The sequence below is a fragment of the Panthera leo genome, chromosome B2 (genome assembly GCF_018350215.1).
Source record: "Panthera leo isolate Ple1 chromosome B2, P.leo_Ple1_pat1.1, whole genome shotgun sequence".
NCBI classification, from domain to species: domain Eukaryota; kingdom Metazoa; phylum Chordata; class Mammalia; order Carnivora; family Felidae; genus Panthera; species Panthera leo.
The window spans coordinates 89,207,620-89,279,708 of NC_056683.1; the positions used below are offsets into that span (position 1 = coordinate 89,207,620).

At 38.7% G+C, this 72,089-nt stretch overlaps 1 protein-coding gene and 2 pseudogenes across 1 annotated transcript; 1 reads left to right on the forward strand and 2 right to left on the reverse strand.

Moving 5' to 3' along the window:
* Positions 1-11,117: 11,117 nt before the first annotated feature.
* On the reverse strand, positions 11,118-11,601 carry LOC122220730 (ATP synthase subunit f, mitochondrial-like). The gene is given in 2 exon segments (XM_042940403.1): positions 11,118-11,259; positions 11,462-11,601. Coding segments are annotated over 2 exon segments (282 nt in total).
* A 13,136-nt stretch (positions 11,602-24,737) lies between these two features.
* Positions 24,738-27,233, forward strand: LOC122219112 (annotated as a pseudogene).
* A 31,245-nt stretch (positions 27,234-58,478) lies between these two features.
* Positions 58,479-59,005, reverse strand: LOC122220731 (annotated as a pseudogene).
* Between the last annotated feature and the right edge of the window lie 13,084 nt (positions 59,006-72,089).

Genomic DNA, 72,089 nt, shown 5'->3' on the forward strand with positions numbered 1-72,089 from the left:
TAATTGATACTCTTAGTCACTTCTTAAATAGGTAAGAATACATACTCATACTTTAAAAAAATTTAAATCTGTTAACATAGTGTAATAATAATTTCAGAAATAGAATTTAGTGATTCATCACTTACATATAACACCCAGTGCCCATCCCAACAAGTGTCCTCCTTAATGCCCCTCACTCCTTTAGCCCTCCCCCCACCCAACACCCCACCAGCAACCCTCAGTTTGTTCTCTGTATTTAAGAGTCTCTTATGGTTTGTCTCCCTCTCTGTTTTTATGTTAGTTTTGATTCCCTTTCCTTATGTTCATCTGTTTTGTACCTTAAATTCCACATATCAGTGAAATCATATATTTGTCTTTCTCTGACTTATTTTGCTTAGCATAATACACTCTAGTTCCATCCACATTGTTGCAAATGGCAAGATTTCATTCCTTTTGATTGCTGAGTAATACTCTATTGTTTGTATATACCACATCTTTAAAAAAAATTTTTTTTAACATTTATTTATTTTGGAGAGACAGAGAGAGACAGAGCATGAGCGGGGGAGGGGCAGAGAGAGAGAAGGAGACACAGAATCTGAAGCAGGCTGCAGGCTCTGAGCAAGCTGTCAGCACAGAGCCCGATGCAGGGCTCGAACCCACAAACTCTGAGATCATGACCTGAGCCGAAGTCGGATGCTCAACCGACTGAGCCACCCAGGCGCCCCTATACCACATCTTTTTAATCCATTCATCAGTTGATGGATATTTGGGCTCTTTCCATACTTTGGCTATTGTCGATACTGCTACTATAAACATTGGGGGTACATGCGCCCCTTTGAATCAGCACTCCTGTATCCTTTGGATAAATTCCTAGTAGTGCAATTGCTGAGTCATAGTGTAGTTCTATTTTTAATTTTTTGAGGAACCTCCATACTGTTTTCCAAAGTGGCTGGACCAGTTTGCATTCCAGCAGTGCAAAAGGGTTCCTCTTTGTCCACATTCTTGTCAACATCTGTTGTTGCCCGAGTTGTTAATGTTAGCCACTCTGACAAGTATGAAGTGGTATCTCATTGATTTTGATTTGTATTTCCCTGATGATGAGTGATGTTGAGCATTTTTTCATGTGTTAGTTGGCCATCTAGATGTCTTCTTTGGAGAAGTGTCTATTCATGTCTTTTGCCCATTTCTTCACTGGATTAATTGTTTTTTGGGTGTTGAGTTTGATAAGTTCTTAATAGATTTTGGATACTAACCCTTTATCTGATATGTCATTTACAAATATCTTCTGTCATTCTGCCGGTTTCCTTTTAGTTTTGCTGATTGTTTTCTTCACTATGCAGAAGGCTTTTACCTTGATGAGGTCCCAATAGTCATTTTTGCTTTTGTTTCCCTTGCCTTTGGAGACATAGCAGGTAAGAAGTTTCTGCAGCCGAGGTCAAAGAGGTTGTTGCCTGTTTTCTCCTCTAGATTTTGATGGCTTCCTGTTTTAAATTTAGGTCTTTCATCCATTTGGAGTTTATTTTTGTGTATGGTGAAAGAAAGTGGTCCAATTTTGTTCTTCTACATGTTGCTGTCCAGTTTTCCCAACACTATTTGCTGAAGAGACTGTCTTTATTTCATTGAATATTCTTTCCTGCTTTGTCAAAGATTAGTTGGCCAAGATCAAAGAGGTTTTTGGTTGCGTTCTCCTCAAGGATTTTGATGGCTTCCTGTTTTAAATTTAGGTCTTTCACCCATTTTGAGTTTATTTTTGTGTATGGTGTAAGAAAGTGGTCCAGCTTCATTCTTCTGCAGGTCGCTGTCCAGTTTTCCCAGCACCACTTGCTGAAGAGACTGTCTTTATTCCATTGGATATTCTTTCCTGCTTTGTAAAAGATTAGTTGGCCATACGTTTGTGGGTCCATTTCTGGGTTCTTTATTCTGTTCCATTGATCTATGTGTCTGTTCCTGTGCGAGCACCATACTGTCTTGATGATTATAGCTTTGCAATACAGCTTAAATTCTGGCATTGTGGTGCCTCCAGCTTTTTTGTTTTTTGTTTGTTTTTGTTTTTTTTCAGGATTGCTTTGGCTATTCAGGGTCTTTTGTGGTTCCATACAAATTTTAGGATAGTTTGTTCTAGCTCTGTGAAGAATGCTGTTGTTATTTTGATAAGGATTACATTGAATATGTAGATTGGTTTGGGTAGTATTGACATTTTAACAATATTTGTTCTTCCAATCCATGAGCATGGAATGTTTTTCCATTTTTTTGTGTATGTCTTCTTCAATTTCTTTCATAATTTTTTTATAGTTTTCAGGGTATAGATTTTTCACCTCTTTGGTTAGGTTTTTTCCTAGGCATTTTATGGTTTTTGGTGCAATTGTAAATGACATAGATTCCTTGATTTCTCCTTCTGCTGCTTCATTATTGGTGTATAGAAATGCAACTGATTTTTTACATTGATTTTATATCCTGTGACTTTGCTGAATTCATGTATCAGTTCTAGCATTTTTTTGGTGGGGTCTTTGGGTTTTCCATGTAGAGTATCATGTTATCTGTGAAGAGTGAGAGTTTGATTTTTTACTTGCTAATTTGGATGCCTGTGTGTGTGTGTGTGTGTGTGTGTGTGTGTGTTGGCTGATTGCTGAGGTTAGGACTTCCAACACTATGTTGAATAACAGTGGTAAGAGTGGACATTCTTGTCATGTTCCTGACCTTAGGGAGAAAGCTCTCAGTTTTCCCCCATTGAGGATATTAGTGGTGGGTCTTTTGTACATGGCCTTTATGACCTTGAGGTATGATCCTTCTATCCCTACTTTCTTGAGGATTTTTATCAAGAAAGGATGCTGTATTTTGTCAGATGCTTTTTCAGCATATGTTGAGAGGATCATGTGATTCTTATCCTTTCTTTTATTAATGTGATGTATCACGTACATTTGATTGCCAATCAGTCAATGTTGATTGCTGATATTGAATCAGCCCTGCATCCCAGGAATAAACCCTAGTTGATGGTGGTGAATAATTCTTTTAATGTATTGTTGGATCCAGTTAGCTAGTATCTTGTTGAGGATATTTGCATCCATGTTCGTTAGGGAAATTGGTCTATGGTTCTTTTTACAAAGTCTTTGTCTGCTCTTGGAATTAAGGTAATGCTGACTTCATAGAATGAGTTTGGAAGTTTTCCTTCCATTTCTATTTTTTTGGAACAGCTTCAAAAGAATAGGTGTTAAGGCTTCTTTAAATGTTTGGTAGAATTCCCTTGGAAAGCCATCTGGCCCTGGACTCTTGTTTGTTGGGAGATTTTTGGTTACTGATTGAATTTCTTTACTGGTTATGGTCTGCTCAAATTTTCTATTTCTTCCTGTTTCAGTTTTGATAGTTTATATGTTTCTAGGAATTCGTCCATTTCTTCCAGATTGCCCCATTTGTTGGCATATAATTGCTCATAATATTCTCTTATTGTTTGTATTTCTGCAGTTGGTTGTGATCTCTTCTCTTTCATTTGTGATTTTATTTATTTGGGTCCTTTCCTTTTACTTTTTGATCAATCTGGCTAGGGGTTTATCGATTTTGTTAATTCTTTCGAAGAACCAGCTCTTGGTTTCATTGATCTGTTCTACTGTTTTTTTTAATTATTATTTTGATATCATTGGTTTCTGCTCTAATCTTTACTATTTTCCTTCTTCTGCTGTTTTGGGGCCTTAGTTACTGTTCTTTTTCCAGCTCTTTTAGGTGTAAGGTTGGGTTGTATTATTTGAGACGTTTCTTCCTTCTTTGTGAAGACCTGGATTGCTATATTTCCCTCTTGTGACCACCTTTGCTACATCCCAGAGTATATACTTATACTTTAAATGGCTTTTTTGATTTTTTTTGTGTCCCTCTAGTTGTAGATTTTCTCTTGCTGCTTCCAATATGCTGCTATATGTTGCATATCATTCATTCACTCTAAATACCAGTCCTATTTGATAGTCAAATACGTAATTAAAAATTTTTTTCATAGTTGCATCAAGCAAAATGAAGAGTCTGGGGTAATGATCTGTAATTGTTTTTTATTTAACCCAGTACAGTATATAAAAATATCACTTCAACATGTAATCAGCATACAAATATTATGATGTATTTTACACTCATTTTTTCCTTTTAATCTTTGAAATCTGTTGTATATTTTACTCTTACTGCACATCTCAATTCCAATGCTAAATTTTAGTAGATACTGGTTTTATTAGATACTTGTTCTTTACTTAAATTTCATAAAGTTTACAGTTGAAAATGTAGATTCACATATCCAAGTTGTTCCAAATATATTTAAAAGTTTCCCAGTAAACAGAGTATGCATTTTAAATGAAAATAAATTAAAATTAAATAAAATTAAAAACTCAATTTCTCAGTTGCACTAGCCACATTGCAAGTGCTCAGTAGCCACATGTGGTTGTGACCACCACTTTGGTCAACATTGCTAAAGATGCTTACTGAGTATCTATGATGTATATGAAGGCATTAGTCTAGAGACAGATTACAAGGCAATGTAATATCTCAAATGTAGGGGACTTGAAAGGAGTACAAAATATAGTGATGGTCTGAGAGTAGTTCTTTTCTTCTTCCTATAGAGTAATGTGACTTTGCTGCTGAAAAGACTTTTTATTTTTATTTATTTTTATTTTGTAAAGTTTATTGATTTATTTTGAGAGAGAGAGAGCCCAAGCAGGGGGAGACAGAGAGAGAGAGGGAGAGAGAGAATCCTTGCACTGACAGTGTGGAGCCCGACACAGGGCTCAAACCTATGAACCATGAGGTCATGACCTGAGTTGTGAAATCAATAGTCGGGTTCTTAACCGATTGAGCCACCCAGGCACCCCTGAAAGGACTTTTAAAAAATTCCTTTTGAGTTAGTATCCATGATCAAGATGGCTGAAATTCCTGACAGTCTGATTTCTCAATAGTGAGGCATTATTTTATATTTGTAAGTGTCACATATAAAAAGACTATGCATGAGTGTTATAATTGTATATGCTTTTATGATCCAGTAGAGTCCTTTCCATTTAAACTGTGGCTTTAAACAAATAGTCCAATATTTGCCAATGCACCATCAGATTTTCTAATGTCAAAATGTATGCATTTATCAATTATTTAAGCTGCCTATTCATATTGTTGTTAACTTCAGATTTCTATCTTATTTCATCCCTAGTTATTTCATTGAATAACTAGCTTATTCTCCTTATTTTCTGCTACTGAACCCAGTGTTGCACAGAAAAGTTGATTTGTTAATTAGTTTAATCGCCTCTTCTCATAATAGCGGGGTAAGATTGGCGGAGGAAGCTTGTTATCAATCTGTGCTACTGGTAAGCAGTAATTATAGATAATTATGCTTTTGTCTTGCTGCATTCTGAAGATTGTCTTGAAATCCTTCCCCCTGAATTAGCAAATGGTCTGTCATGTTGAATTCTCCTCTGGTTTCTTCCCATAACTCAGCCCCTACTCTCCCCCCAATGAAACAAAATTGCAGCTTGTTAGGTGGAAGCTTATTTGAAGTCTCAATTTTCTTGAGTATTCAGCCTCTTTGGGAAGTGCCAGGTGCTCCGTCATGGCCACAGCATTTGCCTTTGGCTTAAGGTTCCAACTCAACTGGCATCCTACAAGTCTTTGATTTTTTCTTTTTGCTTGAAGAGGCAGTGGTTGTCTTGACAGCAGAGCTAAAGCTCTGTCCTTGTACTTTGATACACATTGTGGTACAATCTAATAATCAAAGTCATTTGTCAAGAAACAGGGTGTTCACACTTTTCTCTGAAGAGATTGGAATAAACAGCAGATTTTAAGTGGATGTAAGCCAGAAATGGCAGCCACTACCACTTTAAAAATGTGCCTGGAATGCAGAGCCCAGAGTAGATTTTAACCAAGACTGTATCTTTATATTCGTGGGTATAAGGGACAAGGGACAGTTTTGACTCCCAGGGGATATTTGGCAACATCTGGGGATATTTGTCATTTTCATGATTGGAGATGGAGGGTGCTACTGGCATCTAGGAGGCAGAGGTCAGGGGTGCTGCTAACTACCCTACAATGCATAGGACAGTCCTCCACAATAAAGAATGGGCTGGCTCAAAATATCAATAGTACCAAGGTTGAGAAACCCTGCTTTGTATGATTATGAAGGGACCACTGTGGCATATTTGATCTTCTCCCTCCTTGATGATTTATATGGTTTGGGGAATAGTTCATTCAGTAGAAAAATTGAAATTGCAAAAAGAGTGAATTTCCCATGCCCTGTTATGGGGACTCCTTATGGACAAGAGATAAGGAATAAAAATGGAAAAAAAAAAAACCACTCTCATATAATTGAAGTAGAACACTGTTTATTTTCTATTTTTGCAGAAATGTAATGGAAGCAATATACTAAACTGACATGCTTCAGAGTCACCAACACATTCCCTAATAGAACCATATTCTTCCACCAGCAGGGAGAAATGTGATCCACAAATGCAATCAGATATATTTTGGTCAAAGGCTGCTTGTATTTTTCACTTCTTTTTTTAAACATTTTTTAATTTTTTTTTTAATTTTTCACTTCTTGAGATTAGATTCCATTTTGGGAAAACCCTAATGTTGTAGTCTTGTATGACCCCATGTGCAGTCTAAGTCAGAGCAACTTGGAGAGAGGTTCAGGTATGAATTTATCTTATGAAAGTAAAGAGTTTGTTTGAAAAGACACAATTTCTAAGGGTATCTTGGACTGAGGTGGATGTCTGGAGTTGTGGATGGGGATCTCCTTGAGGCTGATAGTCACCAACCTTTCTCATATATTCTGCTGAGCAGTGCTACTTATTCACAGCCTGGCATGTGAAAATGGGATGACATATTTAAAAATATTTATATATCTCCATAGATCAATTTCAGCAAACAATGGTAACTTCATAAAGAGACATTTCTAACAATCTAAACTCTTTCCCTTGAGAGATGGGGAATTTTCTTTCCCTTACTGCATAGTTTCTGGCTATATGATCACATGTGGATACTATTATTGTACTGAGTTGAAAATTGTGTTAGATGATTTCTGAGATCCTTTGTAAGCCTGTGGTTCTCTGACTCAGTGATTCTGTGAATTTATCTTTAAGAATTTACAATTACACAGCCTCTCAATTGCCAACTCCCCACTCCTCTGTGTATACTTCTCCTTAATTTGGTCTCATTTATTGTTGTCTCCATAATCCTCCAAATGGAACCTCTGTGAATATCTTTCTGTCCCTTGCACATGCTGTGCTTTGTCAGTCTCCCACACCTGGAATGTCTTCTGTTCTTCCTTTAAGGCTTAGCTCACATATTACCTTTCATGAAGCTCTTTCCTATTGTTGTAGTCTAAATTAAAGGAAACTGTAGTTTCCTTTTCTTATTTCTCCTATAACTGTAATCTAGGTTACAGAATATGGGGAAACACATCCATGTTTTCATAGAACTAGATATACCAGTAGAAGATAGAGGAACTTCTACAGTAACTTCTGTGGTTCTGTGTTTACTTCTTATGTACGAGCTCTTCACTTCTTTGTAAGTTGTAATGAGGAGATTATTCAGTACTTGATTATAAATTGTCTCTCATAAATTTTTTGCATCTTTAAACTCTAAGTTTTCTGGAGCTTTGCATTTGCTTTGGTTCCCTTTTAGTGCCTCTTACAGTGCTAGGGTCATACTGGGTGGGCAATAAATGACTGCTAAATTAAATGAGAGACTGTGGAACCAGGTGACCTGGTAAGCATGGTGTGCCAGTGATTCTACAGAAGAAGGTTTTCTGCTAGAATAGTATACATCAGACTGCTTTTGAGATGTTCCATTCCCTTGTGTGAATGATTTGGGAGAAGGTTATGCTTTAGTTCTCTTCTTCATTGTCTTTTAAGAGCAGAATGAGCAGAATGGGAGCAATAGAGATGGAATAATAGAAATGGCTTAGAAAGAAAAGGAGGGAAAAAAGAGGGCTGCCAATCTTTTCTGAATCATGGCAACTTTTTTTCCCCATTTCTTTCTAAGAAATGGATGATAATCTCAAAATGTCAGCCTCTACCTAATTTTTCTTTTCTCTGCTTGGTATTTTCTCGAGCCAGAACCACTGATGCCACAAGCTGTATCTTAACCACTTAAACCTGTTTTTCTGGAGACAAGGAATGTATATCAACAAAGTTGGCTCTGCCATCTTGTGCAGCTTAAATCGAGCTATACCACCCTAGATTTTGGATTCGGTGTCCACTTTGTGAATCATCTTTACTACTTCCAAAGTTAGCTGATCTTGCCAAGAGCTTGGTATCCAGTGCTCAGTCTTTGAGTGCCAATTTTGCCTTTTGGATGAATTTCTGTCCTACTCAGTTTTGGTCATACTTTCCCATGAGTATCATGATTTCTTTTCTAGAATTGTAACTCAGCTCTAAAGGTTAGCCTGGTGGCAGGGACACTGTTGTTCTTTGTTTTGTCTTGTAGATACCAGTTGTCCTTCAGGCCTGGAGGCCCCCTTTTTATCCCGACCTAGTTATTGTTTTTTCTGTGTGCAAGGAGAATCAACTGAGGTATTAGATGCCCATTTCTCTTTTCATAAGTGTTACCTGAGGTCTAGATCTCTCGCCTCTAAGAATCAGACATGGTGTTTCACTGGCCTGTTCAGTGGCTATGTCGATTTCCATGAATATGAGTTTTGAGTTAGGTCTATAGTCTTTTTCTTGACTCTGGTGACTCAATCATCTGTACATGGAACCTGACTTGAATTGTGCTTTACACACTTAATTTGGTGGAGGTGAGGTGGTCTGAATGACTTTTGTCATTTACTAGAGAAGTGGGACTTGTTGAGCCTATATTGTCCAAGATTACATGGGATGTTAATAGATGTTATTTGAAAAGATGTTTCCATGGTCAAATGCTTTTGGGAAACACTGAATTAAACATAGTTAAATAGAGTGTTTAACTGAAATATGACTTTCTATGTGGAATGCTTGAATGAATGGCAGCATTTTCCAGTTTTTTTGACCACGGAACCATTTCTTTTGGGGACATCTCTTAATAGCTCAGGGAATACTAATGATCCTTGTAAAACCCATTTTAGTTTGGTCTGTTTTTTTAAAGAATAATTATAAATTTTGTGTAATAGCACTATGTGGTCATTAGGCTTTATAGGCAGAGAGTAAAGCTAGTTCTGTGTAAATGCAATGGCAATTAAGAATAAATCACAGTTAAGCTTGTTTTATGAAAATAATTTCCATGTTAAGCAAAATACATATTTATACTTTAATAATCTATACATAAGCTAGAGAGAATAAGAATTTATTTTATAGCAGAAATGTGACCAAAAAAATCTCTAAGCTAGCTTAATGCCTTGAAAAAGATCAGAGGTTCTTTCTTTTTTGATCTTTTTTGTTCTCTGATATAGAAATGAAAGTCTCAGATACTAAATATTTCTCTCTTAGAAGGTCCTAAAATGGGGCACCTGGCTGGTTTGGTTGGTAGAGCATGTGACTTTTGATCTTGGGGTGGTGAGTTCCAGCCCAATGCTGGGAGCAGAATTTACTTAAATTAAAAAAAAAAAAAAAAATGAAGGTCCTAGTCTACAAATCCAGAGATGTTATTCCTCTTAAAATACATACATGTGGGAAATGTGAATATCTTTCAAGGTACACAAAAATTAGAACTGCCAAACTTGGCAAATAAGAATACAGACACCTAGTTAAGCTTGAGATAAACAACAAATAATCTTTAGTATAAGTATGTTCCCTGCAATGTTCTATCTGGAAACACCAATATAAATCTACTTAAGAGGCCATTTATCCAGTGAGTTTTGTGGCAGAGAAGGAAAAACAAAACCCTCACATCTGGGTTTCCTCAAATCTATCACTCGTCCCCCAAAACAGGGATGGAGCTAAAACAGGAGTAAATCTATTCAGAAGCTTGTACTTAAAAAAAAATTTTTTTTTAATTTAATGTTTATTTATTTTTGAGAAAGAGAGTGTGAGTGGGGAGGGGCAGAGAGAGGGAGATGCAGAATCTGAAGTGTCAGCACAGAGCCCTGCATGGGCCCAGGCCTATGAACCATGAGATTATGAGCCAAAGTCTGGCACTTAACCAACTGAGCCACCCAGACACCCACAGAAGTTTGTACTTTTTTTTTTTATTAAAAAAAATATTTTTTTTTAACGTTTATTTATTTTTGAGACAGAGAGAGAGCATGAACAGGGGAGGGGCAGAGAGAGAGAGAGAGACAGAATCTGAAGCAGGCTCCAGGCTCTGAGCCATCAGCCCAGAACCTGACGTGGGGCTCGAACTCACGGACCGCGAGATTGTGACCTGAGTTGAAGTCGGACACTTAACCGACTGAGCCACCCAGGTGCCCCTAGAAGTTTGTACTTTTAAGGTCTAGAGAGGTTCAACCAGTTAATAATGTGTTTCCTTTCCCCAGTCACAGCATTATAAGCCTAAATGTCGCTCCTAAACAGCTATTGTACAGTCATTTGATACCCTGAAGTCCTCCAAAGACTGAATCTCCCAAATTCAGCCCCGCGATCCCCTCATGTAAACATGTTGGGCTGCTTGTCACCTCTTCCAAGCATCGGGGTTCCCTGGATAAAGGTCATAAATGAATTAAGAAGCATGTGAATTAACTTGTGTATAATAAATTGACACTCCAGGAGCGCCTGGGTGGTTCAGTTGGTTAAACATCTGACTTTGACTCAGGTCATGATCTTGCGGTATGAGCCCTGAGTCAGGCTCTGTGCTGCCGGCTCTGAGCCTGGAGCCTGCTTTGGATTCTGTGTGTCCCCCTCTCTCTCTGCTTCTCCTCCACTCACATGTGCGCGTGCACGCGCGCGCTCTCTCTCTCTCTCAAAAATAAATAAACATTGAAAAAAAATGAAGGTCCTAAAGCTAATCAGGAATGCTTCCTATGGAAGTGGTTTTAGTGCCCTAAATATCCATCTTTAATCTTTCCATTTACATTTATTCAGCACTTCTTTTTTAGAGATCTGCTCTATGCCAGCTTTTCTAGCTTCTATTAGAGTTCTTGTAGGTTTTTCTTTCCCAAGTACCAGTCTTCTTTTATTGGATGTTAATTCTGAATTAGGATATGAAAGAAATCAAAGGTACTGGGCAAAGGTCATGCTCAAGAATGCCATATGTGCCTCCACACTGGGCGCCCTTCAGGGGTACTTGCATAGCTGCTCACGTTTGAGTTCCTTATAAGAACAGTAGTTGAATAGCCCATAAGCTGCCAGCACCATAGAAATCCCAGCAATGCCCCCCTTTCTTCACGTTGACATACTTTAAAAAAATGTTTATTTACTTATTTTGAGAGAGAGAGAGCTCATACACACATGAGGGGGAGAGGCAGAGAGCGTGAGAGAGAATCCCAAGCAGATTCCGCACTGTAGGTGCAGAGGCCACTCTGGTTGGATCTCTTGATGGTGAGATCATGACCTGAGGTGAAATCGAGAGTCAGATGCTTAACCAACTGAGCCACCCAAGCGCTCTGGCATACAGGTACTTGTAATACCGATAGTAACCTCTTTGAATTTCTCCAGTGATGGCTTTAGGGGTGAAATCCCTCATCAGCATCCAGCTTGGCAGCTCTCCTAACTTCACATCCATGAGCTTCATCTCCTTCACTGGTAGAGATGACGCCATCTTGGAGTACTGGGTGTCCTCTATGCTGTGGCGCCCAAGGATTATATTATAGGTTTGCTATTAATCTAGATTTTTTTCTTCTTTAGAAAGGGACCGTATATATAATTTTCTTTGTAAATCTTTACTACGTAGGTGAAAATTATAAAACATAACTAATATTTACTGTTAGTTTAAGCCAGTACTTTTCCATGGATAATGATTACTAGGGACAAGCATGTGTCAGAAAAGAATATTGGGAAAATTAAATTCAGTTAAATAAAATACTTATCATCTGTTCCAAACACTGTGCTTGATGGGTGGGACACAGAGATTAATAGAGACAAGAAAAGTAATTCCTTCTCCCCATCTTTTGAGGAAATCTGTAACCAAGTGAGAAGAACCCCCCTTCCCACTGAAGTAAAAGAGGGGAAATAAATCCCAAAGGCTGAAAAACAGTTCAAAATATATCATTTGATTGTAATATAAAATAGCTGTCTTTTGTGTCTTTATTTAACTTTTATGGCAAAAATACTGCACATAGAAGAGCTTGATGACAATGTGAGTATATTAAATGTTATATTTCAAAGATGGAAATCAGTGCCTGTGTATAATATATTCTGTGTGTTTATTTGAGGTCAGATTGTTAACAAATATGCAAAAGATTTTGCTTGGGTAAGGTAAATAGAATTTAAAAAGTAATAGCATGTTAAACTATTTTCACATTTATTGTAAAGTTTGAGACCTGGGGAAATACAAGAGAGCCCAGCATTAAGCCTTTCAAATCATGTGTCTCCCACCTCTAACAAGACATGGGAGAATGAAGAGTTTGAACTACCCTCTTTTTTTCTTAATTTTATTTTTTATTTTTTAAAATTTACATCCAAATTAGTTAGCATATAGTGAAACAATGATTTCAGGAGTAGATTCCTTAATGCCCCTTACCCATTTAGCCCATCCCCCCTTTCCAAGCCCCTCCAGTAACCCTCAGTTTGTTCTCCGTATTTATGAGTCTCTTCTGTTTTGTCCCCCTCCCTGTTTTTATATTATTTTTGTTTCCCTTCCCTTATGTTCATCTGTTTTGTCTCGTAAAGTCCTCAAATGATTTTTGTGAAGTCATATGATTTTTGTCTTTCTCTGACTAATTTCACTTAGCATAATACCCTCCAGTTCCATCCATGTAGTTGCAAATGGCAAGATTTCATTCTTTTTGATTGCCAAGTAATACTCCATTGTATATATATACCATATCTTCTTTATCCATTCATCCATCGATGGACATTTGGGCTCTTTCCATACTTTGGCTATTGTTGATAGTGCTGCTATAAACATTGGGGTGCATGTGTCCGTTTGAAACAGCACACCTGTATCTCATGGATAAATGCCTAGTAGTGCAATTGCTGGGTCGTAGGGTAGTTCTATTTTTAGTTTTTTGAGGAATCTCCATAGTGTTTTGCAGAGTGGCTGCACCAGCTTGCATTCCCACCAATAATGCAAAAGAGATCCTCTTTCTCTGCATCCTTGCCAACATCTGTTGCCTGCGTTGTTAATGTTAGCGATTCTGACAGGTGTGAGGTGGTATCTCATTGTGGTTTTGATTTGTATTTTCCTGATGATGAGTGATGTGGAGCATTTTTTTGAACTACACTCTTGAAGAAGTTTCCTGAAGCTCAGGAAGTTGCTCAGTTAGTGAAAGTTTGGACTGGAATTTCAGTGAGATCTTTATATTCTACTCTGTGAGAAAATACACACTTTTTATAACATAATTTTTCATAAATTTTTTGATGAGAATTTTTTTTAAGTATTAAACATTTTTTAAAGTGTTTATTTAGTTTTGAGAGCAAGAGCATGAGCCGGGGAGAGCAGAGACAGAGAGGGAGACACAGAATCTGAAGCAGGCTCCAGGCTCTGAGCTGACAGCACAGCCCCGACATGGGGCTTGAACTCATGAACCATGAGATCATGACCTGAGCCGAAGTTGGACGCCTACCTGAGCCACCCAGGTGCCCCTTGGTGAGCAATTCTAATGCCATGCATTTTGTTTGTTTGTTTCTCTTTGTTTAGAGAGTTTCTCATTGAGCCTTTGAGTTTTGTGTATAAGAGACTTTAGAACCAGCCAACATAAATTTTATTCCCAGATCCACTGCTTGCTGGCCATGGGAACTTGAGCAAGCCACTGAAGCTTCTCTGAGCCTCAGTTTCCTCATCTGTGGAACTGAGATAATAATACTTTCCCTACTTATTTCACAGGATTGTTGTAAGGATCAGTGATACAATATATATAAAAGTGTTTTATGAGCATGTTTGAAGTATTATTATTAATACAGAGTTTCTCTAATTTCTGTCCTAAATATCTCTTTCCTCTGTCCAGCCACTACTTTAGTCAAACTGTCTTTATTTCTACTCTGGATTGACTATTAAACTAACCTCTCAGCTTATGTTGTTTTAAACCTGGTTTCAGTCAAATCTATCCTTTAAGCTACCATCAGAATGATCTTTCTAAAATGCAAACCTCATCATCTATCGTAGTCCCTCAGTGGCTCACCAGTGCCTGAAGCATAAAGCTGAAATGTCTTAACCTGGTAGACCGAAGTCTTTGGGAATTTTTTAAAATTTTATTTCTAGTCACTGCCCCTATGGCTCTCCTCTGCTGCAGTCATATGTAACTTCTTGTAGCTGTGAGTAATTACCCAAACCTCTCTGTCTTTGCACATGCTGTCCCTCTGACAGGATGCAGTTCACACACCCTAGTCTAACTGTTGAGTTCTGACTTATCCTCCATGTCTCAGCTCAAGGTAAATCTTCTGGACATTCCCCTATCCTCTGTGCCCTCCAGGAAGAGCTGGGTGATGCCACACTCTACCTGTCACATCATGTAATAACATTGTGTTCATTGGAATAATAATAGTATCTTCCTCATATGGCGATTCTGCATTAATATTTATAAACCTGTCAGTAAATAGCCATTATCATTAAGAATCAGAGCTATCATTCTTTGGGAGAAGAATGATATGGATGTACCAGAATCCTGTTCAGAAAGCTCTTTCTTAGATTTGTTGCAACTGGAGCAGCATTCTGGAATTTGGGTTTCATCAGATGTCCATGGTCAATATAGTGGAGCACACACACCACACCAAAGGAAATTAATGTTCAACTTAAATACTAATGTGTACTTAGTTATATCTATTTTTATATTTCCTATAACAATAATGGAAACACTTCCCCTCAGATTACTTTGTTTTTCTTTTCTTTTTCTTTTTCAAATGTCAGCATATAACTCTGTTTCAATTCTCCTTGGTCTCACTGAGGCTTATTTATTTCACCATCCACACCACTTGGGGGAATGTCAGGAGAGGAAAACAGAAAAGAGAGGGAAGCAGCAGGTTTTGTAGGTAATTACTACTTTTGTGATGCTGTGTGGCTGAGTGGCACATCTATTACTGTTTCCTCTAAACTCCCCCTGGATCCAAGGGGAGTTATTGTTGCAGGGAGCTACTAGGCTGACCACTTCTTAGTCCTTTCTTCTTTGGAAGATGTGAGAGGGCTGAGAATGATACTCAGATATAGATGTTTTCAGTATAATATGAATAAGGGACATCAATTATAATGAAAACAGATGTGCATACTTTTCAGTTTCTCTTTATGAGAAAATATAGGCAATACATCAAAAAACCAAATAGATTATATATTTTGAGTTGTTATTAATAGATAAGAAATGTTATTCCTTATTAAAATTCTGTTAACTCTTAGAATTTAAATATTAATCATAGAACTCTGACATAGGAAATTTAAGATATTAAGTTTCGTACTAATGAATGAGGAACTTGTCAGGGAAAATACATTCCAATTTCCTCCCAAATTTTTACTTTTAATGAAGAGAGCACCAATGGTCACTTTACAGATGTTTCATTGTCAAATGCATTTGTTTGGAGAACATGGCTTTTATCTCTGTGATGTCTGTCTACTGAGCACCTACTGCCCTGTTGGACACAATGTGTTTATTGTGTCGATGATTGTAAACATTTTTTCCTAATGTTGATAAGTTTTCAAATGGTAATTTTTATTTTTTACCTCCTGTTCTTAACAGAGTAGAAGATGTCTCTCTTCGTTATAAGTTGGTGTATTAAAACTTGCCACAGCCTGTTCATGAAACAATTTTATTTATTCCATTGCTTTCAGTTACATAGACAAAAACAATCCAGCCATTTTCCTGAACTATGATGTACTTCTCTCCAAATATCACTTTTAGGCTTAACCAGAAATCTTGTCTTATTAGTTTTATTTAAAGCCGTGTTATTTTGGTTCTTGGCCCAAAGATGTACTATATATTGGTAACATTAAATCATAAGCGTTTTCTTCAGTTGAATGACATAAGGGGAACCTGCTTGAAAAAATATTCAAAGGGTTTACAATAAATCTTTTGTGCTTGAATATTACTGCTGAATAACCTTCAAAATTGGTTTTGATTGTGGTGATTATTTTAAAATGTACACATATACCAAAACATCAAGTTGTATCCCTTAAATACCTGCAATTTTTATTAGTCAATTATACCTCAATAAGGATGGAAGAAACTCTAATTAAAAAAAAAAAAAAGGATTACATATGCCACACTCACAGTATGTATATACATATAGAGGTAGGCTGGCAAAAAAAAAAAGAGAAAATTCTTCTTTTTGAATTTAAACATATGCTGAGAACGGGCTGAAATTATGCTGAAATGTGGTTGGTATGTGCCAGTCTATATTAGTGGACACTAGAGAGCAGGTTGACTTTTTCAGAGACATGTGATTTTAAGCAGAGCTTCTTAGTGGATAGAATATGGTGATTTTTAGTTCCTTTCCATGTCACAGATTTGGACTTAAGATCATATTGCTTAGAAAAACTTAGAAAGTTTTTGGGAAAACTCCCCAAATCATTTTAAAACCTTTTAACAGGATAATATAGTTACATTATTCCCTCTTAGGTATCGGCTGGCAACTTATTTTATGGGAATAAGTGTATTTGGGAGCAGATTCTTTTTTTTCATCAGACTATTGTCTTAACTTGAGGTTTAAAAAATCTTAAACTTTTTTTAACGTTTGTTTATTTTTGAGAGAGAGAGAGACAGAGACAGAGACAGAGTATGAGTGGAGGAAGGACAGAGAGGGAGACACAAAATCTGAAGCAGGCTCCAGGCTCTGAGCTATCAGCACAGAGCCCGATGCTGGGCTTGAAACCACGAACTGTCAGATCATGACTTGAACTGAAGTTGGATGCAACTGAGCCACCCAGGCGCCCCCAGATTTAAAAAAAAATCTTTAAAATGAGCATAACACTATAACAATGCTACATTTTGTTTGAAAAACTGAAAAATTATACAAATATAATTAAAAACTTTATCATAGAAAATCTCAAACATGTACAAAAAATAGCCAAAATTATGTAATGAAGCCCCATGTATCCATCTCTTAGCTTCGACAATGATAATTTCATGGCCAATCTTATTCCATTTGTCTAAGTCATTTGGAAAAAAGTGTCTCTTTTCTGCTATCCTTTCTTTCTTCAGTTGTTCAACAGTCATGATTTAACTGATTAAAAAAAGTCATTGGTGAGACAATGTTAGAAAATATTTAGGAATTTTTCTGCCCTTCTTGTTCCCGTTTATTTTGAGTGACAGTTCAATTTAATGCTTTGTAAAAATATGGTTCAGCTGGATGGGTGTGGCTGAACCCATTCCTGAGGCTCTTCTGGTTGTCCTTTGCTTTGGTGATATCCAGTGGCTGATATCCAGCTGGTTTTCCAAGGGGCAGATTTAGGACTTAAGGTGGTGCTAAGACACAGCCTTATGAAAATCTTGGCTGTCCTTTCCCAAGCTGCCTGCTGCACGGAGAGTGAAGACTGGTAACCATGCAGCACATTTGACCCTCAGAAACAAATGTACTGACCTTCGAGGAGGAAGCATCAGAGCATTTTGCATCAAACCTCTTTTCATACTTTTTGATGAAAATAATGAACGATAGACGGCTTTGCTCTGAAGGAGACACTTCCTTCCTAAGTACAGTCCCTTTGTGTCTTTACTGTCTCTGTTGTGTGTGTACAATTGAAAGAATAGCTCAGGAGACCCTTTGCCCACATCTATTATGCTGTTATTCCATCTGTCTGTGGAAAACCAGAAAAAAACCGTGTTAGGTCTTGCCTTATGGCAAATTCTGAACCACAGTTGCTGTTTTCCCACACTTACTTAAGCTTCTTTGCACATCTACTGGCACAAAGGCCTGAGGGCTTCCTTCTGAATGGGAGATACTTTTATAGTCCCAGCCCTCTGGCCTTGCCTCAGGCAGATACAAACAAACAAACAAAAGGCTACTTGGAGCGGACTTCCAACGGTAGAAACTGGTTCATGGTCAGAAGAGGAGAAGGCATATTAGAACTGCAAGTGTGTGCTTTTACTAGGCTGAAGATTGGCAACATTTTGTAATTTTTTGAGTCATATAGGTATTTTTATGTAATCTTTTGAAATGAATTAGCATGAAAGAGCCTCACTGGAGAGAGTGACTGATTTTTTCATGCAGGCCTGTATCACAATGTAATGTGTTTGAAAATTGAGGAATGGTTCCAATAAATTTGGAGGAAGTATTTAAAAGGTGAATATTAGGCGGCATATTATCACGGTCCTTATAGATGTGAAAAAATACAGGTTGTCTTTGTTAGGGTCAGGCGTAAGGCAGGGTAAAGATAGGAGTCAGGCTAAAAGATTTTAGCAGTCAAAGGCTTTATTTGGGAACTAAGGTCTTGGGCGAGGTTCCGTGACTCGGAGAGAGAGAGAGGAGTCAGGGAAGTCGCACACATGTGTGGTGGGGTGGGGTTTTTAAGCTGCAGCGGTTCCGGGTTTAGGTCCGGGTGGGCCTTTTCCGCATCAGGTCGTGCTGTCGCTGGGTGATTGGTTGACCTCCAATTCGTTCTGGCAGCTGCTAGTGGCTTTTCGTTGGGTTGCGCTGGCAAGATGGCCGTCCCCTCTACTGTGGTTCCAAGGACATCCTAACAGTCTTTCAAACAATGTTTTATTTTAAGTTACACTGAATCAGGTTTTGGCTTCCACTGATGTGGTGTTATAACCATCTCACCTCGTGTATCAATGACCAGATTGGGCCTGGAGAATAACTTCATGGACTATTGAAGTTTTAGGAAAAATGGAACACATGTACGGCTCTGGGTTATCCATGACTTCTATTTCTTTTGGCCATCTATCTTCTACCCAAACCTAGATGGGCAGAACAGCTATTTTCAAGCTTGATAAAGAATAGAAGATTGGAATCAATGGTTCAATCTAAAACTTTTGGGAAACTGAGTTTACAAATTTTATCTGGTTTTAGAATAAATAGGAAACTATATGATGCAAGAATGTCCCCTACCCCAATAGATGATAGTTTTAAAGATACCCCATATTAGGGAAAATGAGAAAACTGGGAATTTAGTTATGAAAACAGAATTAACTGCATTTTACCAACATTTTGAATGGAGGAAATAAATAAATGTTATTGAGAATTTCCAGACTTTGAATTGAAATAGAATAGAATGGAATACAATAGAACAATTAGGTAAATCTCTGCATTCACACCTATATCCTTTCAGCTCAAGTAGCTTCTCTCAAAGTCAGAGGCATTTCCATAGGAAGGTGGGATTTCCCATCTGAAAGATTTTGGAAGCGAAGGAGAGGAGGCTTTCCCCTAGCCTCTTCACTGTGCCTGGCCTAGAGACAACCAGTTTTGGATTTAACTCCATACCAGTCCAGTAGCTGTCGCCTGTGTGTAGGTCACTTGCCCTACAGTATGGGGCAATTTATGTGCAGTCACCAGTGACTGCTTTTCTTACAAGGGGTGTCTTTGTGAGGCAGCACTTGGAAAATCACACAGTCCACTGCAATTCATCTCCCAGTTTTACCTCTGGGTCCCGGTGGCCAGCTTTCCAAACTTGCACTAAAATTTGGCTGTGATTTTTTCAGCGCTGCTGTTTTTCCTTCCTTCGTCTTTTCTTCCCAATGGAATTATATGCCCATAATTTTCAATTTTCCATAGGGCACTTTTGACCCATAATTTCAATTTAATCCCATTTAGAATAAAACTGGATGACTATTTAAAATTCTGGTACAGTCTTGCTTTCCTCTGATATTTCAATCTAGTCAAAAGATGGATGATGAGATAATAGATATTTGTTAAGATTTCCTTGGGGTTTTTTGACACGTTAGTGTGTTCAACTTGCATTACTTAATTTTCCATTCCTCCTGCACAAGGATGCAGGTTGCTGGACTACAGCTGATTCGTCTTGGCAACTGACACTTCTTTGTGGGGTTTCTGGGAAGCTGGGAGCAGACCTTGCCCAGGGTTGTCATGTACTGTATGGGGACAGAGAGCTGTGAAGCTAGCTTATAGTCTTAGGAACTAATATCTACTTCTTCTATCATGGACCAGTAGCTACTGATCAACTGGTTCAGGAATATCCAGTCAGCATTCAAGAGATTTATCATAGGCATCCCAAAGTAGGTGGCATGAAAAAGGGTTTTCAAATATGCTGGCAAAATGCTGCATAAGGCATTATTGTCTTCGAGATTTATAATGCATATTAATTTAAGACTCCGAGAAGTCCTGCAGTAAAGAAGCCTGTTTGTCTATATTTAATTCAGTGTTTCTGAAATTTATTTACAAGTTACCTTATTTATTAACATCTTCTGGAATTTCTAATTGAAGGAATACTTTTTTGGGAATTTTGGGTTAGGCTATTTCTTTTTAATACATTTTTTATTTTATTTTATTATTTTATTTTTAAATGTTTTTATTTATTTTTGAAGGAGAGAGAGAGACAGAGCATGAATGGAGGAGGAGCAGAGAGAGAGGGAGACATAGAATCTGAAACAGGCTCCAGGCTCTAAGCTGTCAGCACAGAGCCCGACATGGGGCTTGAACTCACGAACTGTGAGATCATGACCTGAGCTGAAGTTGGATGCTTAACCTACTGAGCCACCCAGGTGCCCCAATACATTTATTTTTTATATTAAAAAAAATTTTTAATGTATTTTTGAGAGAGAGACGGAGCGTGAACGGGGGAGGGGCAGAGAAAGAGGGGGACACAGAATTTGAACTGTCAGCACAGAGCCTGATGCAGGGTCAGAACCCATGAACTGTGAGATCTTGACCTGAGCCAAAGTCAGATGCTCAACAGACTGAGCCACCCAGGCACCCCTATTTTTTTTTTATTTTTAACTTAAAAAATTATTTATTTATTTATTTATTTATTTATTTATTTATTTGTTTGTTTGTTTTTAGAGAGCAAGCAGGGGAGAGAGACAATGGGGGAGAGATATAGAATCTTTTAATGCAGATTTTAATGCAGAAGTAAGAATGTGACTATAGCAGTGAGTAAAGGTGGACAAACTGAAAATGGGGTACTATTTACCTCTCTTGATAGACCGACCAGATCTTCCAAATGGAAAGTCACCCAGTTAGTAACAAAAAGTGATAAAACCAGGAAAATGTGCCTTAAAATTCAGATGTCACAGGGTTTTATTGTAGTCCATCTAGCCCAGGGGTCTTCCTTGGTAAGAACATGTTCTTTTTGACAAGTTAGTTATGTAATCTGAGTCACCATTTTTTCCGATACTAGCCTCTTATTATTTATGAATTTTTCTGAATTGGTTACATTTCAGTCTGTTTAATTTCTTAATGTGCTGGACTGAACTCATATCTTCAATGGATAAAAGGATCAGGGCCGGCATGCTTGACTGGCTCGGTCGGTGGAGCATGAAACTCTTGATCTCAGGGTTGTGAGTTCAAACCCCATGCTGGGTGTGGAGCCTACTTAAAAGTAATTAATTAATTAATTAAAAAAAGAGTCAGGGCCATTGTCCTCTGTCCCTCTTCCTTGCTCCCTTCAGAATCTCATTGCCCATACGGGGCCTTCAGAACCTCTTTGGCCTTACCCTGATTTACCACAACTTCACTGTTTGTTACTCATGCCCAGCTGCTTCTCCAGGTGAGCATATTGTCCATGGATGTGCCCCTGCCTTACTATCTTTGCCTTTCCTAAGCAAGGGATATTGGTCTGATTGGTTCATTACACATTTATCAAGAGCTTACCCTTTGTCCAGCGTTGTGTTAGGAACTGAGGACATTAGAAGAATAAGACATTGTGTCCCTGCACTTTCAAAGTTAATAATCTAGGGGACTACAGGCAAATAAATGGATCATTTCAATGTAATGTGGTATGTGATGATAAAGGTAGCACAGTGTTCTATGAGAGGTATAAGTAGGGTTGCCATATCCAGCATAGGACAGTCAAGGAAGGCTTCCTGGAGGAAGTGACTTGTGACTTGAAGGACAAGAGTAAAGTAACAAATGAAGAGGGGCATGGTATTAAGGGTAGGTTTCCTAGGCAGAGGAAAGATTATGGATGAAGGCATGGAGGTATGAATTACAAGGACTTTGGTATTGCCAAATGTGAACTTTGAGGCCAAAAAAGGTCAGAGATGCATCTCTGTATTCAGTCTATGTATTCACACATAGACTCAACTCAGGCTGGATAACTTCCTAAAGGATGGCAAGAACAATTTATCTTTGCGAAGACCCAAAGGAAGCAAGGAGGAAAACATTTAAAAAGATCACAATACAGAAGGCTGAAGTGGCATGGGTGAGATTCTTTATTGCCTTGGGATTTTCCTGGTTTTAATTGCTTTCTCTCTCTCTCTCTCTGTCTCTCTCTCTGTCTCTGTCTCTCTCTCTCTCTCTCTCTCTCTCTCTCTGTGTGTGTGTGTGTGCATCTGTCTCTCTCTGTCTCTGTCTCTCTCTATATATAGTTGAAGAAGGTATAGTTTTTGGTGATGATTTGTTCTACTAGATTCTAAGCTAAGCAACACTGAGAATCATTGCCTTATAGCCAAATGCTGGACACAGGTGTCCTGATAATAAGCAATGAGGATTGAGGTTAATATGTCACTTACAGAGTGTAACTATTTATTCAGCAAATATCCTTTTTCATGGGCAGCCATAATCTTTGGGTCTGGGCATGTGTTGATAAGCAAAACAAGAGGTGATTCTTATCCCCTTCCTCAGAGTTTCTTATCCAGTTAGGAAGAAAAGAAATTGAAAAAGTAATGATAATTGTGTTATACACAATGGGGTTTTCTAACTAGTATATGAGTAAGAGTACGCTTAGCAATCTTATTTCCAAATATAAGTGGGGTCTGAGCACTCATACACACAGAAGATGTCTGCAAGGAGTGTTATCCTTATCACTGGAGTAAAAGCTAATAACTCCGTGGTTATGCTCATTAGTTTTGGGATTTCCTAGTAAAATTTGGCATTAAAAGACTATTGCTAAGCAAAATCAATCTTAGAAACGATCATGTTATGGGTTAAAGCAAATTGCTAATGTGAAAACCAAGCATAAGTCTTTTTACCAAAAGCCCAGGAATATTTTAACCAAGGGCTCCATCTGTCAGTAGGGGAACTGTGGTGTGGTGTGTAGGTGGTTAGGTAATGTCGCCAGAAGCTCACTGACTGCAGGTTGTGACAAATGGCTGACCCCTAGGGCCACCAACCCTGGCTGCCTGGTGCTCTGCTTGGCCCCTGCCGAGTGGCTCCTATTCTCTCACTTCTGACCAGACCACTCCTCTAGCCCGAGGCAGGTATTTTCATTATGATCCATAATAACATCGAATGGACTTTGTAATTGAATGAGCATCATACACTGGAGACTTTTGATGGGCTCAGCTCATCAGGATTTGAAGAGGGCTGTGTTGAGGGAGAGTGGGTGGTGGGGGGCTGGGTCTGAAATGGCAGCCAAGGGACACTTGCTGGCTTGTGCACTCTGCTTCTGCAGCCATTTGCTAAAGCAAATCAGAAACAAAGGGTCTTATCAGTTTACGATGGCATAATTATAAATAAGAATTTGTGTTTGTAGTAGTAATGATGAGTGAAAACAGGAAAAAATATCCTAGTTGGAAATATCAGCTTTCTGTGTACACAATTTATAACAATAAACTGTCTTTGGATCTCAGGATTCTTCCTCATGATATGTCATGGACACCAAGATTTATCAGGAATGTAGTCAGTCTCTGCCTGGGCAGGGAGTACATGGTGTGAAGAGGAAAGAGTGAACCTACACGTCCTTGGCCTCTTCCCCTAAGTTAATTATTGCTCACATTTTCTGCTGGTCAAATACTTACCTTATTCACCGATGGCTGATGAGACAATTTCTAGTGAGGTGGTTACAGGTAATATTGTGAACAATGAATATGGTTTAATGAGTTGTATAGATGAGGGAGAGGGGAGAGAGAGATAGAGTGGTTGAGTGTATGTGTACATATTGGGTGAGGTGAAGGAATTAGTCATTGTTTGGATAAATGTAGTTATATTCTCTAATGGACAGAGGGCTATGGCCTGAATCATCCCAAATGGAGGAAGAAACTTTATTGAAAAAATTTTTTTGTAGTTCCATCAATACGTAATGTCAGGACAAATAGCCTTATATTCAGTATAGTAGGACCCTGTGTATTTGGCAACATAAGACATATATCAGTGGTGTAAGTGTCTAAGTCATTAAAAAAATACAAGGCAACTGTTTAGTGTTGCCTGTTCAAGAAGAGGAGGAAGAAACTTTAAAAATTATATCTGATATGTGATGTGGGTTGTAACGTGCATTTCAAATGTGCATATCTGGATTACCAGGAATTAACAACATTGTACTTGATTCATTCAGTGCTCTCTATACACATTTGTTAAATTACTTGAGTGCCAGCAGAAAATTCATTTTCTGCCTACAGTCTAGCATAGGGACCAAAATGCGTGTGCAACAATGAGGAAACAATTACATGGGAGATGGTATGAGTCAGGGTATGGAGATAGTTGGAGTAGGGATGAGGAACTTCCATGAAGAAGTGGAGGGTTGCTGGGGGAGTAATGCTTGCAGGAAATACCAGGTGTGGACTTGAGAATGATTGGCGGAAGGCTTTGAAGTTAGAAAGATCTTCAGGAAATGAGGCTCTTGGTTAATATAGAGTTTGAGGCACGGAGGAGCTGAACTCCATCAACAAGATGAGGACCAAGTTGGGCAGGTAGTAGCTTGTCCTTTCAACACTGATCCAGAGCCGCGATGGTGTGATCTGAACTGAAGTATGACTACAAAGTGAGACATCTTTCAGATGAAGGATTGGAAAAACATGACGAAGAAGATGTGAGGAGGATGGGAAAAATGTGAGTCAAAAATAACCCCCAGTTATAAATCAAGGGATCACAACTAGAATGGTTCAAAGACGTCCACAGAATAATAAAGCCCTGCATTTATGACTTGTGTTAGAAATTGCTAAGGGGGTTTCTCTGCAATTAATGAGAGGTTCAGATTATCATAAGAGAATGGAAGAAGCATGACTTGTGACATATGTTTTTAAGCCTGATTCTCCTTTCTACTTTGGATCTGTAATGGATGCCAGAAGAACTCTCCTTTTACTTAAAGGATTACTGCTTATACTGGTACTTTTTTTTTTTTTAAATCACTGAAAATTTTTTTCTCAAGAGACACTGAATTGTAGAAACAAACTTCTGAGATTTCTCAGAGTGGTGTTCGGAAATGACAAGTGAACAAGTTCAATATTTAACCAAATGGTATGTATTTAGTATTCATATGGGTGGTTGTCCTTTGGGAGTCCCTGGTTGTGCTTCCCAGCCTGTGGAACTACTGAGATTAATGCCAGCTATTCAAAAACAAACTGTGCAAAGGATCTACAAGAACCTGTTTAGGATCAATCCTTAAGGTATGGGTCAGTCTTGGTCTCCAGCTTGTATCACAAGAGATTTGAGCTTTCTCTTCTGGTTTATATGATTGCCATATTATTAATTTATTGTTGAGTATCTGGGAATTAATTCCATCATGCATGAATTCCATTAATTTTGTAACACTCTATAAAACACATCATGCTTTCATTGTCATTTGTCTGGGGTTGCAGACAGAATGCACGGCATGGCCATACAAATGGTTACAACACTCACTGCGTGCGTTTCAGTCTGGGTATTCCAGAACAGACAGAGAGCAGGTGGTGATTTTCTTATACAAAATTTAATAGTCAACTTTTGTACCTATTCTTACTGAAATGTCCACAATCATGGAACCCTTCTGATTCTCATTGCAATGTAAATTCATATATTGTAATATTTGTTTTCAAAATTTTATATGCTGGCTCACCATATGAACATGTTCTCATTGCCTCCACAGGCCTTTGAGCAATTTGCAGTCTTTTGTTAGCAAATAAAGGCCCTCCGAGCCTCCTATTTTGAGCCCCAAGTTTACCAGCTGCTATCCACTACTGGGCCTCATTAGAGGCCTGCCGTTCTGCTGAGAACCACACCACATGCTCTACCCTCTCTTGTCTACATATTAGCCTGTTGCTGCTCCTTAAATTACCTGGTACAAAAGCTTGCTCTGTTTCTCTGCAGAGAGCTACCACTCCTATCCAGTTTGAAGAGGGTCTATGTCATGATCTCTCAAACTAATTAAGGTTTGTGAGCAGGCCACAGGTTGCTATAGAGGAACTTTCCTGAAGGCTGATATCTATGAGGATTTTTGAGGTGGGGGGGGGGGGGTTGGGCAAAAGATTACTGCAGCTGTAGCTTATATTCAGAAGCCTGTTTTAAAAACAAAACAAAAATGATTCTTGTTTTAATCTAGGTGACATAATTCATTTTATATTTCGAAAGTTATTTCCTAAGGGAGCTAGAACATAATATTAATTAAAAATACTTGAAATGAGAGATTTAAATTATTTTCAGGGGATGGGGCTAGTAAATACACTGGAAAAGTATTTCCACAAAGATTTATTGGAAATCATAGGTTGTCTACAGTATTTATGTTAATTGGACAGTATTTATATTTAAAACTTTTTTTCTAATGTTTATTTTTGAGAGAGAGGTGGGGAGGGCTAGGAGAGAGGGAGACACAGAAACTGAAGCAGGCTCCAGGCTGTGAACAGTCAGCAAAGAGCCCGACTTGGGGCTCAAACTCACGAGCCATGAGATCACGACCTGAGCCGAAGTCAGATGCTTAATCAACTGATCCACCCAGATGCCCCAATAGTATTTATATTTTTAAATGAAAATGTTACATCTTTCTAACTTTTAAGAGGATTTGTTTGCAATTTAGTGGTTTTAGAAATGGATTCGATAGTGTCAGTTTCCTTATGCTAAACAACCAGAGTAAGATTTCAAGAAATTTTAGGATTTCTGGGAAAATAATTTTGAAATTTTGGCTCCAAATTCAGAAAGAATAGTAAAATTACAAGTGTCCCGCATTTCCAACAAAATGAATTGACGAGCTCTTTGGTCTCCAATGCAGAAAACAAGATGACAAAGGGGTTGTCATTTGGAAAGTGTTGCAGTAAGATGCACACGTTGTGCTGCCACTGTGGCCCTAAGACCTGCTACCTTCAGGAGTCGACCTGTGGTAAATGTGATAATCCTGCCAAATGAAAGAAAAAGTATAGCTGAAGTGCCGAGGCTAAATAATGAAATACCCCTGGGACCGGTCCAACGAGGCACCCAAGAATTTTGTACCTCAAATTCAGGCATGGATTCTATGAAGTAACAACACCTAAACCCAAGAAGGCAGTGGTTGCACCATCTAGTTCATCTTAAGGATTTCGATGATTAGTCACACAATACATGTTCTGGTTTAAAAAAAAAAAAAAAAAAGAATTGATGAAAATCTGTGTCAGTGTAAAGATAAATTACTGAGTGATTCTTCATTTAAAAAAAAGTACATTTTACCAAAAGGACGACTTTAAGTGGTAAACCCCTCTCATACATTCAAAAATAATTCAATTGAATAGAAATTCTGCTTGCACATTGATTGTTTTCAGTGGGAAGGTCTGAATTAGGTAAGGAGACGTGGCTTATCAACCTCCTATACCTGTTGATGTGTCTTTCACAGAATGTCTTTTTTTTTAAATTTATTTTTTAATGTTCATTTATTTATTTTGAGAGAGAGAGAACTCAAACAGAGGAGAGACAGAGAGAGGGGGAGAGAGACAGAATCCCAAGCAGACTCTGTGCTGCCAGTGCAGAGCCCGATGTGGGGCTTCAACTCTCAAACTGTGAAATCATGACCTGAGCCGAGATCAAGTGTTGGACATCTAACTGACTGAATCACCCAGGCTCCCCTCACAGAATTTCCTATCACTGCTTCTTCATTCTTTACTTCTTTCTCTTGTTTCTTCCCTTTGTCCTTTGTCTTTCCATATTTCTTGAGAGTCATATTTACTTGCTATAAATACCTCATATTTCCTCACCTGCTAATTTTTTAGGGTAATTTTATTCTTGACCTTTTTCATCAACCTCTTCTCTCAGACTTCACCTCATGCCACCATTTCTTCTCTGTAACACCTTCCTGGTCAACCAGACAAATCTTTCTGGCCACTCTCTTAGCCACTATACTGGAATAAGAATACCCCGGCTACCCTACTGAGAGCATTGCAGGTAATCGTTTGAATGAAATATGTGTACTTAAGTTGTGGGTATATATAGGAAGTAAATTTGTCTATGAAAACTTAATGAGGACACTAGCACTAAGCATTATGTTGTGACATGGGGGAGATTTCTGGTTACTGAATCTATAGCTGACTTATGAAGAGTTCCTGAATCTAGTTAATTTGCATGAGTAAATGAGCAGGAGATTTTATCTGCCTACTGTTTTTAAGGCCTCAGAGAGATAATAAATGCTTTCGGATGACAAGGAAAGTAAAACATATTTAGGTTAATCAAATCATGGAAGCATTTTTTATGGAAGCAAACACTTTTTAACAGTAACTGTTGGACAGGCACAGGGATCATGGCAGCTTCAACAGTGACACCACTGTACACAGTATTTTAACAAGTGTTTGTGGATCAGAAATCAACTCAAAGGGGCATGTTTACAAGGTCTGTTGTGTCTTATGGCATGGATGAGAAGAGAGGGCCAGCCTCTCCCTGGAAGATGGCCATAATTACTAACTAAACAAACGTTTATTAAGTACTTAGCATGTGCCAGGCATTGTATCAGGTGCTGGGAGGACAAGAGCAAAAAGACAGACATGGTCCCTGTCCTCATGAAGCTCGTGGACTGGTGGGGGATAGAGACAAATAAACAGAAAACTGCTCAGTGTGTTAATTGGAGCTATGATGGCAGAGAGCAGAGTGTGCTGAGAGGGCAGATTGGTCCTGCAGGTAATAGAAATCAGCCATGCGTGGGCTAGACTAGAGAAACAAGCCTGCGGTTTCTGGCCTTCACTCTCCTCCTGGGGATTTTGGGCCTGGAAACATCAACCTTCATCTGCAATTCTCCTAGAAACAACCATTGTGGTAGTATCTCAGGGGGCCACTGAGGGACTTTTGCTTTTTACCAAGCCCTAGGGTGATTTGATCTGTTCAGGGTGTGTGTGTGTGTGTGTGTGTGTGTGTGTGTGTGTGTGTACGTGTGTGTACACAACATGGATTTTGCTATACCATTTGAAAGTAAGTTGTAGATACTATTAGACTTTAATATGTATCTCCTAAGAATAAGGTTTATTTTCTACATAAATCATAATCTCATTATCTCTAAAAAATATTAACAGTAACTTAATAAAATTACACAGTATACAGTTCATATTAAAATTACCCAGTTATGCCAAGAATGACTTTTTTGGGGGGCTATTTTTCCCTCGAACAAGGATCCAAATAAAGTTTATGCATTGTAATTAATTGTTATATCTTTCCAGTCTCATTCTATCCCAGATGTAACCATTATCTTATTTTTTTAACCCATCAACTCTATATTTTTATACTTCTGCTATATATGTTATATATTTAAAGTAAAATATATTACTTTGTGTTTCAAATTTTACTTAAGAGGGGGGTGCCTGAGTGGCTCAGTCGGCTGAGTGTCTGGCTCTTGATTTCAGCTCAGGTCATGATCCCAGGGTTCTGGGATTTAGCCCCACATCAGGCTCCGTGCTAAGCATGGAGCCTGCTTAAGATTCTCTCTCTCTCTCTCTCTCTCTCTCTCTGTCTCTCTGTCTCTGTCTCTCTGTCTCTGTCTCTCTCTCTCTGTCTCTGTCTCTCCCTCTCCCTTACCTCTCTCTCTTCCTCTGCCCCTCTCCCCTGCTCATGCTTTCCCTCTCTCTAAAATTAATTTTTTTTTACCTAAGAGGTATTGTACTGTATATATTATTCAACAATTTTCTTTTAATTCAGCATGTATCCATGTTCATACATGCAGATCTAATTCATTTATTTTTAACTGCTCTAAAGCACTGCAATTTATCCATTTTTCAAAATTGAAAAACATTTAGGTAGTTTCCATTTTTTTCATTAGCTATATTGCCTTTTATTTTAGCATTAAGTAGAGTGTTAATAAATTAGAAAGATGTTTTTGCAGATCGTTAACTTGTAAGTAAATCTTTCCTTTTGTTCAAGTCCTTCTGAGACTTCTGCTGTGAACTTGGTTCCAGTTTTAGAACCCATTTTATGGGCAGCCCCAGTGTCAGATGGCAGCACTTTTCTTTGCCTCCCAGGAACAACCATGATCACCTTGCTGCTGATATTGTAGACCAGGGGTTCTCAAATCTGCCAGCATACTAGAATTATCTCGGGAGATTAAAAATAGACTGATGCCTAGGTCTCACCCCCAGAGATTCTGATTTATTTGATCTGGAGTGTGTCCTGTGCAGCCATAGTTCAGAACTGTGGTTGATTATTGTGAGAATCACACAGGGTCCTTTTTTTAAAAAAAAAATTTTTAATGCTTTATTTATTTTTGTGAGAAAGAGACAGCACGAGCAGGGGAGGGGCAGAGAGAGAGGGAGACACAGAATCCAAAGACAGACTCCAGACTCTGAGCTGGCAGCACCGAGCCCAATGCGGGGCTCAAACTCACGAACTGAGAGATCATGACCTGAGCCAAAGTCGGATGTGTAACCGACTGAGCCACCCAGGCGCCCCTCACACGGGGTCTTACTGCAAAAAATTGGACAGCTGGCTGTTATTTTGAGCTCCTTTGCATTATATTATTATCCTGATGATGTTGACACTTAGAACCGAATGAAAGTTGCAAAAGATAAATGGCTGTATTTCCCCCAGCCATTTCTTGTGATGAGAATTGTTAAGATCTACTCTCTTAGAAACTTTCAAAATACACATTACTTTAATACTAAGGAAAAGTTTGTCTTTCTGAGATGTTGACATCTCCTGTGATTGGAGAATGAAAGCGATGTCATGGCTGTGATTCCTTTTTGTCTTGGCTCTCAGGAATTTTTCTGGAAGGGAAAACATTCGTCTAGCCATATAACATGAGAGACACTTTACCTACAGTATGTTATTTAATCATCTAAATAACTTTTGGATAGCATTTCCCCATTTTACATATAAGAATATTGAGGTTCAGGGAGGTTAAGTAATTTGCTCAAATCTAGAAAGAGAGCATGTAGAAGAGTCTGGATTGGAAACCAAGCTTGCTTGACTAGTAAATGTGTAGCCTCTTTCTATGCTCCTGCTGACCCAGGAGGAAAGTTTGTAACAGTTTCTCACAGTGTCCTTTTCTCAAGCTGACACGTGCCCCACTCAGATCCCAGATTCCTGATTTCCAAGACTCTGGGCTCACAATCTGGACAGCACAAGGAGAAAAGCTGGGGAAGCTGGGGACAAGGACACCTGCTGCCACACTTCTGTTGGGGGTCCTCAGGCTCATCACCCCTAGAGATGCTGCAGAACCATTTTTCTGCTTCCTCTACCCATGCCACTGGGCTATGGCTCCCTCCAGTACTGCAGTCTTCAGGTCTTTTCCCTTCTGCCATGGCTCTATCCTTCTTCCAGTGCATATTGCATATTTGCATCCACATATAGGTTTTTCCAAGATATTACCTGGTGGGATTGTTTTGGACTAGGAGTTTGGGAGGACTTGGTGAATACAGAGTGATTGGGGGTTGTTGGCTGAAGGAATGCCAGTGGTCTTATGAAAGGGGAATATGTAACTTAGGTAATTTATTATGTAGTCCAAGGGACCAAGGACCCTTTTGTGTCAGTAAGTGATAATAGAGAGAAATCTAGAGATTAGTATATCTGAAAGCAGGGTGGTACAAGCTCTCACAAGTCTTGACATAAATGTATAAACTTGTGCAGAGCTGTTTTGGAAAAAAAATCTTTCTATATTTTAGCTGATGTGAGAAGGTAAAGCACAATGCAGGCGGGCCTGACAGACTTTGGTGGTTTGTTTAGAGCTGATGATGATGCCAGCTTAGCCAATATATTTGATTAGGTAAGACTTCGGAGGAAAGTAAGCTCTCATAAAGAACAAGGAAGGTGGGAGGCATGGAGTGTGTATGTCCCTGGAAATGTAACCTCATTTAAGGTGGCAAAACAATGCCCAATTAAGCCACCACAATTTTGTATCTCTTTGGCAAACTGATGGGGGAGGGAAAGAGAGGAAAGAGTGCTGTGATTTGTTCAGGTGCCTAGAATATTTGGAACAGGACAAACCAAACCACCTGTGAACAGAATGCCCTGCTTGTTCTGGCCAAACCCTTGAAAAAGATGTTGGCAGGGAATCCAGGTAGAGAGAACATGTGTGGGGGCCATTTGGGGGATTGTGGGGTGCCGGAGGGTAAGCTCTGTTGTTGTTCATGGCTGGAAGTTTCCTGTGTTTCTCCCTGTTAATGCAGATGGTACACAGAGGGGTTCGTGTTGTCTATTTGCAGCCTTGTATGCAGGCAAAGACATGTTTTCTCAGCACACATCCCTTCTCTGCATGGGATAAGGTGCCTCAAGCAAAGTCAGAAAGACATTGGTTATCCAAGCTTTGACAGGTTCATTGGGTTTGGACAGGAAACTGTATACCCTAATTTGTGAGGCTTTTCTTTGTAATCTTTCTCCATAGGAAAATCCTTATTTTCGAGGCACCTGGGTGGCTCAGTTGGTTAAGTGTTTGACTTCGGCTCAGGTCATGATCTTATGGTTTGTGAGTTTGAACCCCATATTGCGTTCTGTGCTGACAGTGCAGATCCTGCCTGGGATTCTCTCTCTCCCTCTCTCTCTGACTTTCCCCTGCTTGCATGCATACTTTCTCAAAATAAATAAACTTAAAAAAAAAAAATCTTTATTTTTTTCTAAGAAGAATATCTTTTAGGCTTGGTTTGACTTCTTGGAGGGCTAGAACCTGTTAGGAGCCAATTGAAGTGAGGCATCCCACTAACCTTGACCTAATTCTTGGCTTTTCTTCAGGTCTAAGGAGGAAGCTTGACTTGTCAGACAAATTCCCAGAATGTTAGCTCATCATATAGGATTGCTAAGTATAGCAGCTCTTATGAGCTGAATTGTGTCCCCTTCAAATTCATATGTTGAAGTTTTAACTCCTAGTGTTTCAGAAGGTGACAGTATTTGGAGATAAGGCCTTCAAGGAGGTGATTAAGTTAAAATTAGGGCATTAGGGCGAGCCGTAATCCAATCTGGCTGGTGTCCTTATAAGAAGAGGAAATTTGGATACACAGACACCAGGGATATACCATACGCAGAGGTAAGACCATGTGAAGACACAGCAAGAAGTCAGCCATCTGCAAACCAGGGAGAGAGGCCTAAGGGGAAACCAAACTGGCAAACCCTTTGATCTTGATCTCGCCTCTAGAATTTTAATGAAAGAAATTTCTCTTGTTTAAGCCATCCAGTCTATGGTACTTTGTTATGGCAGCCCTGACAAACGAATACAATAGCTTATGTTGATTTTTACCCATCTTTGAAAAGGAGTCATATCCTTATAGGCTGCTGGCCAAATTCCATTTAGTACCTTGTCTTACCCAGTCTTGTCTTGCTACTATTACCTTAGTGAACTAGAGCAGCTAAATTGTTTAGTTTACTAATATATTGAATTAGGAAAGAATTTAAAAAAATGTTTCATTGTAGAAAATGCCATATACAAAAATAGAATATTTGTATTGAAATGTTTTTAATGTTTATTTATGTTTGAGAGAGAAAGAGACAGAGAGAGAGACAGAGAGAGACAGAGAGATGAGGGGAGAGAGAGACACACACAGAACCCAAAACAGGCTCCAGGCTCTGAACTGTCAGCACAAAGCTCTACGCAGGGCTTGAACTCATGAACTGGAAGATCATGACCTGAGCTGAAGTCAGATGCTTAACTGACTAAGCCATCCAGGCGCCCAGGTAGATAGAATATTGTAATTAATTCCCATATACTTACTGCCCAGACCCAGTAACTTGCAAATCACAGCTAACTTGCTTTACCCACCCCAACATTCTTTCTTCTCAAATCTACCCTAAAGCAAATCCCAAACATGGTACCTCTTCTGGAGATACCTCAGTATGTATCTGCAGAAGACAAGCACTTAAAACAAACAAACAAACCAACCCAGATACCATTATCAACACCTAAAATTTTTTTAACGTTTATTCATTTTTGAGAAGAAGAGAGAGAGAGGGGGGTGCGGAGAGAGAGGGAAGGGGAGACAGAGATGGAGACACAGAGCTTGGAGCAGGCTCCATGCTGTCAGCACTCAGCACAGAGCTCAACATGGGGATCCTACTCATGAACTGTGAGATTATGACCGAGCTGAAGTTGGATGCTTAACTGACTGAGCCACCCAGGTGCCCCAACATCTAACATTTTAAAACAACAATTCCTTAATATTACAAACATCTCATTAGTATTTAAAATGCATTTCAAATGTCTTATAAATGTAACAATTTTTTTAAAAAAGTTTGTTTCTTTGAATCATGATACAAATAAGACCCATGCATTGCAATTAGTGGCTATGTCTCTTAAGCCATTTTTAATCTACATGTTTCCTTCCTGTAACGTATTGGGTAAAGTATCTGAGATGTTTGTCCTGCACAGTTTTCCATGGTCTATATTTTGCTGATTCTGTCTCTAAGGTGTAATAGGATCACTTTTCCCTCTGTATTTCTTGTAAATTTTGTAGTTAGAGCTAGTGCCCTGATTGGATTCCATTTCAATTTTTTTTTCCCTTTGACAACTTCATAGAGGTGGGCTTCTATTAGGGTGCACACGATGTTTGGTCATCTTTCTTTTTATAATGTTAATAACTATGGATGATCATTAATCCATTACGGAGTGCAAAGTGGTGACACTTTGTGAATTATGAATTAATTCTGGAATGTTTTTTTGAAACTTTTGTGAATTAACTGGAATGTTTATAAAAAGAAGAACTTCCCCTTGTCTACTGTTTGGTACTCGGTGGTAAGGGAGTCAGTATAAGAGAGAAAGGATAAATGTTTGATTCTTTTCCAATCAGTTTTCACAATAATAAAGTGATATCCCAGTGTCCTCTACAGGTGACTGATTGAAAGTATCATTAGGGATTTGTGATTCTAAACACATTCGATACATTTTAATCCATTACAATTATTATTCTTATTGATGTTCAGATTGTCCCATCTTTAGCCCGTGAATCATTTTAGGTTGGGTCCTGAGTTCTCTTGACATGACCCTATTAGTCGTTAATAGTTTTTGTTCTATCTGGTAGGACAAGAGATTCCAGGCTTGTCTTATTTCCTGCCCTGGACCTAGAAGGAGTCCTGGATTCTTTGGGCTACTGTGTTGGTCATCACTTTTAGCACTCTAAGAGTGTTCAATATTTCATCTCCAAGACATCAGGAACAGTAGCTTGTGTTTGAACGCAGACGTTATGAGGGTCATGCAGTCCACATTCTGAAGTTCTAAAAGCCCTGCTCCTGGGGTAGCGCATGGTGATAGATGCTCTCTCTCTTTTGTCTGTTGTTCCAGACAAAATCCCATTGAAAGAGTGACTCTAGTTACCTGGGTGGTCATCAACACAATCAATTTGTACTTATGTTTAGTTTTTTTTCATTTCTTTTAGATAATTATTTGGTGATTTTGTATGCTGCCTAATCTAGTACAATATATATGTGACCATGTGGGAATAACTTCATCATCACATTTTATTTGTTTAATAGAGAAAGAGAGAGTGAGTGGGGGAGAGGGGCAAAGGGAGAGAGAGACTATTAAGCAGGCTGCATGCTCATGACCTTGGGATCATGACATGAGCCGAAATCAAAAGTTGGACACTCACCCGACGGAACCACCCAGATGCCCCTTATCATCACAGTTTAAATAGTTGGGTCTAATTATTTTTCAACCATGCTTCCATAGACATTTGAGATATGGTTGTTAAGATAAATGTTTCCAATTCCAGAAGTTTACTCTGTAATGGGGAAACAGATATTGATGACAATCACAATGCAAACTGGACACTTTCCTGTATAAAGGTACATAAAACTGTCAGATCACTAAGAAATGAACATCCAACACTGCCTAGGTCTGGGTCAAGGGAGGTTTGCTAAGGGAGTAACAGGTGTGCTGTGTCTTAAGGGATGATTAAGAGCTTTCCAGAAGGAAAATCAGGGAAAGGACATTACCAGCATGTGTGATAGATGCTGTTGTTGCCTGCTCAATAACCATTCCCCTTCCTCTGTTCCCCCATGAAAAAGGCTGGGAACATCAGGTAAGTACCTTCCCATATTTCCTTGCCGCTAAGAGTGACTACATGATCCAGTTCTGCCTGACGAGATGTAAGATCAAGTCTGCTGAGTTAGGGTGGGTGGTGCTTCTGGAAAAGAGATGGAGAAATGTCCAAGGTGGGGGTTCTTTCCTTTCCCTTATGCTTTGGAATATGCTATGTGAGTTCACAATCTGGACCTGAGGCAGCCATTCTGTGGCCATGAGGCTACAAGCCTGAGGACTGAAATACCTGCTGAGGATGTGACACTGAGGAAGGAGTAAGCCACTTACAGCTTTTTGTGTGTGTGTGTGAAAAGTGAAATGAGTTTATTGTTAATCCACTGTTGGTCAGGGATTCAGTTACTAACACACAGAAGCAGCTTAAGTGATTCAGTGAGGAAACTATATTGTTGGTCACTGGATTTGTCAAATAAGTTGTATAATTTGAGGCATAAAGATAGAGACTGTTAAAATATATAAGGGCTATTTCATCTCAGGGTTTTGTTCTTGAAGAATATTTCTCTTCTATACTAAGTCAAGTGGTTTCATGTCAAATTTGTAGATATCTCAATCCTCCACTGTAGAAAATTTCATTTCCTGAAGCTGAAAACTTCCAACATGTCAAGATATTTCTGGGACAAACAGTTTTTGGAGTTTCTCAAGTAGAAAGGGGTAGGAATGTTGTCATCCTATATTGTATCACTTTGAAGGGTGAAAAAACTCTAAGGTTTAGAACTGACATAGGATTTTCAATGAATATTGCTAGAGCTTTGTAACTGTTTCCCAGAAAAAAAAAAAAAAAAAAAAAAAGAAAACCTTTTCTTTTGCCTTACCCATAAGTGATAGGTAGTTTGTGTGGACTTGAACACTACTCCTTAGCTTTGCTAGTCACTGAGGATGTGGGTAGATTGCAAGTAAAAAATTTGAAAACCAAACAAAAGCAACTGGTAAGAGGGAAAATATGCAGCAATAAGTACAAACAATGCATATTGTTTATCTAATACAATATTTAATATATACAAGGTACTTGTTAAGCCATGTAATGCTCTGTGTATCATGACATATTTAAGAGAAAAGGATGGGAGAACTCAGCATTTAAGATATAGTCTATGGTTTTGTTTTCAGAAAAGATGTGGGGGAGACCTGTTTGTCTTGAACTCTCCAGGCCCTTGCATTTCGTTATGGCATTATTTTATTAATAACTGTCTTAACACTTGGTCTCTCTTTCTTGAGCTGTACAGTGGCACAGCTGTGTAAGAAGAGCAATTAGAGTTTAACAAAGAGATGCTAATTGTTTATAGATGCATCAGGAAGAAAGGATTTTCTAAGTTATTGTTGTGGTTGCTGAAGGCAGGCTGAGAGTGGTTGCATACATTGATAATACTTTTAGCTGATATCCCTAAGCTAAATGTACTGTCAATTACAATTGACTGCAAATTCTCTATACAATCCTGTTTTGCTACAATTTTCAGACATTTCTTTGCTGTATATACAGGATGATCAGCTTTTCATAGCTCAGACAGAGCAATGAAAATTTGGCCATTCTTAAGGGATGACAGGAAAATCTTACATCAGGCTTCCCTGTAGAAGTGAATTGTGTATGTACGTAGAGGGGTTTTTCTTTGTTAGCTAATGATTGGGATAACATAGATGATGTGGAAATTTCAAGATCAAATCAGTCATTTCTTATGCAGAATTGTTCTCTTCTACCTATATTTGTCAGAGATGTTCTGTATATTGAACAGAATGAAAGAATGGAGAAAAACTTGGGGTGTTTAATTCCTAAAAGGATGGTTATTCTGAGATGTAATTCTGAGAGATTTTGTTTTGTTTTGTTTTGTTTTTCCAAAGCGGCTAATGGTCATTAGGGCCACTTTTAACATTCACAGTTTTTCATGTGTGTTAAAAAAGGTGTAGGGACTCTTGGGTGGCTCAGTCGGTTGAGCTTCCGACTCTTGATTTCGGCTCATGTCATGGTCTCAGGATTGTGGGATGGAGCCCTGTAACGGGCTACGTGCTGAGCATGGGGCAAGCTTAAGATTTTCTTTCCCTCTCCCCTCTCTCTCTCCAGCTCGCGTGTGCTCTCTCTCTCTCTTTCTGAGCTCATAAGTTACGGAAAGGTACCTATTTAGAAGGATCATTAGAAAAAAGGTGCCACTATCCCTTCAGCAATGACACAAGGCTTGCAACAGAGTAAGTGCTGGGCTTCAGAGTGCATCTGCACCCCTTGGGCTGCACACTTTTGTTGAAGATGCAGCGACACATCCATGTGGGATGGCCTTGGTAACCCTGCAGACACGTCAATAAGATTATAAAGGGGTATGATTTTATTTACACTGACATAGCTATGTGATTTTACACTAAGATAACATTACAGATACTACATATGTCTTCAAGAAAATGGGCAGTTTTTGGTACAGGCATATAATTTGTAACACTTTATTCTTTCATTAAATTTTTTTAAAATTTCTTAAAATTTAATTCCAGCATAGTTAACATACAATGTTATATTAGTGTCTGTTATGCAACATGGTGATTCAACAATTCTATACCTTACTCAGTGCTCATCATGATACCTTTCAATTCTTTCATTCGTCTCCCCACCCATCTTCCCTCTGGTAACTATCAGTTTTCTATAGTTAAGAATCTGTTTTCTTGGTTTGCCTCTCTTTTTTTCTTTCTTTCTTTATTTTTTTTTTCTTAAATTCCACGTATGACTGAAATAATATGGCATTTGTCTTCCTCTGACTTTTTTTTTTTTTTTTTTTTACTTAGCATTATGCCCTCTAGGTCCATCCATGTTGTTGCAAATGGCAAGATTTTATTCCTTTTTATGGTTATTCTATATTCTAAATTATAATATAAAACTTCTTTATGCATTCATCTATGGATGGACAATGGACTGCTTCCATAATTAGCTATTGTAAGTAATGCTGAAATAAACATGGGGTGCATATATCTTTTTGAGTTAGTGTTGTCATATTTTTTGGGTGAGTACCCACTAGTGGAATTACTGGATCATATGGTAATATTTTTAATTTTTTGAGGAACCTCCATATTGTCTTCCACAGTAGTTGCACCAGCTTGCATTCCCACTTACAGTGCAAAGGGTTCCTTTTTGGAAACATCCTTGCAAACACTTGTTGTTTCTTGAGTTTTTAATTTTAGCCATTCTGACAGATTTGTGAAGTAATATTGCATTGTGGTTTTGATTTGCATTTACCTGATGAGTGATGTTGAGCGTCTTTTCCTGTGTCTGTTGGTCATCTGGATGTCTTCTTTGGAGAAATATCTATTAATATCTTCTGCCCATTTTAAAATTGGATTATTATTATTATTATTTACTTTTGTATGTGTGTTGAGTTGTATGAATTCTTCACATATTTTGGATACTAGCCCTTTATCGGATATGTCATTTGCAAAAATTTCTTCTCCCATTCAGTAGGTTGTCGTTTAGTTTTGTTGGCTGTTTCCTTTGCTAGGCAGAAGCTTTTAATTTTAATGTAGTTCCAATAGTTTATTTTTGCTTCTGTTTCCCTTGCCTTGGTAGACATATCTAGAAAAATGTTGCAGTGGCCAATGTCAGAGAAAATACTGCCTGTGCTGTCTTGTAGGATTTTATAGTTTGAGGCTTCAAATTTATGTCCTCAATCCATTTTGAGTTTATTTTTGTGTAAGGTGTAAGACAGTAGTCCAGTTTCATTCTTTTGCATGTAGCTTTCCATTTTTTCCCAACCCCGTTTGTTGAAGAGACTGTCTTTTTCCCATTATATAGTCTTGCCTCCTTTGTCAAAGATTAATTGACCATGTGATTGTGGGTTTGTTTCTGGGTTTTCTATTCTGTTCTATTGATCTGTGTGTCTATTTTTGCGCCAGTACCATAGTGTTTTCTTGGTTTTGTTTTTGTTTTTGTTTTTTTGCTGGTATTTTTTTTTTTTTTTAATATCAGTGTGGTAAACATGCAGTGTTCTATTAGTTTCAGGTGTACAGTACAGTGACTCAACAGTTCCATACATTACTCACTGCTCATTAAGATAAGTGTACTCTTTCTTAATCTCCTTCACCTGTTTCACCCATCCTCCGCCCACCTCCCTCTGGTAACCATCTGTTTGTTGTCTATAGTTAAGAGTCTGTTTTTTTTGGTTTATCTCTCTCTTTTCACTCCTTTGTTCACTGTTTTTTTTTCTTAAATTGCACATATAAGTGAACTCATATGGTATTTATCTTTCTCTGGCTTGTTTTGCTTAGCATTATACTCTCTAGCTCCATCCATGTTGTTGCAAATGGCAAGATTTCATTCTTTTTAATGGCTGAATAATATTCCATTGTGTGTGTGTGTGTGTGTATACATATATATATATATATATATATATATATATATAGTGTGTATATATATACATATATACGTATATATATACATTATATATATATATACACACGTATATATGTATATATATATATATATATATATATACCAAGCCTTTTTTTGCTGTTTATCTATGGATGGACACTTGGGCTGCTTCCATAGTTTGGCTAGTATAAATAATGCTGCATTTATACAGTATCCTACTTTGTCTCTTGTTACAGTCCTTGTTTTATTTTATTTTTATTTTTTAAGGATGATTTATTTATTTTTTAAAATGTTTATTTATTTTGAGAGAGATGTGGGGGAAGGAGAGGCAGAGATAGAATCCCAAGCAAGTTCTGCACTGTCAGCACAGAGCCCGACATGAGGCTCAATCTCATGAACCGTGAGATCCTGACCTCAGCCAAAATCAAGAGTTGGATGCTCAACTGACTGAGCCACTCAGGTGTCCCTACCCTGACTTTCTTTTGATGTCCACTTGCATGATGAATGTTTCTCCATCCCCTCACTTTCAGTCTGTATGTGTGTTTAGGTCTGAAATGAATCTTCTGTAGGCAGCATATAGATGGGTCTTGTTTTTTTATCCATTCCATTACCCCATGTCTTTTGATTGGAGTGTTTAGTACATTTACTTTCAGAGTAATTATTGATAAGTATGTATTTATTGCCATTTTATTACTTGTTTTGTGGTTTTTGTAGTTCTCTGATTCTTCTCTTGCTCTCTTTCATGGTTTGCTGGTTTTCTTTATTGATATACTTAGATTCCTTTCTCTTTATTTTTGCATATTTATTACTGGTTTTTGATCTGTGGCTACCATTAGGTTTGTGTATAATATCTGCTGCATATAGCAGTCTATATTAAATCGATAGTCACACAAGTTTGAGCCCATTCTTTATTCCTCTCCCCTCTAGATTTCTGGTATATGGTGTGATACTTTACATCCTTTTATTTTGTGAATCCCTTGACTGGTTTTTACAGATATACTTATTTCTAATGCTTTTGTGCTTCATATTTTTAAAACTCTTACTTATGATCTTTCCTTTCTATTCAAAGAATCCCTTTAGGGATGTTTTAGTGGTCGTGAACTCCTTTAGCTTTTGTTTGTCTGGGGTACTCTATCTCTCCTTCTATTCTGAATGATAGCTTTGCTGGATAGAGTATTCTTGGCTGCAGATTTTTTCCTTTCAATACTTTGAATATATCATGCTACTCTCTTATTGCCTACAAAATTTCTGCTGAAAAATGCAGATAGTCTTATGGTATTTCCCTTTGTATCTAACTGTCTCCTTTTTCTTTTGCTGTTTTTAAAATTCTCTATTATTACTTTTGGCCATTTCAATTACTATGTGTCTTGGTGTGGACCTCCTTGGGTTGATTTTGGACCTGGATATTGGTTTCTGTCCCCAGATTAGGGAAGTTTTCAGCTAATATTTCTTTAAATAAATTTTCTTCCCCCTTTCTCTCTCTTCTTCTGGGATCCCTATACTGTGAATTTTATTATGTTTGATGATGTTGTTGAATTCCTTGTATATTTTCATTCATTCATTATTATTATTTCTCTCTCCTGTTCAGCTTGATTACTTTCCATTACTCTGTCCTCTTGGTCACTGATCCATTCTTCTGCTTCTTCTAGCCTACTATTTGTTCCATCTAGTGTATTTTTAAATTTCAGTTATTGTGTTTTTCAGCTCTGATTGTTTTTATTTCTTTCTCTCTGTTTTTAAATTTATTTCTTTTATGAGAGAGAGCGAGAGCGGGTGTGCAGGAGTGGGGGAGGGGGACAGAGGGAGAGAGAGAGAAGGAGAGAGAGAGAGGGAGAATATTAAGCAGGCTCCATGCTCAGCGTGAAGCCAGACACAGGGCTTGATCCCATGACCCTGGGATCATGCCCTGAGCCGAAATCAAGAGTTGGATGCTCAACTGACAGTGCACCCAGGTGCACAAATTTCTTTGTTAAGTGTATCACTGAGGTCCTCCACTATTTTCTCTAGTCCAATGAGTATCTTCATAAACTTTAAATTCTCTATCAGGCATATTATCTCTGTTTTGCTTAGCTCTCTTGCTGTGGTTTTGTCCTGTCCTTTCATTTGGGACATATTCCTCTGTCTCCTCATTTTGTCTGACTGTCCATGTCTGTTTCTCTGTGTTAGGAAAGTCAAGTATGTCTCCTGCTCTTGCAAGTCGTGGCCTTGTGAAGAAGAGGTCCTGTAGTGCCCTGCAGTGCAGTGTCCCCTGTTTACCAGATACTGGCCCTTTAAGGGTGTCTCCTGTGTGAGTTGCGTGCACCCTGCTGTTGTGGCTGAGCCATTTTTGGCTTTAGACCAGTTGTCTGCAATGGCTCTCTTTACCTTTGTGGGAAGTGTTTAGTCCCTGGACTGTTAGTGGACCAGTCTGGGGCTGCATTTGCCAGATATGCAGTAGCACCAAACTGCAGGATGATTTCCCTGTGTTGTCCCAAGAAGCTTTTGTTGGTGAGCGGGGCCTGTAGTCAGGCCCCAACCCCATTGCTGGTGCCTCAGTTGGACTGATGTGTGTGGTTATCTTCCTCTCTCTGCAGCGCTGCAGTCACTTTGGAGTGGTGCTGGCCACTGTCAGGGCTACGTGCACACTGCCAGACTTGGAGCGCTGTTTCAGATTGGCCCTGGCCAAGGGTAAATTGGAGGTGGCAGGCCCACAGGAGAATGTAGGGGTAGGGAGCATGGGGCCAGTAAAACCCATACTGGTCCACTGTGGGAGAGGAACCTGCAGCTGCTGGGGAGAGAGGCAGGCTGAATTGGAGGGCAAGGAAGTGCATGGGGGCAGGATGTGTGGTGTTAGCAAGATTTGTGTGGGCCTGCTTGTGAGAGGAGACCTGGAATGAAGGCCTGGCTGGAGGGGGCATATCGGAGAATGTGGGGGTGGGGGTACTGTTAGCAAGTTAGGTGGAGAGTGTTGGCACTGTGCTGGTTCCAGCAGGTGTCCCTGTGTCTAGGCTGGGGAGCAGGGGAGGGAATTGGTACCCACCAGTTTATTTGTTCCTGAAGAAGTATCCCAACCACACCTGCCCCTCTAGCACTGGCTGAGATTAGTAAACGAATCCCCACCTATATACCCCAGGCGTTTTTCGAACTGCCGTTTCTATGCTGTGTCTCTGTGGGTTGGTTTGTTATACCATCTCTTTAAGGTCAAGGACTCAGTTTCCTCTTACCCTCCAGCTCTCCCAGAGTCCAGCCCACTGATTCTTAAAATTCCGGGTGGTTAACCTCATTGATGGTAAGAATTCGTGAAATTTGGCCCCTCTGGTTTTCAAAGCCAAATGTTATGGGCATTTGTCTTTCCTGTGCAGGTCCCCCATGCATGGCTGCCTGGTGTGAGGGTCTGTTTATTTCCCCTCTTGGTGCTTGCTGGTCCCTCTCTCCCATGGACAGTCCTGTGCTCTGTTCAGCTCCTGACCACATCTCAGCCTTTTCCTATACTCTCTGATATGCCCTTCTCTACATTTAGTGGTGGCGAGTCTGTTCTGCCAGTTTTCAGGGTTATTTACACTAATGTGGGTGTTACCTAGTTGTATCCACAGGATGAGGTGAGCCTAGTGTCTTCTTACTTCACCATCTTCCCCTATAAGACTTTATTCTTTTTATTTATTCATTCATTCATTCATTTATTTTTTAATTTACATGCAAAGTAGTTAGCATATAGTACAACAATGATTTCAGGAACAGATTCTTTAGTGCCCCTTACCCATTTAGCCCATCCCCCCTCCCACAACCCCTCCAGTAACCCTCTGTTTGTTCTCCATATTTAAGAGTCCCTTATGTTTTGTCCCCCTCCCTGTTTTTATATTATTTTTGCTTCCTTTCCCTTGTGTTCATCTGTCTTGTATCTTAAATTCCTCATATGAGAGAAGTCATATAATATTTGTCTTTCTCTGACTAATTTTGCTTAGCATAATACCCTCTAGTTCCTTCCATGTAGTTGCAAATGGCAAGATTCCATTCTTTTTGATTGTTGAGTAATATTCGTGTGTGTGTGTGTGTGTGTGTGTGTGTGTGTGTGTGTGTGTACCACATCTGTATCCATTTATCTGTCGATAAATTTGGGCTCTTTCCATACTTTGGCTATTGTTGATAGTGATGCTATAAATACTGGGGTGCATGTGCCCCTTGGAAACAGCACACCTGTATCCCTTGGATAAATACCTAGTAGTGCAATTGCTGGGTTGTAGGGTAGTTCTATTTTTAATTTTTTGAGGAACCTCCATACTATCTTCCAGAGGGGCTGCACTAGCTTGCATTCCCACCAAAAATGCAAAAGAGATCCTCTTTCTCTGCATCCTCGCCAACATCTGTTGTTGCCTGAGTTGTTAATGTTAGCCATTCTGCAGGCGTGAGGTGGTATCTCATGGTGGTTTTGATTTGTATTTCCCTGATGATGAGTGATATTGAACATTTTTTCATGTGTCGGTTGGCCATCTGCATGTTTTCTTTGGAGAAGTTGTAAGACTTTATTCTTAATTTATTATTATTTTTAAAGTTTATTTATTGTGTGTGTGTGTGTGTGGGTGGGTGAGAGAGAGAGAGAGAGAGAGGAAGAGAGAGAGAGACAATCTCAATCAGACTCTGATGTGGGGCTCGAGCCCACAAACCATGAGATCGTGACCTGAGCCAAAATCAGGAGTTGAACACTTAACTGACTAAGACACCCAGGCACCCCTTGGGCTTTATTCTTTAAAGCTGTATCGATATGGATACAGCTGTATAATTTCTCACATTTGCTTTAAGACTTGCCCCTTACAAATAAGCTTTATATTTTTAAGAAAAATGCAAGCAATCACCAAATAGCTCTTGTATATGGGTGTTGTACTAGGTGGAGAGTGTTAGGAGCATATAGGAATTAATTAATTTTGTATCATGATTTTCCTTAATTGTTACCCATAGCTCAAGATGCCTTGGTATCCAAATGATTCTTACAAAAATTTTAATACAGAGTGAGCTTGGAACCTCCTAGGATATTGTGAATTATTGTTAGTGGAACCTTATTAAAAATCATACAAAAATTATTGCTTGTGGAAAGAAGATATTGAAACTAAAATCTCAGTATAGCAAAAACTTTCTACTAGACTCTTCTTGCTCCATGAACCTTCAGTAGAACAAAATTTTCCTATATCTCAAATTATATATGTATGTCATAACTGAGTAGTAAAATTCTTTCTATATTCTGGCACAATTCATTTATCAGAATGTGTTTTGTAAACATTTGCTCCCATCCTGTGCCTCGTTTTTCATTGCAGTCTTTTTTAAAAAAATATAATTTATTGTTGAGGCACCTGGGTGGCTCAGTCAGTTCAGCGTCTGACTTCAGCCCAGATCATGATCTCCCTGCCCATGAGTTCAGGCCCCGCTTCGGACTCTGTGTTGACAGCTCAGAGCCTGAAGCCTGTTTCAGGTTCTGTGTCTCACTCTCTCTCTGCCCGTCCCCTGCTCACGCTCTGTCTCTCTGTCTCTGAAAAATGAATAAACCTTAAAAAAAAAATAAAAAATAAATCTTTGTCAAGTTAGCTAACATACAGTGTATATAGTGTTCATTGCATTCTTTGATTTTACAGCCTAAATATATGGTTTATTGCAAATAGAATCTGAAGAGCATGATATTGGCATTTGTTTTTAAAATGTTTTATTATGGAAATGTAAAAATATACATGAATTTAGAGAGAATACAGTAACTTTGCCCTTAAATGTACAGTCTGATGTGTTTTGACAAATGTGTAATCATATAATACATTTAAGGTATGGAAAGTTTCCAGCATTTTCTTTGTGCTTTTTATAAGTCAGTCCTCCCCCACTCCCCGCACTAGAGCTCTGTCAACTGATTTCTATTCTGTGATTTTGCTTTTTCCACAATGTTATATAAATGGAATCGAACAGTATGTATCCTTGTAGTCTGGCTTCGTTCACTTGGCATAACACTTTTGAGAACCATTCATGTATCCAAAGTTTATTCCTTTTTATTATTAAGAAGTATTCCATTTCATGGATGTAGGACAATTTATTTATCCATTGCATAGTTGATAGATGTTTGGATTGTGTCTAGATTTTTGGCAATTATGAATAAAGCTTCTATAGAGATTTGCATAATGGTGTTTGTGTGGATATAAGTTTTCATTTTTGTTAGGTACATACCTTGGGTTCATATTACTGTTGGGTCATATGTTAAGTGTATGTTTAACTTTATTAGAAAATGTCAAATTGTTTTCTAAAGTGGCTGTACCATTTTGTATTTTCACCAATAATATATGAGAGTTCTGATCCCTCCACTCTGTTGCCGGTACTTGGTATTGTTAATTATTTCTAAAATTAAGTTTTAGCTCATGTAATAGGTATAAAGTGGTATCTTATGGTAGTTTTAATTTGTATTTCCCTAATTACTAATGACAGTGAGCATTTCTCCCAAATACTTATTTACCACCTGTATTTCTACTTTGGTGAAGTATATGTTTTTGTCCTCTCCCCTTTTTAAAAATTGGATTGTTTGATTTTTTAATAATTAAATTCTAAGAATTCTTTATACATTCTGAACACAGTTCTTTTATCAGACATGTGTTTTGCAATTATTTCTTCCACTCCATGGTTCATTTTTGCCTTGTCTTTATTTTTTTTTAAGTTTATGTATTTATTTATTTATTTAGAGAGAGAGAGAGAGGGAGAGAAGGAGGAAGAGAGAGAGAGAGAGAGAGAGAGAGAGAGAGAGAGAATTCCAAGCAGGCTCTTCACTGGCAGCGCAGAGCTCCATACTGGGCTCAACTCATGATCCGTGAGATTATGAGCTGAGATGAAATCAAGAGTTGGGGGCTTACCTGACTGAGCTACCTGGGTGGTGCCATTTTTGCCTTGTCTTATAAAGTATCTTTTGAGGAGCAGAAGTTTTCAATTATGACACAAGCCAATTTATCATTTATAAAAATGGATTGTACATTTGGTGTCATATCTAAGAAATCTTTTCCTAATCTAAGGTCACATTTTTCTCCTATGTTTCCTTCTGAAAGTTTTATAATTTTAGGCTTACATTTAGGTCTGTGATCTATTTTAAGTTTCCTTTTGTATATGGTGTGAAGTAAGGGTCAAGGTTTATTTATGTGTTTTTTTGCAAATGGAAAACCCAATTAATTGTTTCAGCATTTTTTGTTAAAAAATAATTTACCCATTAAACTGCCTTGGCACCTTTATTGAAAGTCAATTGACTATGTATTTGTGAGCCTGTTTCTGGACTCTATTGTGCTCCATTTTGCCAATGGCACACTGTCGTGATTACTGTGGCTTGATAGTTAAGTCTCGAGGTCAGATAGTTTGACTCTTGTAACTCAATTTTTATTAAAATTTTTTTTTCTAACGTTTATTTATTATTGAGAGACACAGAGAGACAGAGCATGAGCATGGGAGGGGCAGAGAGAGGAGGAGACACAGAATCCAAAGCCGGCTCCAGGCTCTGAGCTGTCAGCACAGAGCCTGACGCGGGGCTCGAACTCACAAACTGAGAGATCATGACCTAAGCCGAAGTTGGACGCTTAACCGACTGAGCCACCCATGCGCCCCGCTCAATTTTTATTTTTTAAAAAATTATTTTGGATGTTCCTGCCTTCTTTTATGATTCCATTTTATCTCCACTATTGTTTTACTAATTATCTCTTTTTAAAAATAGTGGTTTCCCATGGCACATGGGTGGCTTGGTCAGTTGAGCGTCTGACTTCAGCTCAGGTCATGATCTCGGGGTTCGTGGGTTCAAACCCCACATTGGGCTCTCTGCTGTCAGTGGAGAGCCTGCTTGGGATCTTCTGTTCCCCTCTCTGCCCCTCCCCCACTTGCACTCTCTCAAAAATAAAGAAAACATTAAAAAATAGTGGTTTCCCTATGATTTACAATATGCATCTAACAGTCCATAAACTTATAAACAGTTAGTAAACTATCACCAAATAATTTAGTATAATTCAGTTAAAAGAAACTTTTAACAATAAACTTTATTTCTTCTCTCCCCTACTGTGTGCTCTTAATGTAATACATTTTACTTCTACAATGTTATAAGAAAATTATGTTTCTGTTTTTTTTATTTTTTATTTTTAGCAGTTTGATTATTAAGAGGCTAGTTGTGGGTATATGTAGTATTATTCATCCTGCTTGAAGTTCTCTGGGTTTATTGTATGGGTCATTTGTTTTCCTTCATTATTTTTGGAAAAATTTTGGCCATTATCTTTTTATTATTATTTTTTAAATGTTTGTTTATTTTTGAGAGGGGGAGGGGCAGAGAGAAAGGGGGACAGAGGATCAGAAGTGGGCTCTGTGCTGACAGCTGTGAGCCCAATGTAGGGCTTGAACTCATGAACCATGAGATCATGACTTGAGCTGAAGTCTGATGCTCAATTGACTGAGCCACCCAAGGCCCTTGGCCATTGTCTTTCAAAGAACTTTTAATTTTGAAATGATTTTAGATTCACAAGAAGTTGCAAAATGTAGTGTGTTTTCGTGTATCCTCCACACAACTTCCTCCAATGGTAATTGCATAATCATAGAATTTACAAAAATCTGGAAATGGACATTGGTATAATATTCTTAACTAAGCTACAGATATTATTTAGGCTCTTCCAATTTTATACTTTTTTTGGTGTATATTTTCTATGGCATTTTATGGCACGTATAGATTTGTGTAACTAACATGACAATCAGATTACAGAACTGTTTCACCAGCAGAAATAAGCTTCTTCATACTGTCCATTTAGTCATTACCTTTTCACATATTTTTTCCTTCCCTATCCTCTCTCTTTTTCCCTTTTGGGATTCTTAATAAATACATGTTAGAACATTTGATATTGTTCCATGGTTCTTGATTGCTGTGTTTCTCTCTCTCTCTCCCCAGTCTGAATAATTTCTATTGATCTATATTTAAGTTTACTGATTGCTTTTTCCCCCCCAGAACTTTTTGGTCTGCTGATTAATTTATTGAATATATTCTTTGTCTTGGATGCCATGTTTTCAATTTCTATCCTTTCCATTTAACTTTTTCTTATGGTTTTTCATCTCTCTGCTGACATTTCTATCTATGCACATACTTTTTTTTTCTTTTTTTAACTAGGGCCTTTAACATGTTAATCATAATTTTTTGAAAGTATTTCAACATCTGAGTCATATCTGAGTCTGGTTCTATTAATTGCCCTATTTCTTGACAATAGGCTGTTTTTTTCTTGATTTTATGTTGGTTTTGGTGTTTTTGTATGATTATTGGATATTGTGTATAGGTATACATAGAAGACTCAAGTATATACCATTTTTGCAAGAAAAATGGGTGTGTGTCTTTTTCTCTCAAGCTGTTAGTATGGGGTTGAGTTATACTAGATGGGAGATGAGATAGGTTTAGATTTTGTTGTGGCTCTCATTACCTTCAGTGTACCATTATCTTAAATTCCTCCAGTGGTTGGAAGCTGTTTCTTTGTGCATAGAGTGGAGACTTGGTGGGTTGCAAACAAAAATCAGTGCTTCTTCTCCACCCTTAGCTTTCAGCCATTCTGCACCATCAAGGGGACTCTCTACAAGCCTTTGCTCCTTCCTTAATGGTAGACTGATGTTGCTTATTACTTAGAGTTATACTTGTTTTGGGGTCACTGGAGTGTTCTATGTTCTCCTAGCCTAGCCTTACTCAGCAGACTTTGTGTGTGTGGGACATAGGTTGGTGTTTTCTCATATTCCTGTCCTTCCTCCTATGGCAGCCAAGCTCTGCCTTGTATCTCTGGTTAGTCATGGCGGGGAGTGATTATTATCTGATGATTATCTCTGCACACCCACCCCACTGAGGGGGCTGTCTCCAGTTTCCTATCCTGTCTCCTAGCTTTCTTATAAGCACTCAGTGGAGGCCTGTGGAAAGTCCTATGAATAAAGGCACATTTCCCTTGTATTTGGACCTGCTACCTATACTACATTGTCGTACTAGCCCACACTTGGCCTTAATGAATAAAAATTTTAGTTGGGTTATTCTTATTTACTTATGTGGCAGACATTTCTCTCTCCTGTGCTCTCCCAAAGGTGGAAAAGTATATGCTTCCTATTTCCCTTTGAGGTTTAGAATTCAGTTTGCTTTGCTTGCTTGCAAACTTAGCTCTCTGTTGGGATACATAAAAGTTCTATTTTTTAGATGATTTTTTTTCTATTATCAATGTGGAAGTGACATTCTCTTTTGCTTCTATGTCCTAAGCAGAAGTGAAACTCCCCAACATTTACCTTTAATGCTTCACTCATTCAAGAAATACTATTGAGTCTATATTATGAGCAGAAACTGGGAATACAATGGTGAATAAGAAATAAATGAATATAATTTGGAGATAAAGTTGACAGAACTTGGTGTTAGGTTGGTTGGAGAGGGTGAGGGAAAGTGAGGCACCAATTATGACATAAGAGAAGGGAAAGCATGGGGAGTCAGTGAATAAAGAGTAAGAAAACTGGGCTATTGTATTGGTCTGCATGTGTCAAGAGAGTCATAAGGAAGGGTGCTGTAACGGAATGAGCTAGCAATGACTGGTTATAATCCAAGGAAGTACTATTTGAATTGAGATTTTTGGAGGTGGTGCAGTTTCTGGTATGACAAGGTCTGGAGAGCAGCCATGGGAGTGGGAGGCTGTGGTATTGAGAGAAAAGATCATTAGGGTGAGGAAGATAAGACACCTTGAAGCCAGAGTGTTTATGCTTTACACACATGGGTGTTGAAATCACCATTGATGATCTGAAGAGAGGATAAGAGAGGAAGACTGTAAGTCAGGAGTTAACATCTTTTCAGAACAAGACAATTGAATGGAAGGTTAATGGATAGGGGCAGAGCTGAATGCTCTGTGTGTCAGAGAAGGCTTTTGCAAGAGCAGAGAAGAAATGGCCTGAAAGTGAGGTTTGGGAATAAGGAGAATCCTTCCTTATTAACTGGTGCTGAGGTATGTGGGACTTTGGAGGAAACAGCTGTATACTTTAAGAGGGCTTAAGGGGAAGCATTATCCTCAGAAGCAGGCAGGTTTCAATTAAGGCAAAGAGGTGAAGGGAAAGACTTTGCGAAATGATTGGGGAATCCAGGGAAATCTCAGTTTTTGTGTAATATTGAGTCGATAACTCTTATTAAAGGTAGGAGTACATAACACTTTAAGTGTTACAAACATGTTCGTTCCATGGATTAAAACAGTGCCCCACACTCCAACCCTGTCTCTGACATCTTTGGCTCGGGGGAGTCCAAGAGGCAGAGAGCCAGTCCTGGACCCAGTTCTGTTTCTCCTGAAGCAACGACATTTTGTGCAGTCGCCATTGTGAGCGTTTCTGCACTAAGCCTTTAGTGCATGCCACCCGATGTGGAGACAAGACTCCAACAGCATGGCGGTGACATAGACTCCAGGTTTTACTGCGGCTGCAACAACCAGGTTGCTAATTAGGCCCAATTGTGAGGGTAGTTTTTGTGCTTTGGACACCTGTCCTCTAGGAACTGGACTGAGACCACCAACTCATTTCCCACAGGTCGCAGAACAGCTGTCAGATGGTATAATTTGGTCGAGTTCATTTGGAGCTGCTTGCAGAAGCTCTCTGAAGCATTATGCTCTACATAATGTGCATGATTAATGCTTGTTTATTTGGACAATCCTGTGTTGTAACTAAAGTGGTGGCTTATTTTATGCCAGTTATAATATACCACTCCATTCATGGGACTGAGTTCCATTGAGGATATGAAGTAGAGCGATAATGTTCAATCTATTTACTAGGGGACGAACTCATTGCAGCCATTCTGCAAGCTGCTTGCTCCATTTGAGTGATGATTCCATGTTTAACTCTTCTGAGAAAGGGATCTGGGCTCATTTCCATTCTGAAGGGTAGGTGGAAAACATATCTGGAAGCAGCAGTTATTTTGACAGCAGGGATGTCTTAGTCTAACTGCCTTCTCTAGGAGGATAATGCAACATGTTTTCTGTCCTTAGAGGAAAGTCTTGCTGCCTTATCAACCTTGGATCTTATTGCCAGCCAAGCACACTTTGGCAGTGTTAGAAATCTTTGCCTTGTATATTCTAGAGGCTGTGCTATCTTCTCCCATGTCCCTGACATATATACACAAGCTTCCCCCCCCCCCCCCCCCCCCCAACGAGAAAGGGCACTTTCCTGGAAATCCTAATGCAATTTTGGCCTCTGCCTCTAATTGGGTGTGGTCTTGGGCAGGTCACCTAGGCACTTTATTTTGCCTTTTGCAAAATGTTGGATGGAGCTGGTTAGGTAGTCTCTTGGGTCCCTCTCACTGCACCATCCTGTGGCCCTGTGATTCTATTTAGTTAGTTGTACTTTAGTAGTTAGTGATTGTATTTAGTTACGTGGCACCAACTTTATGGAAGTTGGTGCTAACTGAATCTTTCCTTCTGATGTCTTATTATATTAGAGTGCTTCCTGGGTGCCAGGTCCCCAGGCACACGATGGTTCAGAGGGAGGGAGACAGGTACATTTATGTTATTTGCAGACTTTTTTTTAAAAAAAAATTTTTTTTAAACGTTTATTTATTTTTGAGACAGAGAGAGACAGAGCATGAACGGGGGAGGGTCACAGAGAGAGGGAGACACAGAATCTGAAACAGGCTCCAGGCTCTGAGCAGTCAGCACAGAGCCCGACGCGGGGCTCGAACCCACAAGCTGTGAGATCATGACCTGAGCCGAAGTCGGACGCTTAACCGACTGAGCCACCCAGGCGCCCCTATTTGCAGACTTTTTTTTTTTTTTTTCCCAACGTTTTTTATTTATTTTTGGGACAGAGAGAGACAGAGCATGAACGGGGGAGGGGCAGAGAGAGAGGGAGACACAGAATCTGAAGCAGGCTCCAGGCTCCGAGCCATCAGCCCAGAGCCTGACGCGGGGCTCCAACTCACAGACCGCGAGATCGTGACCTGGCTGAAGTCGGACGCTTAACCGACTGAGCCACCCAGGCGCCCCTATTTGCAGACTTTTTATGCGAAACATACTTAGGCAAAAGTATGCAGAATGGCTGCAATGTTTTTGTCCTATTTTGTCTTCACTTTGTGTGCCTCTTCCAGCCTGTATTACCTTCCTCTTTTAACTTTCTGCTTTTGTCTCTTTTCAGGAAAGAAGCTGGTATTAATTAATTAAATAATAGTGAGAGTTTGCGTTGATGTGTTTCTTCTCCTAGGGATGTGTATCTGCATGTATAAATGTTGTATACGCACATCTGCAATGTATCGCATGCTGAGCCACTTCCATTTGTAATCTCACTCAGTGGGTGTAACAATATTGGGAAGGAAGTACTATTATCTTCATTTTATAAACATAGAAACTGAAGTGTAGTTTCAGAGCTGAATTCTGTCTGGCTGCACATGAATTTAATGGTGGACAGAAAGACTTTGTTAATGGGGCTTTAGACTGTACCCAGCATATAGTGCTTGGGATACTTTTGACTTATGAGTCTCTTTCACAGTCACTTGTAATCTGCTAAGTCCCCTTAAGAACTTTTAAGATTGTAAGAACTTAAAAATTGTTTTGTTATTTTTGCATGGATATTCTACAGAAATGGTTTTAAGTAAAATGTTTTAGTTTAGAAAATTGTATTATTCAACATTAGATTATAAAGTTTATTTAAAATTCAATCCTGGGGTTCCAGGGTGGCTCAGTTGCTTAAGCGTCCAACTCTTGATTTCTGCTAAGGTCATGATCTCATGGTTTGTGGGATTGAGCCCCCCTGCCAGGCTCTGCACTGACAGCGTGGAACATGCTTGGGATTCTCTCTCTCTCTCTCTCTCTCTCTCTCTCTCTCTCTCTCTCTCTGCCTCTCCCCTGCTTGCACACACACCCTCTCTCTCTCAAAATAAATAAATAAATAAAGACTTAAAAAAGTTTAGTCCTAGTGATTCTATTTATGATAAGGAAAATGTTGACATCTTTCTTTGTTATATGTGATGCATGGGAATAAATTTACTTTAAATTAATTATGTGACAAAAGATGATTTATTGACAATTTAGTCAATGACATATTAGTTTTCATTTAAGGTACTTAAATGGATTTACTTGGATTTAAAAATCTAATTCTATATTAAAGCATCTAATTCTACACTAGAGCATCTACTTTATGACTATTATAATTCTTGTATTTTGGACTTAAGATCATTTAGCTTATTTTTTACAATTTGCATTTTATTTCTGAGAAACAAAATAAGAGAGAATGCTTTAGGCTGCTTCCTGCAGGCTTTGCAATTCAAAGAGCACATTTATAGTGTGGTTAGTCTTTATTTCCAACAAATGCAAAGATAATTAAAAATTTTTAAAAAAAATCTTTATTCTTGAGAGAGAGACAGGGTGTGAGCAGGGGAGGAGCACAGAGAGAGGGCGACACAGAATCTGAAATCTAAAGCAGGTTTCAGGCTCTGAGCTGTCAGCACAGAGCCTGATGTGGGGCTTGAACCCACGAACCACGAGATCATGACCAGGGCTGAAGTCGAACGCTCAAATGACTGAGCCACCCAGGCACCCCAAAGATAATTTGATAGTTAATATATTACATACTTTTGACATAATTAAAAATTTTTTAGAACCATCCTGATGTGGTTTGTAGGACTTATGAACAGGTAGGTACAACATAGTAGGTAAAAATCATCTTTGTACAATTTCATTGCATTCTTATAATTCTTATATCAACTTGTTTTCAATGGCAGTATCACTTATGCTTCTTGTTTCTAACGACTGGTCTTTATTTGTAAATGAAATAATATGTGATGAAGAATAAAAGCATCTAAAATGGTATAATAGTTAAAACCTCAAGGTAGTGATTAGTGTTTAGCTAAATGATAAATGACTTGAGTAGCTAGGGCTTTAGCAAAAATGTGCACTATCAATCTTGTTCATTTGATGCATATTCACAGGCTGTCAAACCATTCTGTTTTGTTGGAGAAATGATTTATATTAATATTTCATGTATTAGTATTTTGATCAATAAAAGCAACTGATGCTATTATTGCTTTTAAACACTAAGAGCTTGAAAAATGTCCGTTGGGAAGCGCAGCTCTATTTGGCCATGTATTTTACTCGTGTAGTTTAGAGGTGGATCTTCTGTGTAGGCAGATGCAAGATGAAAATCTGGATAGAGGCATGGAGATTTTCCCCACTTTACAATTTTATTCTTCTCTTCCTCTTTCTTTATTGGCTTACATGCACCACCCCCCCCCCCCCCCCCCCCCCCCCACCTTCCCAGGGCAGTCAGGAGGAGACTAGTGAGGCAGGGCCAAGTGTAGTCAAAGCCTCTTTTCCTTTCACCCAGGCTGTACCCTGCTGCCCCACCTGCCCACTGGCCTGGCTTCTCAGGCAGCGATTCTGCATGTCCTCTCCCAAAGGCCTCTTTCTGCTTTCCTGGATGGGAACCAAGCAATCAGGTAAACCGATCCTAAAGAATGTGCTCATAATTGTGAAATGTTAACAAGAGGGCAAAGGTCTTTGATGCATGTTTTCAGAGAACAATATTTTAATTGAGAACAATGTCTTCAAAGGTAAGAGCTGCATATTTATGGCAGTACCATCCCCAAACCACCATGAGAGGATTTTCTACTCTGGTCCTCCTCTGGTCCAGCTCCTCCTTACAGAATAAGAAATATCTGGGGGCCAAGGAGAGATGACCTTACAGAAATTCCCTGTCCAAACAGCCTGGTCCTTTTTCTAAGGTATGTGCAGGCCTTCACTCTGGGTTCGTTTTCCCAAGGGTGGACCCTCCTATTACTTGGCTCACAGGGAAGCCCGGCTACTGTTTGAGGTGATGGAGGGCAGAGCCTGGACTTACTCGTTGGAATGAACAATGTATGTATAAGACCTGCCTGGGAATGATAAGGAGAAGTGGAAAGAGAGGAGGGTGGCCTGTGGCTGGAGGTCACCTCTCCTTTTTGTACCATGTTCTGGTGCAGAGCTCAGAGGAGTCTGACCATCCTAGATTTGAACATGGCCTTCCAGGTTGTTTTGATGTCACATTTAGCCAGGTGGGGCTATAGAACATATTTCATTTAATAATGTTTTATTATGATTTAAAGATTTTAAATATTTGGATGTGTAGTGTGTTAGCCTCTATTTGTACTATTTGTACTGTATTTGTACTTACCTTCTGGCCCTACAATGTTAGGGGTGAGCCTGTCTGTAGAGAAAGGGAAAAGGCCAATCACTGTGGTATTCCTCAAATGTCACCATCTCTAATCTGCCCAGGTAGAGGATAGATTCCTTTCTGCACATACAGAAAGCAACTCAACACACTGGCCTGGGTCAGGACAATGGTCACAGGGAATCTTTGGTAAGAACTGGAGAACTATTTGAAGGAGAATGATGAATCTCCTTTGTTGCTCTTTGAGGAAATAAATGGGTTTCAACTAAGAGTAAATAAGCCGATTTTGATACCTTAAAAAAAATCTCATTCATTTGCAAAAAGTATCATGTCAGTTCTGCAACAACTGCAATGTATATTCATTTTATTACATTTCTTTGATTTTCATGGTATAGTTTCTTGAAATCATTTTGTGGCTGTGCTTTTGAGCATGTTAACTATTAAATGAAACTTGAATAGATGTGGTTTTTCATGAGCTAAAAAAAAGTTATAGTTTCACTCTAGATATTAAATGGTCTCATTTCAAAAATTTGATGCAACACATTGTATAAAAACCATAAAAATGTTAAATTCTTTTGACTCAGTAAGTCTCACATCCAAATATATGTGTATATATTTGTACATTATTCCGTTATATATATATATACACACACACGTATATATGTGTGTATATATATATGTGTGTGTGTGTATATATATATGTATGTGTGTATATATGTGTGTGTATATATATGTATGTGTGTGTGTGTGTGTGTGTATATACATATATATGTATATATATATAAAATGGAATATTACTCAGCCATAAAGAAGAATAAAATCCTGTCATTTGCAACAACATGGATGGAGCTGGACAGTATAATGCTAGGGGCACCTGGTGTGTGTGTGTATGTGAGCAGGGGAGGGGCAGAGAGACAGGGAGAGAGAGAATCTGAAGCAGGAATAACCACCCTATTATTCATCCATCTACCCTCTACCTACATGATTTTGTTGCTGTTTTGTTCTCTTTTGTTGCCTTTGCTTTGTTTGCTCATGCTTAAAAATTGGGGTGCCTGGGTGGCTTAGTCAGTTAAGCATCCAACTCTTGGTTTCAGCTCAGGTTATGATCTCACAGTTTGTGAATTCAAGCCTTATGTTGGGTTCTGTGCTGACAGGGCAGAGCCTGCTTGGGATGTCTCTCTCCCTCTCTCTCTGCCCCTCCATGGCTTGCTTTCTGTCTCTCTCTCTCAAAAAATAAATAAATAAACATAAAAAAAATTAAAAATGTCTCTTCACTCTCATAGGCCTTCAGATAGAGTGGAGGTAAACATATATTCCAATCTCCACCTTTATTCAAAAGCCTGTATTTTTTTTTCTTTCATTATTTAAAAATTTTTTTGATATACGATGTTTTAATTTTATGTGTTTTATATTTGTATCTTTAAAACTAATTTAATTTTTTTTCATTTTAAACAAGAAGTTTATTTAAACAACAAGACGCTTGACTTGAAGGGAAAACTAACTAGGATTCATTTCTTTTAGAGTAATTTATCCCTACTTAAAGACAGATTGCCCTATATGTAACAGCTATGTACAAAAACTTGTAAAATTGTCCTTTGTTTTACAATGATAAATGAAAAACATTAAAATTCTCCAATCAAACAAGGTATGCAAGGATTTTTATGTTGTTCTTTTTTTGTTAAACAGTGAGAGCAAAATAACTTACTGGAATATAAACATAAGAGCTGAAAGAGCATGCCACTAATGGAGAAAGGGGGTATTTTCACAGAACCAGTATTTTTCCCCATCCCATCTCCATTTGATGTCGATCAAAACATACCATTGGCCATTTAGTTAAAAAAATGCAAAATGCTTGTGCACCTACACAGTTACTTTATGTACAATAAATAAGGGCATGGGGAAGGGGAAAATGAAAGAATAGAGAAAACTATACTGTAATAGTCAGGATGTGGTGGAACCAAATTGCGGTTTTCTAATTGAGAATGTCTTCTTGGTCTGGAGGAACAGAGTTCTGGAGTAAAGTAGCAAGTTCCCTTTTTCGTAAACACCTCCTGTCTGCTGCTGGAACACATCAATTGTATCTTCATCCTCCATCATCAACTGTGCAGGTGTGTCTGTTTCATTGATCGGCTGCCCATCAAATCGGAATCTGATCTGCCTCATTGACAAACACTGTCGTTCACACTAGGCTTTCATTAGTTTACTAAGTGGTGTATGCCTCTTAATCTTAAACTGCTCCACAGAACCATCCTGCCCTGCCACCTTCTAATTAATATGATCGTTGTTCTCAGTCTTGACTCCTTCCTTGGGCTTTTCGTTGGCCACGGCGAGCGCCAGAGTCTCCTCAGCTGCCGCTTCACAAGAGAGGTACCAGGTCTGCACCGAACGACCACACAAGCAGCACCAGGAGCGGCCTAAAACTAATTTCATTTGTAATGGATAGTGTGGCTGTACTTCAAAATTCAGGATACAACAAGATACGTGTTGAAAATCTTCCCTGACCTTCAATTCTCATCCATGGAGCCACCTAGCATTACTGTTCTTGAGTACCGTCCCTTGCAGAAACATTCTTTTCTTATGTAAGCAACTGGCTATGTTTTATATATTAAATTCATCTTTTTGAAAAACTTATTTAAATAAATTCAAGTTAGTCAACATACAGTATAGTATTGGTTTCAGGATTAGAACCCAGTAATTCATCACTTACATATAAGCCAGTGCTCATCCCAACAAGTGCCCTCCTTTTTTTTTTTTTTTTTAAGTTTATTTATTTAGTTTTTGGGGGAGAGGGAGAGGGAGAGAGAGAGAGAGAGAGAACCAGCTGGGGAGGGGCAGAGAGAAGGAGAGATACCCAAGCAGGCTTCACACTGTCAGTGCAGAGCCTGATGCTTGATCCCATGAACTGGGAGATCACGACCTGAGCCAAGATCAAGAGCCGGGTGCTTAACCATTTGGGCCACACAGGCGCCCCCAGTGCCCTCCTTAATGTCCATCACCCATTTATCCCATCCCCCCCACTGACCTCCCCTCCAGCAACCCTCATTTTGTTCTCTGTCTAAAGAATCTCTTATGGTTTAACTCCCTCTCTTTTTAATCTTATTTTTCCTTCCCTTCCCCATGTTCATTTGTTATGTTTCTTAAATTCCACATATGAGTGAAGTCATATGATATTTATGATTTCTTTGACTAATTTAACCTTTACAAGTACAGAATTATTATTATTGCTTTTGCCAGGGACAGAAAAACAATACAAAATTTGCAAAAGAAGGAAGTTGTCATAAGTGTTTGGACACTTTTCTGTCTCCCCTCTGATCCAGCCATTGCTGTGGCAACCAGCTCCAGGGAGGGGGGTGTGGAGGCGGGGGGTGGGTATTGAGGCGGGGGTGTGTGTGTGGGGGCGCGTCAGCTAGCCTCACTTGGGTTGTATCCCAACAGCGCCTCACCTTATCTCAGGCCTGTGCCATGAGCACTTCTTGCTTCCTGTCTGGGGTATGTCTGACACCTGCAGGTAGGAAATCTTAGGAAATCCTGTAAGCACTAACAAGTGTCCACCCACAAGTTCAGGGAAATGAAACCCTTTTGGAAGCAACTTTGTCCAGGGGGAATGGGAGCTGATGGTTAACTACTTCCTTCTCTGTTCTTCTAGCCACGTTTTGTTCTGTGTTTCATAAGGCTTCTCAGACATTTCTGCAGAATTGAGGAAAACAATGGTCCTGCTAGTGGTGGCCAACTAGGAGCCTGTCCTTGGAGAGGCTTTCCTTTCTGTCTTTAGTGGCCTCTTCTGCATTCTGCAACCTGGAATCGCTTCCCAAATCAACTGCTTACAGTTTTGGAGGAACTCAGGTGAAAACAAATTAAAAGTTCTATGATGTTACTTTATTTATTTATTTATTTATTTATTTATTTATTTATTTATTTATTTAGAGAGAGGGAGAATCTTAAGCAGGCTCCACACTCCACACAGAGCCTGACACAGGGCTCGATCCCATGACCATGGGATCATGACCTGAGAGGAACTCAGGTGAAAACAAATTACAAGTTCTATGATGTCACTTTATTTATTTATTTATTTATTTATTTGTTTGTTTGTTTATTTATTTATTTATTTTTTTTAGAGAGAGGGAGAATCTTAAGCAGGCTCCACACTCCACACAGAGCCTGACACAGGGCTCGATCCCATGACCATGGGATCATGACCTGAGAGGAACTCAGGTGAAAACAAATTACAAGTTCTATGATGTTACTTTATTTATTTATTTATTTATTTGTTTGTTTGTTTATTTATTTATTTATTTTTTTTAGAGAGAGGGAGAATCTTAAGCAGGCTCCACACTCCACACAGAGCCTGACACAGGGCTCGATCCCATGACCATGGGATCATGACCTGAGCCGAAACCAAGGGTCTGATGCTCAACCGTCTGATCCACCCTATCACTTTACTTTTAATGATGTATTTTAAATAGAAACCAGTGAAATCCTCATGTGAGAAAGAGCCATGGTGTGAAAAGCTTGGGGTCTTTTCTCCTTTCAGGAAGCCTAGCACTAGTGCAAGCCTTCTGATCACAAGTTATCCCTGAGTAACTTTAAACAATTTTTTGAATGAGTAATATATGTTCGTGGTACAAACTCTAAAAGTACAAAAGCAAATTTAGTGAAAACAGTCTTTCATCCCTTCTCCCAGTCTCCGGTTCTGCTTGTCAGGGGCAGCAACTGCCTTCAGTTTGTTATGTGCCCTCCCTGATGTTCTATGCACACAAAAGCATATACATTAACTGGACAAGTATTTATTGATTGAATGAATATATATGTATATACAAATATGTTATTTTCTTTTTACAGAAATCGTTGCATTTCTCTAACTCAACTCTGTAGCTTACTTTCTGCATTGAAAAATGCCCACCTGAGTAATTTTGATTAATAATAGCTAACAGGCAAAATTCTCTGATGCTAACAGTGGTGGCAGCCTGAAATAATTACAGCCATCAGGGAACGTGTATCTTTTTGATCCACTTATCTTGCTGAGGGGCCTAAGATGGGAAGGGAGACCATCAAGGAGCCAGGGGAATGATTGGAGGGTATTGGGTCTCAGGTAGGGATTAGATCTTGATTTCCTTTCACCAAGTTCATTTCCTGGGAGCCCCAGATTCTGTTCTCAGGATTCACCTGAGATGGGCCCTGAACCTTGCACCCTGGAAACCCTCCTTTTTGGCACAGGCAATATTTCTACTCCTGTCTTTCACCCTCATTAATCTGTGTTGCCACTCCTTTAAATGTAAGGATATTTGTAAGTTGAAAGCTGGGGTTTAGGGTCTGTATAAATAAGTGCCCTAAAAGTTTAATCCACTGAATTAGCAAAGAGAATCCAACTGACTCTTAGACTCCCAACTTCCTAGAACTTATAGTAACTTTAAAGATCATTTGGAGCCCCCCAGTTAGGCAATTCCTTCATTTCCACTCTTGAGTTAGTGGCAGATCTAAGACTTGCATTTGGGTTCTACTCAATTGCATGAACGGAAAGAGGTTGTTAAGGCCAGGTGATTCTTTTTTGGATATGGGAGTAAAGAAATATATAACCCCTTTCTTAAAGTTTTGGGATAAATAATGTCCCACTGGTCTTTGAGTAGATGCCTTCTGTGCTTTTACTACTGCCTTCACTCCATCTTAGTGAAGTTTAGTTCACTATGCCCCTGTAGCCTCATCTGTGGAAATTACCTTCTATAATGGGCTGAGATAAAAAGATACATTTTAATATTACTATTGTGATAAAAATTGCTAATATTTGTATAGTGCTTTACAGCTTATAAAGGGAATGTGACTGCTTTTATTGAATCCTTAAAACAACCTGGCATGGCACAGCAGATTATATTTTCCAAAGATGGAAAATTTATATCTCATCTCTCATGCTCTTATAATCCAATGTGGACCTCTACCAATAGAATATGTGGACGTGACACTATGTGACTTCCAAGGCTGTATCATAACAGGCAGTACAACTTTCTCCTGGATCTCTCTCTCAAGACATGCTCTTTCGCAGGCACCATGGAGGACATCTGGCTACCTTGAAGTTGCCATGCTGGAGAGACCATGTAGAGAGAATGTGTAGAGACACAAAGATATGCCTGAAACATTCTAGTGGCTCCAGCTCTCACTGTTCCTGTCTTTCCAGGCCAGGTGACATATGAGTGAAGAATATATGAGTGAAGAAGCCTTAAGATGGCACCAGGCACAGCCACATCCTGACTGCAGCCTCTTGAAGGTCCCTGAGTTAGAATTGCCCAGCTGAACTGCTCCCAAATTTTTGACTCACAGAGAGAAAATAACTAATGTTGTTTTAAACCACTAAGTTTTGGAGCGATAGATATATAATCATAGTGATGCTAACATATGGTATTATTGTTATACCTATTTAACTGTTAAGAATATTGAGATCAGTGGCCAGCTGAAGGTCTCATCAAGTGGTAGAGTTGGGACATGCCCTCATGTCTTTAGCTCTAATTTCCATGTTACTTGTTCTTCTCTCTGTTGTAGGTTAAGGCATAGTCACACACACACAATGTATATTTCCTTCTTCAGTTTTACATAAATCTAAGGGGTGGTGACTTCTTTCTTTCTAGAGTCCTGAGGTTTTTTGTTCACACCACACCTCTACCTGTACCATAGCTAGCACAACCACTTGCTCTGCTCTGTGACCACTCATCTGTAAGGGTTTTTGATTCTTACAGTGTTTTCTTTGGCTCACCCATGTCTCTGGCTGTAATCAAGCTTCAGAAGCCATGTAGTGACACTACTTTAAGGCTGTCATGGGGAAGGATCCTCCTGAAGGGAAGAGGAACATTTTGCTGTATTATGTGGGCTGCTCATTTAAGCCCATGATAGCCTGGCACCTGTGTCCTAGTGAAACAATTCAATGCGCTTGTGAGTGGGCAGCGAGCCAGTCTAGCAGATGGTCATGAGAGAAGGGACCATGTACCGTGTGATCATCAAGTGTGCTTGCCCAGGGCGGGAGTCCCTGCCAGAAAGGTCCAAATGTCTGCCCTTAGAACTGGAGTCTTATTTTTGTAAGAATGCCTAAAATAGAAAAAAAATGTCTGGAAAAAAACTTAACAAAAACATTTTTTTTTTTTTTTTTTAATTTGAGCTGGAAACATAGAAGAGAACTGAGCTGTGTTAGGAGAGACCTTTTGGAAGTTGAAGTGCTTGGTCATAAGGTACTTACTGTGGAGCTTTTTTTCCTGGGTTAACAATAGCTCACTATGAAATTAGAGAATGTGGATATTCACTGTGCTTGCATAGAAGTTGTATCCCAGGCTCATAGCTTTACCAATGGGATGGTTCTGGAAACATCTGAGGCAAGAGGAGGCCAGAGTCTGTGGCTTACCTGTCTGGAAATAGGAGTTAGCAGGCAGTTAGGCTGGAATATAGAAGCCCCCTAGTTTAGATTGGCCTAATCCTCTTTCCAGAAAGACATGTAACATGAGCCCCATATAACGTTTTTGGTTGTCAAACACCCATGATATTGTAGGCACTACCAATGAATTTTTCTTTTTTAAAAATGTTTATCCTCATTGAGTTTTCAGTAAATGTTCATGTATTCATTTTTTCAGAAATTACTTATTATCTTCTCTCACACTGGAAGAGAATATGCCTCATGGTAGTGGAGGTATATAGAGATTTAAAATCCTGTCTCAGAATTCAAATGCTCTTCCATTTCATAAGGAAGTAAAATTATATAGAGGTAAATATGAAGCAGGATGTGAAAGGCTATAAGAAAGGTAGAACAAAATAATATGGAGAGTAAGGGAGAAACAGAGGAATGGGTTCTTTGTACCCTATTAGCTTCAGCCATGCCTGTAGGAATACATAGTGTTTATAACAGACAGTGGCTCTTACTGCTATTTTCCCTATTTAGAAAATATAGGTAATCAAATAGAATGAGATAAAAATTTCCTTTAACTTGATTATTCAAAGACAACCAGTCTACCTATTTCAGTATACACATTTCAGTCACTTGTGTGTGCACATCACACACACACACACACACACACACACACACACACACAATAGGATCATACTAGATATTCCGTTTTGTAACTTGCCTTTTTGGCTCAATTGTGACCATTTTTCTAGGACATGAAACATTTTTCAACATTATTTTAAGTGGTTGCATAGTATTCTATTGTATAGATACATATCTAAAGGAATCTTCTGTTTTGGGCTTTTAGCATGTAACTGCCCACCCCCATTATAAACATGCAAAGCAAACACACTAGTAGCTCTGTCTTTGTGTGTATCAATGATGACCTTAGGATAAAATCCCAGAAGAGGAAATATTGGGACAAAGCAAATCTACATTTTCAAGGCCATAGATACTTCTGCCAATTTGCCATTGAGAAAGATGTCTTTCAGTTGCGTGAAAGTCTGATATCCCTGCAGTTTCAACAACATTCAACAAATTATTACAAACTCTCAACATTTGGTATGTAAAGGATATATTATCACTGCTTTTTGATTTACGTTTCTTTGATTACTAAGAAGGTTGGATAAGGTTATAGTAGATTATGTAAAATTGACATAGTTGCACTTAGAAACAGAATCAAGGCTTACTAGGCATCAGTAACAATGAAGCATTAATGATAAACTGGGGCAGACTATTTCATTTGACTTTTTATTAGAGTTAATAGGCAAATGGGTCATAAGAATATGGCAGGTATAGCATAATTGTTTTCCAAGCCTGACATTTGACGCTAATATATATTTAAACAATTTCTTGCCACCAAAATAGAGAAAAATGGGTTGGCAGACATTTTTCTTTATTGGACTTCTACTTGCTTGGATGACTGTATCTGTGCACTAAAGGGAGGTTTTTAGGGACAAACATCAGGCCTCTGTCTTCGGATCCATGTCCTCAGTAGTTCTATCAACACCATGGATGAAGTAGTCAGAGATGATCTTAAACTGGCATAACAAAATCAGAATCCAAAAAAAAAAAAAAAAAGCACGACAGAAAAAAGAATCCCTTAGCATCAATCGCACTTGGAGGATGGGAGTTGAGTGTGTGGTTTGGTAGTAGCATGCATTAAAAAAAAAGGCATTTTAATGAAATCAGTGTGTTTTGAATCTACAGAGTGCTATAGCCGGGGAGAAAAGGGAAAGTAGCAGAAGACTGCATTAATGCAGATAAGAATACACTTACTTTGAGGAAGTGGGAAGAGAGGGCAGCACCACATGCTGCCCTGGCCAGTCCCCACTTGGGGAAGCTATCTCATGCTGGTTTGCACATTTTCAGAAGGGTGTGAGCCCCTCCCTCCTTTTCAGATTTCAGGAGCTTCCATGTCCTCAGTGTATTTGGGTGCATAATTCAGTGCCCTTAATGGGAAAACCCAAGGGAAATCACAGATAGACTTGAGAATTTTGTTATTCCTTTCAAAGTCCAAGGAGATCATTTTATTTGTTCAACTGGATACATACGTGATGATTGTCTTGCATCTTTTTATTTCTGCTACTCTCGGGGATCAGGAGGATCATTAATAGCAAATTCCCTCTTCTACATGTTTATGTATGTTTGTTTAAATAGCAGGATGGTAACATTGTTTCTATGGGGCATAGGGACAGAGGAGGAAAGGAAGATGATGATTAAGGCTTTCATTGTACATCTTTGCTTTCACTACTTACAATGAGCATGTATTTTCTTTCGGAAAAAAAGAAAAGATCGATGAATTTATTTTTTTATTAATTTTTGTAAACAATCATAAAGTTATAAAAAGTTAGAAATATATTTTATATATTTTATTTTATTTTTTATTTTTTTTTAACGTTTATTTATTTTTGAGACAGAGAGAGACAGAGCATGAACGGGGGAGGGGCAGAGAGAGAGGGAGACACAGAATCTGAAACAGGGTCCAGGCCCTGAGCTGTCAGCACAGAGCCCGACGCGGGGCTGGAACTCACGGACCATGAGATCATGACCTGAGCCGAAGTCGGATGCTCAACCGACTGAGCCACCCAGGCGCCCCTATATTTTATATATTTTAAAGCCCCGAACCATTTGAAAATAAATTGCCAAACTGATGACCCATCATTCCTGAGTATTTTAGTGTGTATTTCCTATAAACAAGGACAATTCCCCGCATGACCACAATACAACCATTAAAATCAGAAAATTAACATCGATACGTTGCTACATTGAATGCTTATACCCCATTCAAATTTTACCAATTGTCCCAATAATGTTTTTCATAGCAAAAGATTTAGCTCAGAATCACATGTTGCATTTAACATCATTTATCTTTAGTCTCCTCAGTTGGTGACAGTGCCTCAGTCTTTCCTTTCATGACCTGAAACTTTTATAAGGATGACAGGACAGTTATTTTGCAGAATGTTCCCATATTTGGATTTGTCTGATATTTTCTCATGATTAGATTCAGGTAGTGCACGTTTGGCAGGAATATCAAAGATGTGACACTGTTCTCACTGCATGTTTTGGGTGATACAATTTTGATTGTCCCATCACTGGTGATATTCCCTTTGTTCACTTGATTAAAATGGTATTTGCCAGACTTACCCATTATAAAGGTACTCTCTCCCCCTCTGTGATTAATATATTTTTATGGAGGTCCTTTGAAACAATGTAAATGTTTCAGTCTTTTTCAGACTTTCAATTTATTCATTCATTTATTTATATATGTAGGAATTTGCGATGTGTTATTATTCAGAGGACTAAAATTCTGTACACTATCATAATTAAATGTTCCAATTATCCCAGATTTGACTGGTGAGAACCTCTTCAAGCCAGTTTCTCTAGTCTTTCGACATGTTCCCATCATTCTTTGAGTACTTCCATACTTTCTGACACAACAAGATATTTCAGGTTTATCTCGTACTTCCATTGTCTCAGTCCTGGAATTGATCATTCTTCAAAGGATCTTTGGTCCCTTTTATTTATTTCTTAAAAATTTTTTTTCTTAATGTTTATTTATTTTTGAGAGAGAAAGAGAGACAGAGTGTGAGTGGGGAAGGGGAAGACAGAGAGGGAGACACAGAATCTGAAGCACGCTCCAGTCTCTTAGCTGTCAGCACAGAGTCCAACATGAGGCTTGAACTCAGGGACCGTGAGATCATGACCTGAGATGAAGTCGAACGCTTACTGACTGAGCCACCCAGGTGCCCCAGGATCTGTGGTTCCTTTTAGTGGGAAATGGTAGTTAGAAACCAATATGTAAACAATAAGTTTGTTGGCATTGAGGTGTTGCTGCTCCCAGTAGAAAGAGCTAGAGAATATGTGTCTGTGTGTACGTGTGTGTGTGTGTGCATGTAGACACTTACATATACACATAAAAGTTTTATATTAATATTTATTTTGTATAATTATGTGTTTTGACAACCATTGTTCATACAAATACATCCAATTCAATCTCACATTATAGAGTTCATACTGGCTTTGTCCCATTTCGTGTCTGTTAACTCTTATCTCTGACAGTGAGGAACCCAGCTTACTTTATTCTAATTACATTTATTTATTTGATCAACTGCCCTGTATGTAACCAATTTTCTATCTCTGCCATGCCTGGACATTATCTGCACTCTGCTTGGGATCTAACTCCAAACACCAAATCACATGTGGTGGTTTTTCTTACCTGGAGCTGGCTCTGACATCAGCCTGGAGCCAGGCTCTCCTTTGCGAGGATGCTCTTCCCTCTTCTTTGCTTGGGTTCTAACTCCCTATGCTGGCTGCCCCGACTGCCACCCCGCCCCCCACCATGATATCTACCTTGCTCTGCCCTTGCTTAAAGATTCACTATTACCACTAGCTTAAAAGTCCTTTACTCTATAAAGCTTCCACTCACTCTATTTTCTCAATATTAGATATGAACAGGTGAACCTTACAAAGATGGCAGCCACTAATGTCAGTAGATGGGTCAAGATAGTTCCCACCTTGGGAAATATGAGAAGTTATTCCTCACGGGTTTCACTTTATAGAGGAAACGGAGATTGAAAGGAGATGTAGCAGATAGTGAACAGAAACAGGGCAGGTAAATGCTGGGCTGGATTCAGGCAGGCCTATATGTGAAGAGGCAGGTGGGCAGGGACGGGTATGTATAGATTCCAGCTGGGTAGAAGAGTCTAAGAAATATGTAGATGGATTTTTGGAGGTAGAGGAATTGTGTAGAAGAATTTTTCAAAGAGTCAGAATGGTGAGTAGAGGGGAAAAGGTGGTCAGTATAGCTCTTCTTGCTTCAGGAGTGAATTGTGTGACAAACTCCTTTGCAAACAGTTCATTGTAGTTGACAGTGTAGGGCTTCTGCTCGATCACTTACTTTTGAAGGGACAAGTCTTTGAATAAGCTCTAACCAAGGTCAGGAACAGTTTCTGCCCCTGTTGGGATTTCTTCAGTGTGCTGGCATTCTCTGACAATATTTGAAATGTGCAACGGTGCAGAAAGGGATTGGGGCTAGAGACTCTGGCCTCACAAGTGACTGGACTGGAGCCCATGATTCAAAAGCGCCATTTCTTTGGGGATTCAAGTTTTAGAGCAGTGTTTTTCAGGGACTGTCTGTATTAGGATAACCTTAGATATTTCTTAAAAATGGGGACTATCTTCCATCACAGACCTGTGATTAAGAATCTCAAGGGTCTGGGGCTCCTGGGTAGCTCAGTCAGTTGAACGTTGGACTTTGACTCAGGCCATGATCTTGTGGTTCACTAGTTTGAACCCCGCGTTGGGCTCTGTGCTGATAGCTCAGAGCCTGGAGTCTGCTTCAGATTCTGTATCTCCCTCTCTCTCTGCCTCTCTGCTGGTTGCACTCTGTCTCTCTCTCAAAAATAAATAAACATTAAAAAAAAAAAAAGAATCTCAAGGGTGGAAGGGGTTCTGGAAATGTGAATTTTAGACAAATTTCTCAGGGATGTCATAAGCACTCTCATGTTTGAGACACTAAGAAAGGTAAACAGCACAGCAAACTCGCTTAGAATATTCTTTGTTTAAAATCTTGCCCCTTAACATAATATTTTTCTTGTGTTTTGGTAGTGTGTTTTTTATTTGCAAAGAGATCTATTTTTGATGATAGCAAGTTGTGCAACCAGATAATGTCCTGATTCCAGTACCAGATTTGACAGAGAACTTGTAAACATTTGGCTGTTCGACTCACACCGCCATCTAGTGACAGTTCATTCAATTACAGCCAGTCTTGGCACAAATGGAACCTTGGGGTGTTTATGGCAAGGCAGTTCATCTCTGATTCAAATGAATCCATGTTTCAACTAGAGTTTGTTTAAAGTATCAAATCCTTTTCATTCACATTGATTAGTCTCACTGTGAGTGGACCATCGCATTATAGTAAAAGGTTTCTTGGTAGATATTTAGACTTTGTTGGCTTTTTACTCTTACATATTTTTAATCTGTCTGTTCGATTGCTCAGAACATCATGAATATGAACCCTAGGTACTTTCTAAAAATTTTTACCTTTCATGTGAGTAATGAGTTTTTATTGACAAATCAAATAAGTTCTATTAAGAAATGTTTAGATGCTTTTTATTAATTTAAGGGAGAAAAATAGGATATTAAGAAAGTTTTGAGGGAGTACCTAGTAGATTTTAATAAAATTGGAAATATGAATTAATGTACATTTTACAGTAAGCTTAGATTAGCTTTTATAAAATTCACTATACTCTTGCAATATTAATATCATTTGTAAAAGCTTCTAATGTATGTTAGTGGTAAATTGAGTAAGGTATTGAAATATTACAGACCCACAAACTTAATATTATCTTATGGTTATATAGGTAAGAATAGCTATGGTTATTATTTAAGATGTATGAAAATATTCATGTATGGTTACCTAGTAATATTTCTGCATACATACTTGTCTATCATTTTCATATAAAGTCTTTCTAGTGAAATCTCAAGTTATTTCATTACTCTTATGTAATGTACTCTTATTGCCTGTACAGATATTTACTAATGAAACTATTTTTAAATTTTGGATGATAAAATATGCAATCTTCTTCATAAAAGTTGGACCTAGTAGAGATTGTTTTAATGATGGTTTCTATTATGATCTGGCCGTTATTAGTCTAATATTAGAAAAAAGTTTTGAGCAACAGAAAGGTAAGGATAAAGAGTTTCAACAAGGATAATGAGATGAGTGATTTTTACTTCTTAATTTTCTTAAAATATTTGAAATGCCAGAAATTTTTCAACTTTGTTTTTATTCTTTTGATTTTATTTTTTTTTCAACGTTTTGTTTTTTTTTGTTTTTTTTTTTTTTTTTTTTTTTAATTTATTTTTGGGACAGAGAGAGACAGAGCATGAACGGGGGAGGGGCAGAGAGAGAGGGAGACACAGAATCGGAAACAGGCTCCAGGCTCCGAGCCATCAGCCCAGAGCCTGACACGGGGCTCAAACTCACGGACCGCGAGATCGTGACCTGGCTGAAGTCGGACGCTTAACCGACTGCGCCATCCAGGCGCCCCTATTCTTTTGATTTTAAAAGTAACACCAACTCATGACTTTGTTTTATTCACTGCTATATCCTGGGACCCTAGAAAGTTACTTGTCACATTGTAGGTGCTTAATAAATATTGATTGGATGAATGAATGAATCAGAAATGTTCAAACAATATTGCGTAGAACTCTTTAATCTGCTAGAGAAAACCACTGTTTTTAAAAAAATGTTTACTTATTTTGAGTGAGAGAGAGAAAGAGCACCAGCAGGGGAGGGGCAGAGAGAGAGGGAGTGAGAGAATCCCAAGCAGGCTCCGCACTGTCATTGTAGAGGGGCTCAATCCCACCAACCGTGAAATCATGACCTGAGCCGAAATCAAGTTGGAGGCTTAACCAACAGAGCCACCCAGGTGCCCCTAGAAAATCACTGTTAGTAATATACTGCATATTCCTCTAAATTTTTAACACATACATTTCTTTGCATACTAATTTTTTTAATGTTTATTTATTTTTGAGAGAGAGAGAGAAAGAGAGAGAGACAGAGTGCAAGGGAAGGAGGGGCAGAGAGAGAGGGAGACAAAGAATCTGAAGCAGGCTCCAGGCTCTGAGCTGTCAGCATAGAGCCTGGTGAGGGGCTGAAACCCATGGACTGTGAGATCATGACCTGAGCCAAAGTCGGACGTTTAACTGACTGAGCCACCCAGGCGCCCCTTCTTGCATACTAATTTTTGAAAGAGACTATTCTCCATATACTTCATGTAACTTTATCGTTCACTAAAAAATATATCTGTCCCAGTACATATATACCTGCCTTATTCTTTCTAATTGATATATAGTATTTTATTATACAAATAAATCATCACTTTAGTCAGCTTTCCATTGGGACATTTGGCTTGTTACTTGTGTTTTTCTTTGTTTGCAAATGTTGACTATGGTGCAACAAAATGTCTGTGTATCAGAATTCTGTGTATATATGTGTGTGTGCAGTTGTTCAGCTGGAGGATATAACTATTATTGTTAAACTTCCCTCTAAAATTATTTTACAATATGGGAATTCCTTTTCCTCAACATTTT